General features: G+C 37.5%; 2 protein-coding genes across 2 annotated transcripts; both read right to left on the bottom strand.

Annotated features, from left to right (window-relative positions):
• Positions 1-40,262: 40,262 nt before the first annotated feature.
• Positions 40,263-55,429, bottom strand: DPPA2 (developmental pluripotency associated 2). Its single transcript, XM_031435954.2, has 8 exons — positions 55,206-55,429; positions 54,735-54,798; positions 46,768-46,916; positions 45,166-45,328; positions 45,016-45,069; positions 44,206-44,464; positions 42,450-42,645; positions 40,263-40,371 (listed from the first exon to the last, which is right to left on the bottom strand). The coding sequence occupies exons 1-8, from the start codon at positions 55,427-55,429 to the stop codon at positions 40,263-40,265; spliced, it is 1,218 nt and encodes a 405-aa protein (XP_031291814.1).
• A 6,656-nt stretch (positions 55,430-62,085) lies between these two features.
• Positions 62,086-68,753, bottom strand: DPPA4 (developmental pluripotency associated 4). Its single transcript, XM_010978546.3, has 6 exons — positions 68,567-68,753; positions 67,309-67,469; positions 67,171-67,221; positions 66,639-66,942; positions 64,952-65,147; positions 62,086-62,116 (listed from the first exon to the last, which is right to left on the bottom strand). Exons 1-6 carry the CDS (start codon positions 68,751-68,753, stop codon positions 62,086-62,088), a joined length of 930 nt encoding a protein of 309 aa, XP_010976848.3.
• Positions 68,754-72,089: the final 3,336 nt, after the last annotated feature.

Here is a 72,089-nt window from a genome sequence, read left to right as displayed (position 1 = left end):
GATACTGTGTTTTTTACAAATTGAAGGTTTGTGGCACCCCTTCGTCTAGCTAGTCTTTTGGTGCCATTTTTCCAACAGCACTTGCTCACTGCATGTCTCTGTATCACTTTGGCAACTCTCACAATATTTCAAGCGTTTTCATTATTATTATTATATTTGATATAGTAGTGATCCATGATCAGGAATCTTTGATATTACTATTAGAGTTGTTTTCAGGCACCACAAACTGCAACCATATAAAATGGCAAACTTAATCGATAACTGATAAATGTTGTATGGATTCTGACAGCTCTACCAACCGGCCATTCCCCATCTCTCTCCCTTTCTTTGGGCCTCCCTATTCCCTGAGACACAACAATACTGAAATTAGGCCAATTAATAACCCTACAACAGCCTTAAGTATTCAACTGCAAGGAACAGTCACATGTCTTTGACTTTAAATCAAAAGCTAGAAGTAATTAAGGTTGGCGAGAAAGGTTATGTCAAAAGCTGAGATAAACTGAAATTTAGGCCTCTTGCACCAGTTAACCAAGTTGTGAATGCAAGGGAAAAGTTCTTGAAGGATATTAAAAGCGCTACTCCAATGAACACAAATAATAAGAAAGAGAAACAGTCTCATTGCCGGTGTGAGAAAGTTTTAGTGCTCTGGATAGAAAATCAAACCAGTCACAACATTCTCCTCCTCAATCAACTGAAGCTGAGACAGTTAAAAGGGAGACAGTTAAAAATAATAATGATGGTGACTACAACAGCATGTGTCAAGTGCTCTAGAGAAGGAGGGTGGTACAGTGAAAAGAACATCTGCTGCGGAGCAAGGCAGACTTGGGCTCAAATCTTGGCTCTGACCCAAGAAAGGTAGCCTGGGGCCAGTTCCCAGTCTCTCTGACTCAGATATCTCTCCTGTAAGCACAACATTCCTCTTTTAGTTCTGCCCTGTATGGTGTCTGTTTGTTACAGGCTGTTTGTCTCAGAAATAGTTTTATATTTTTTGAGAGAAGAATGTATTTATTACACCACTGAGCAGTAAAATTAATATTTATTTTTCTCATGACCCATCATCCAACACACAGAGTAACCAATATCATATGCTTCCAGCCAATTTATTTGCATACTTTGACATGATCTTTCTTTCTGCTATTTTTTCGTGTTTTGTTGAGCAGTGTGAACTCTTAATGGCTGATGAATGGCAAATAAATAGTGTTGGAGATGCTGCAAGGTGTTATGGCAGAGTTTCACAACAGATGTTAAAATGCACATTTTATCATAAGCAAGCACCTTCAATAAAACTGATGGAAGTAACTAACTACGGTAAAGTTCAGGAGTCAATCAGGGATTGGTGGAAGCCCTATGACATATGAAGGACAATTTAAACAACAATGGGAAAAATTACCGACAATTGTTTGTATCATAGTCTGCAGAAATTATGCCTGGAGTTATCTCACAACTTCTGACTTGAAAAGAAGCAAATGGCGGACGAGATAGGGAAAGACATTCCTATGGCCCTTTGCTGTACAGATCCCAAATAGTCCAGATTCAGTTATCCTTTCCATGTCAAATGGAATCGTCTTGTGCTAAATGGGATTTGTCTATAATAATTCTCACAGTACAGTGTTGTGTGGATTAAATGAGATTGTCTGCAAAAGTACCCAATAATGTCTATTTTTGAGACAAAATTCTGCTTTCTGTTAATAAAGGACTTTACCAAGAGTTATGGCAAGAAACAGGGAAATAAAGGATAGAGGCCTAACTCAATCTAAAGCATCAGATGACACATGAGACAAATCTTGAAGAACAAATAGGAGTTTATCAAGTAAAGAATCTGGGTGGCTATAATCAGTGTAGAGAGAAAATAGCATAAACTATGGATGGAGTGTGAGAGCACTGGATTCACTGGGGCAGCTGCTAGTAGATTTGCACGCCTGGACAAGCAGAGTGATAGAACAGGAGATGAGACAGGGAAAATAGACTAGGGTAGGAACATAAGGAGCACTGGACCTTATCTAGACGGTCCTGATGAATGATGAAAAGATGGTAAATTGTACCATCATGTTGTATACTGGCTACAGCTTAGAGAATGTGTGGAAGAGGAAAACACTGGACATCAGGAAGTCAATAGTCTAGGCAAAATATAAGGAAAGCCCTTATTAAATGTGTTACGAGTAATTTGGGGGAATGAAAAGGTAAATATAAAGGATATTGGAATACAATCATCATGTTGGTGACTGATTGGGTGTGGCATATGAAGGAGAGACCAAGGATGAACTTTGGATTCTGCCTCACTCTACTGAGTGGATAGATGCAGCAATGAGAATGCAGGATAAACCAAATACATATGGTTGCAATTCACAGGTACTTTTGAGGCTGGACAAGATCCTCTAGCACACGTCTTATCTGCTCCATGTTGTCTTCTCTGTGATTCCAAATGATGTGTTTGCCTCTCTAATTCCTAAGATACTTAGAGGTCACTCCCAATTTTATAAACTGAATATCTACTTGGATGTAATTTGTGTGTATAGTTGTCTAATTGTTCCAGGCTCTGTGGCAAAAATGTCATTTGCCCATCTGAGAGCTACTGCCTTTGTCCCCTGTGAATGGAACATCTGCTTTGTTAGGGATGATGATGTATCCAGCCACACATGATCAGCTATGACTGATAGAAGCCAATTGTGCTCGTCTCACTGCATGTTGTCACATAGTTTCCCAACTTTCCATGGAGCTATCCATGGCTATGTGACTTTTTTCCAGTAACTAAATGTAAAGCAAAATTTACCAAGAAGTTTCTAGGAAAAATTTTCCTCCTGTAATAGTCAGCTTGGACTGCCATAACAAACTCCACGGACTGGGTGGCTTAAACTACAGAAATTTATTTTCTCACAATTCTGTTGGCCAGTTTGATTTCTGGTATGGATTTCCAGATGGCTGCTTTCCCACTGCTTTCCCCTAACTAGAAACTATCTATCTCCAGATTGCAAGTTATATAAGATAACAAAAGATGATGACTGACTGAGCCACTGTGTGTTCTAATACTTAACAACTGAAAACATTCCTTCGTAAATGATATATGTCTAAATCTTATGTCTCCAACTTTGAAGGCAAGAATCATGAGCTTGGACTCAATCAAACATCAGCTAGCTGATTGACATGATTCCTATTTCCCATTCTCCATGTACATCTCCTTAAATTTATCTTTGGAGGACTGTATGGAAAATTCCATTCTAGAGAGCTCTGAGCATATCCTGAGGCAGAAACTGGCACCTTACCAGAGGAAGCATAGGCGATAGTTTTTGCTTCCCTGCAATCGCTGAGACTTAGAGAAGTCAAGAACATTTCCAACAATAATGACTAAATTCATAAGGCTATATGACACTTTCAGTGTGCCAGTTGATCCAAGTTTTGTCATTATAACAACATAACGACATCAATACTTTTAACTGCACTGTTTTACAATGATAAAACTGAGACACAGAGAGGTTAAGAAACTTGCCTGAGGTCACATAGTTGATAAGTATTAGCAGTGACATTTGAATCTAGGCATTTCGAAACTGGATGCTCAGCTCAGACAGTTACAGAAACACTTCTCATTTACAGGCTCCAGTTTGGGGGAACTAGTTTAATCAATATTTCCTTTCACCCCAAAATACACACTGAATAGTATTTTATAAGGAAATCTACAGCACACATTCAGAAAAGAGAATCAGGGAGCAATTGTACATGACATTTTTGCTAAATACTGTGGTCAGTGTTGTTCAAAACATAATTTGATATTACATTTTACAATGATTTTGATAAGCTTTCATGGTGCTATTGCATCCCTAAGAAGTGCATCACTTATCAGAGAAATATAATGAAACTTGTTCTTATTTTGTCTTTTATGTAAATAAATTTCTGCCTTAGGAGGACTCAAAAGGCTCATAAATATTGTCTAGAAACACTGGAAATATAATTATTAAAGAATAATAGAATCCAAGGGCAAGAATCCACATATGTGAAGGAAAATATGTCTACCAATAATCTGTGACATTTCTCAGGTTTTACAATTATGTTAGAATTTTTCCATAGTCCATTAGTAAAATAATTTTCAATGTTACAAATAAAAGTCTTCATGCTAAGATTCTCAAATTTCCTGAATTTTTCTTAAACATACACCAAGAAGCCAGAGAAACAAGCTTTACCCTGAACTGACAATATCACATTTGGAAAATCAGTTGTTTGCTGATCCATTTTGGAAAGTTAAGATAATGACTCAGCTTCTTGAATAATACCAGAAGCCAGGAAATGTTATTGGTTACATAGTGACCCATACAATAGATTGGAGAAACTTAGTGTGCATAGAACTATGCCCTTTCCTCCAGCTTTGGTTTGTATGCTCTTTTCCTGTTCAGCAGTGTGGGAATTTAGAATAAATCTCCTTAAAAGGAACACAACAACTCTATTCCATTATGCATGATATTGAGAAAAAATAAATTCCAGTGAGCCAAAAAGCTTGGTTCTGAGGAAGTGGGGCCAGTGGGTTCAAGAGCCATTCTTAAATGGCCTTCTGAACTGGGATGGGGCAGGAAAATAAATGTTTAACATCTCTTCTGCCTTATTTTATTATTTTTAATGTATATTCTAATGTTAAATATTTCTACATGGATTATTGCAAAAAAGAAGTAATCACTTTACCCCCCCATTATTTTCCAGAGGGCAACCATTTCCAACTATTTTGGCTTTTTCTTTTAGTATTTAACTCCTTATATCTAAATAATATATTTATAAGGCTACTTAATAATTTTTCAGTTTTAGCCATTTTTAATGAATTTCCCATGCAGAACGTGAGAATTTAGCTCCCTTTCATGCATATCCCTCCCCAAAGCACAGATTTTTCCCTTTCTTTACTCTTTCCAATAGAGGTAAAACATAACTTTAATTAAATGAATAAACAGGATTTGCATTATTATGACTGTATAAACACTACCTACACGTGAGCCATTATGCTCTTCTTTTTTGTAACTTTTGATTTTACCTATATTTAATAACTCTCCCTTTTTAATTAACCTGGATTTCTACGTACCTATCAGATTCAATTTCCTTGGCAGAAGTACATTCCATCAGACTCCTCTTGCAGGGGTCTGCCCTCCTAATCCAATCTGGACTGTTCATTTCTGGGCCTGATGCTCAGCCATCATCATAGCTTCTCCCTCACCAATCTTCCGAGGGATTTCCTTTTCCTCTCACTTGTGTTGGATCTCCTGGATCTTACATTTTTCTCTTTCTTGGTTTATTTTCTCCTTCTGGAATAAAACATTCTCCCAAAGCTTCCAAAGGAATGGTACACTATGTCAATTTTATAGTAACACTTATTTCTGGAAATAAATGCTTTATTGGTTCACTAGACAGGTCTGACACTCTCTCAACACAGGTTAATTTTCACCTTCTTCAGAAAAACTTTTCTGACTGCCTCAAGCAAAATTAAGCTTTCTTACCTACACACATCCATAACATTCCATTTATTAATTCATCCATCTGTCTATCCATTCACTTCTTCATTCACTCATCCAGCAAATACTGACTGTGTGCTCTCAAGAGCTTGGTACTGGGATAGGCACAAAGATGAAACGAAAAAGCTTGATTTGACTTTGTTTATTCAGGAGAAGCCAGGAAAAAAGACTGAGAAAGAGACTAGTGAGAAAGGAGGTCAGTCAAGGATGACGTTACAAAGAAAGGGAGTTGTTTCACGAAGAAAATAAGAATCAACTTTGTTGGATTACGTTGAGAGGTACAGTAAGATAAGAACCAGAAATATCTCTTGAAGATGACAACAAAGACATCACTGATAACTTTGGCAAAGGCAGTTTCTGTGGAACACTGGGTAGGAAACCTGACTGGAGAGACGTGAAGGGAGAAATCAAGGAAGTAGAGATAGTAAGCATAGGCAGCTCTTTAGGGGGATTTTTTCTGACAAGATAAGCAGAGAAATGGGGAGGTATTAGGAGAGGAGTGTGCAATTTAGAGAGGGCTTTAAATTACAAAAGGAACTGTGGCACGCTGAATGCTGCTGAAACTAACCTGACAGAGCCAGACAGATGGAGACACAGGAACAGGAAAGCCCTCAAAGAATCTTCTAGCTTTTGGTCTAGAACCAAGGGCCTTTGGGGAGCCATCCCCACTCCTCGCAGAGAAGGGTATGCAACCTGGCCAGGACCACGCACTGCCCTGAACTGGCCTGAGACAGACCACGCTAGAGGTGTTGCAGGGGACAGCCACAGGAGATCAAGGCACCTGGCCATGGCCTTGCACTGCTCTGGAGAATGTCGCTGGGCTTCCTCCCTTTCCGTTCGAACATCCCCTCCTCCTCTCCCTCCCACAAAGACGGGCACCCTGAGACAGTGACAGCCACCACCGAACCCGTGTGTGATGTCCCACCCCCTGCCCAGCCGGATTAGGGGTTGTCCCCTAGGTAAAAGGATTTCTGGGCTGGCCTCCCCTGCCCTTGCTGCTTGGGCCCTTATCCCTGCCCAGAACAGCCTTTCTCCAGGAATCACCTCTAGGAGATGTCCCTGTGAGCAGTAGTCCCGAGTCCTGAGAAGGAGGCCAAGAACCTTCTACATTTGAGAGGCCCTGCCACTGGAGGCTGGGTGGACACCCTGGGCCAGCCCTTTTGTTCCAGGAAATGGATCCCAGGGGCTCAGAGAATGCCCCAGCTTCTTGGGGTTCACACACATCCTGAGATACCAAGGAACTGCCTTTGCCCGAGACAAAGTTATTCCATTAAAACGTCTGCTATACTAAAAAACAGTAACAACAATACTCTCTGTTCAACGTTATCTAAATTTCTTTGGTAATTTTTTCTTATTTTGATCATTGTTACAAGTTAATAAGTGGAATATTTAATAGATTTCTCAATATCTAAATTAGGTTCATTTTTACTAATTCAACCTTCAACTATTTTTTGGTTTTTTTTTTTTTTCCCTCATCTCTTTCATGGCTCTTAACTGGGGAAAAAAAAAAAAATCCCCAGTCTGCGGAGAAGTTATCTTTAGCATAAATTTCTGACACTACTTAAAAATTATTTGAATTTGAAAAAGTTACATAAGCTGTTTTTGCTACAGTTTCATGAAAATCGGTTTATTAGTAATACCCAATCCAAAAGCTGTTTCAAGGATTAAATGAAACACTAGTAAAGCATATAGGGTAATGCCTGATGCACATTAGAGACTCTGATAAATGTTACCTGTTATTGTAGCTATTGTTGCCTTCATCACCTGTATCTTCATCATGGTTGTCATCATCATCATCATTTGAGGCTAAGGGAGGAGGAAAAAGGATGGCTTCAACGCAATGTCATTTGGCCTAAAACCTAGCCCCTTAGGTGGAGGTAAGGGTACACTGTCACTTTAGTTTGCCCTACCACACAAACACACATCCATGCACATGCACATACATGCTCTCACATATACTTATAGGTTGCTCGTGTGTACAAATTCATGTCAGAATGTTAGACTTTTTAAATTTATGTTGAGGTTTTTATTTTAAGGTATTAAGCCAAATATAATTTTCTATGAAAAATATGGATTAGCTATTTCTGAAGTCTCTATAAATTTTGTAATATGCAGTAAAAATTAACCTTTTAGTTTATTACTTTCAATTATAGCTAAAGAAAATAACAAAACAGCAAAACCAGGCTGGCCTCACCTGCAGTTGTGGATCCTTTGCTAACTGTGGAAAAGCTACTTGTCACATCTGTGTGCTTTGCCTGTCTGTACAAGTTTTTTTCAGGATGCCCTTGAAGGCTCCCAACACTGTTTATGGTTCACTGCAATTCTATTTCCTGCCAAAGCATTCCACTGTTTTATAATAAACAGAAAATATAAATTAAGAAATGCTAATTAACAAAAAACAATGTTTGAAAATGTGAGAGGACAGTTTGAAGAAAACATGGGATGTGGAATATTACAGACTGATGTTTAAACATGACTTAAAGAAATGCAAAGAATGGAATTTCATAATGTTGCCATAAACCAAAGAAAACTACAACAAAAACATGAGCTAAAGGATGAGCACCTGACTCCCAGTCAAAGCAATGTCCTAATAGATTTGTTTCCCAAATAACCAATGCCTCACATTAGCAGTTCCAGCAAATTAAAATAAATTTAGTTTCTTTATTTGCAAAAGGTGGTTTTAAATAATCTTTACTATCTCTAGACTATTGAGGAGTGTTTAAACATCCTTAAAAGAAGTCAAGTACAAACATAGTTGAGTTCTTCTATGCCAGTGACGAAAATGACAGAGCCAGTGATAGTATTAAAATATCAATGATGAAACATGAAAGGAATCTTAGAAATAATCTCACTTAGAGGAAAACTAAGTGTCAGGAATTGTGAAGGATCTAAGTCGCCCAGCCTTAACATGTTCACAGTTTTATATATGCTGGCAGAAGACATAAGACACCTGGGTCAGAGACAAAGGACTTTACTGTCCAGGGCACAGCAGGCAACATGAGCTTCATGTTCAAATGCATTCCCATTGCTCCCCAAGTCCCATGGGGCTGATAAGGATATGAACCCAGGTGGATGCTGGACATGCAGTGGATCTGTGTCACAGCTGAGAAATTTTGTGTTTAGGAAACCCTCAGTTGTACAAGAAAGATGCTAGCAAACCTTCCTAATGTTTTCCAGGAAGGAAAAATTATCTCTATCACCTTGGTCAGGAAACAGATATGCCATCTGCCCTAGAGGGCGACATTAGCTACACAAATATCTGAGCAAAAAGTTAATGCCTCTTGCTCATAAGATGTGCAGGAATGTAAAAGACATAGAAAATTGTCTCCCAACAATGAGATTTAGTAAGAATAAAGAGATTATTTAGATCACCAACTGAAGTACTGAGTTGTTCATTAATACAGTAAAATATGGTAGAAATATATTATTAAATATTTGATAGTTAGCTGGGCATCTAATGAGTTAACCTCCTCTCCTTGAATGCAGGAAGAACCTGTGACTTGATTTGAACCAAAAGAATTACCAAAGGTGATAGGATGTCACTCCCATGATTAGATTAGTCTATCTATCTATCTATGTATCTACCTACCTACCTACCTATCTCTCTATCTTCTATCTATACCTTAGGAGACCTCTACATATATATAGATTAGACAGACAGATGACTATACCACCTAAGATCATATATACATATGACTCTTAGCAGACCAATTCTAAGACCTGCTGGTCTGGACAAAGCAAACTGACACACTGTAACTGCTTATGGAAAGGTTCATGTAGTTCCTCAGTCCTATAGCCACAAGAATCAGAATTCTGCCAATAACCTAAATGATTTTGAAAGGAGATTTTTCCCTATGTGGGCCTCCAGTTGAGAATGCAGCCTGGTCAACATCCTGACTGCAGCCTTTTGAAATCTTGAGCAGAGGTCCCAGTTTAGCTGTGCCCATAGCTTCTCCTGATCCAGAGAACTATGAGCTAATAAGTATGTGCTGGCTTAAGCTGCTACATTGTGGTGATTTGTTATGCAGCAGTATCAAACTAACATAATAGTTTAGCAGAGCCTAGAATTTAATCTGTTGAACACTTCTCTTTTATCTCAAGGAGACAGAAATCATCTTCTTGAAATTTATCTTGTAACCTTGTCAGTCTACTGCTGGAAGGCTTAAACCGATCCTACTTGGATCATTGTAAGTCATTTTTACCCACAAATCTGATTCTAGGATTGTTTGTTTTGCTTTATGGTCATCCCACCCAGAATAGAACCAAGATTAATAAGCATCCAGTTGATTCCCCATTTTCTTTGGTAAAACCTTATCAATTATTCCAATCCACAGAAAGTCTACCTTTATTCAACCTATATTTGTGTATTACTACAACAGTCATCATTTAATTGTTCTTAACAATTGTATTGTTTCTTCAGCATGATTGTAGGTCTTCTATTCATCTCACAGGTATTTTTTATATTTTCCCACAGCATCTGCAACAGTGTCAGGCAAAAAAGGAAATGCTCACGAAATATATGTTGATTGATAAACATGATCCAATTTTTCAGAAGTTCCTACTAACAACTGATCTGCCTGCATACTGTTGAATTTACTAAGTATAAAATTGATCCCCCAACCCCTCTCATTCTGGGCTGTTTTGACTCATTCCCAAAGTCTAGGACTGAAATAATCGCTGGGGAAAAAAAATGAGGTCTTACGTCAAAATCACTTTCTGGGTTAGTTCTATTTTCAGTCACTATGTGGCATAATTTGTCCCCAAGTCAGAGGATATATCAATTTATACTCAGGATCAGTCTTTATACATGAATTAAGTTAGAATTTCAACATATTTACTCTGAAAGAAATAATGGAATGGATAATTGGATAAATCATAAAAGTAAGGGGGAAAGAAATTTCAAAGATATTTCTAAAACTACAGAATTTGCTGTAAATAAATGAATAAACATGTCTATAAGTATTGGATGCTGATAAATCTAGATTACAATTTCATTAGCCATAATTTTAGGCCAGTCATTTCTCATCCCTAATACTTTCTATAACGGCAAGCAGCCACCATTCTTGGGATGATGTATCATAAAACTTTTGCATCATAAATCTTTTTCATTTCACCTCAAACTGGAATATATCTGACATGATAAAAATAACAGATATGCCTTAAGATAGAGCTAATCAGGCCATAAAGATTGATAGTAATTATTATCAACTGAAAAGAATTGCTATGATTCTTATATGCCTATTCATTTTCTACAGAGACTAGGACGGGACAAAAGCCAAACACAAAAATCCATTTATTAAAAACAAGAACAACAACACAAGTTTCTTAACCTAGAAATAAGGTGCCACAGGGATATTTTTTGACCACCTCCTAGATTATTTCAGAGAAAATCCCAGACATCATGTCATCTCATTCATTGCTATTTCAGTATTTATTTTTAAAAAGTAACTATTCTTTTTAAAAAGAACACCTAAAAATAGTAACAATAATATCTTAGGATCATCAACTATTCAGTAATTATTTAGATTTCCCTTATTCTATCATGATTTTTTTTTAATATTTTGCAGTTTGTTTGAAAGAGAATTCAAATAGTACCACAGTGTGGAAGTTTTCCCATTTCTCAGTGACCAGATTGTGAATAATTTCTATTATCGTTACCATGGTTCTTTGTTTTGAAATAAAAATTCTGAATGTAAAAGAAAGACAATTCAAATAAGATCCGTACATGGCATTGAATAATATTCTATTAAAAGGACAGTATTTCTGAGGATCCTTAATATTACTTTAAATCATTTAAATTACATTATCAGTTAAATACATACAAATATGAAATTGGATATAAGTTCCTCAAGTGTATGTCCTTCAAACATCTACAAAATAAAAAATACTCTCGAAGCAAACTTGTGGACCCAGTTTGAGAAGCATTGTTCCTGTATCACTGTGTACACAGTTCATTTTAAAATTAGTTGTATCATGCCCTGTGAGAGTACTTCACTGTTGCCTAAAACTGTTGCTTAATTTCATCATTTAATTACCATTCTTCAGTATTATTTTGGTCACCTATTATTTACCAGTCACTTTTCCTATGAGGAGAAACACAAATGTGAAGAAAACTTAGTCAACTGCTCATAGTGAAATTTTCAAGAGGTTATGTATTAGCAAAATAACTAGAATGTAAGCTCTGTGAAGGTGAGAACCAGGTATTAATGAATCTTCATATTCCCCTAGAGGCCTAACAAAGAGTACTCAATCAATGTTCAATAATTGATTAGACTTGAAAGCCTATATTTTAATTGCTCAGTTAAACTTGGCAGGCATACCTGGAAAGAAAATCATGCCACCATATTTATCTTCTTTTGCTTTGGAATGAAGAAGAGAAGAGTGTGTGTGTTTGTGTATCAGCAATCATGAAAAAGAGGATGCTTTGGCAATAGTGATGGTGAAACAGCCACTGTAGTAATTTGGAGCTAAGCAAGTCATAAAGCTGACCTCGTTGGGTGCAGAGCCTCACTAGTCAGTGTAATAGATGGATAGCTATTATCGGTCAACAGTGATAGATGGAATTTGCTCAGAATAGCACAACACATTCAGCTTTTTGGGAACCACGAATATTTATCACTGATGATTAATCCTTTTGTGAGTCCATTTCGAGGTTAACAGATTTTTCCCTGAATTTTTGCTACTTGTTTATCAGTCCTACAGTCCTGCTCATTCAGGAAATGTTTATTTTCTGGGACTATGCCATGTATATAGCTCCTGAGCGTTTAATCATGGAATTGCATGGTAGATTTTTCCCAGCCCCTAGGACTATCTCACCATCTATTTTCCAGCATATGCACAGTCCTTATAATTCTCCTACACTCACTATGCCAGATAGTCCATGAGATTAGAGGCAGCACTCTCAGTTTATTGAAAATTTCTGCAGTTTAAGTGTGCCTTGTTAAGTGACCGTAACTAATTAAGCAAATGACTTCAAAAGGTTCCTTCAAGGGAAAAGGGAAATAGCTTTAGACCACTCACCAGCAATACTAGAAACAAGACAATGAAAGAATGCCTCCACAATTCTTAAGACAAATTACTTTCATTTTAGAATTCTATATCCAACAAAACTAATAATTAATATAAGGATAGGACACAGACATTTTCAGACATGTAATTTCTTTTAAAAAAAATACTTCCCAAAAAACTATTTCTCCGGAAGCTGTAATATATGCTTCATTAAAATACAGGTGTAGATCAACAAAGAGGAAGATATGGAAAACAGAAGAGAAGGGACCAAAACCTAAAACAAGGGAAGATGAAGATAAAAGGTGTGGATGAAAAATTAATCAGTTGATCTAAGAAAGAAGTGGAAATTTTTACTCAAGGCAAATGGAAGATTATAACCCAGGAACAGCCTCTCAGAAAGCTTCAAGAACTGTTCCAGAGGTCAAAGCACAGTTATATAAGTTTTTGAGACAGAGGGCTATATATTAAATGACACATTATTGACAGTTTACACAATCCATATTTATGTGTATAAAGCAAATAGTGGGTGATGGGTCACTGTGGCCCTTCCAAGATTAAGGAGGAAAGTTAGCTTCCAAGGAGGTCTGGTTAATGCAGATCCACAGTACACACTAAAGAGGAGGAAAGAGGCTCAAATGAGCAAAGAAAAATTTTATGTTTACATTTTTCTTGTCTTGCAATAAAAATGTGAATTTTATTTCACCAAAGGAAATCCTGAATAAGAGTTTTCCGTGTCCATCCCAGGTGGAGTAGGCTAACAGTCCTGTGTGGGGCAGGTTGGAAGAATTAGGGAGACACTTCCACAAAGATGAAACTGACAGACTCACTATTGTGAGTGAGCATATTAAGAGATTCAGACAAACTGACAGAATGTTTGGAGTTGAATTAATGATTAATAATAGGTAACATTTATGGGACACTTTCTATGTGGGCAGATACTCTTCTAAGCATTTTGCATGTGAAACATGCAATGGAGGAATGTAACGCCTCTATTTTACAGATAAGAAAAAGAAGGCAAAGATGATTAACTAGCTGGCTTAAGGTCACGGAGTTTGTAAGAAGGAACACTGGGGCTGAAATCCATGCAAGCTGACTTCAAAGACTTTTCATAACCCTTATTCCATATTGATTTTCCAAGGGCACGGAAATGGCACCAATTAAGAAAAAACAAGGAAAATCAACTTCAGGAAAACCAGAAAATGCTAAGAAGGAAAAGTAATTATAGTTTTCTATGTGGTTGTGCTGTGAATAGCATTTTCATAGTCATAATAATGTGAATATTAAATATTGATCTAATCAATATTATGATACAATGATATTTAAAATATTGGGAAATTTGAAAGATGCTCATACACAGTGGAGACAGAAAGAAAGAGGAAAGCTAAATCCTTATCTTTTATAGTAGAGTCAATAAAGTCTAAAAGGAAAAATCAAAAAGCAGCAATACAGTGGGGAGGGGATAGCTCAGTGGTAGAGTGCATGCTTAGCATGCAAAAGGTCGTAGGTTTGATCCCCAGTACTGTTAAAATATATACATACATACATACATAACTAATTGTCTCCCCCTTCAAAAAAAAAAAAGCAGCAAAACTAGCATATTAATTAGCAATATAGAGGCTAAAATTGAGAGTCAATTTTAAGTATTAAAAGTGTATTCCTTTGGGGAAAGGAAAATAAAGTAGAAAAACTAGAGACTTCTGTTGACCTTAGCAAGTCTTTTTGAATAAGCTGATTCTTTATATATATGCATTTAAACTATATGAATGTCTTTAATCTACACAGATGCAGGATTAAAATTAAAAATGTAAAAGAAGAAAAGATGAGGTAACAAATTTTTTAAGAGAAGGGAACAATTACCTAAATTTCTTTCAGTCCTGTCCTTGTCCTTGAAGGAGTTCAGGACATGCCACTCCAAAATACACCACTTTAATATATTGATTATTTTGAGCTGAAAGCACGTGATAAATAGTAGATGCAGGAAGAGCTCTCTGACCTATCCTTTTCTACCTAAAAACATGCCATAAAATTTCCCACGAGGGTATAGGTGCCCTCCCAGAACCAGGAAGAGAAGAGCATTCTTATCTCCAGAAACTGGGAATCAACGCTGAAATGCATCTGTACAAACTACTAGCTTTGCACAACCCACCCCAGCCCCAATGTGTCTCCAACTTACTTCCTCACAGTTTGCTGCCCCTATCCCGAACTCTTTTCTCTTGTCATTTCCTCACAAATTTATCATTTCCTTGTCGAAAAGATATAAAAGCTTTCTTCTCTGGTCACTTCAGGTCTTCATTCTCTGATGAAGACCCCCACATACATGTAAAAGTTTAATAAAACTTGTATGTTTTTTTCTCATTAATCTTTCCCCTTACATCAGTTAAAATGTTAGGCGAGGCCAGAAATCCTAAGAGGGTGGAAAAGAATTTTTCCTCCTATAAGTCCTCATGGATTTGTGTGCTGGTTCAGCTCTTTAGGAAGCAGGAGCTGAGAGTGAGTTAGGAATGCAAATGGTAATTGGGAGGAAAACCCGTGAAAGAAGAGTGGAGGACACAGGATTACTCAGCGGGAGCTGGTAGACTGCCATGCAGACCTGACAATGCCATGCAGAACAGTCCAGTGGGGAGTTCCGGAGCAAAGATTAGAGGAGTCTGATATTGGGGGGAAGTGGCCTGGCCCTTGTTCTACCACCTCGCTTAGTCATTAACAGGGGGCTTGGAAAAAGAGAATGACCTCAGCTTGAATACTTCAGTTGGAGGCTATCAGCTAACTTCTCTCCCTACAGGAGGGCAGTGAGTTTTTTTTTGGAAGGAAGATTTGAGCTGTGCCTTTTAGTGTTGGCCATAATATAAAAAACAAGAACTCATTTGCAGACATAGTGTATATATGCTGCTTGCTGTTTTTCTGCTTATCTATGTTCTATTTTTATTTTTACATTATTTTAATATTAATGAAGTTATTACATTAAAAGTATTTTATTAATTTGATACAATGTGTATCTTAATTTCAAACCAGAAAAAATGGATTCAGTGAAAACTAAATCTGTCAGCCAGACTCTAGTTGCTCCAGACTCCCTTAAGGAACCACAATGACCAATTCTTTGAATAGCCTTTCAGAGATAAACTACAGATTATAGATTAAATGAGTTAATATATATGAAGAGCTTAGAACATTGCCTAACTCAAACCAAATGCCATGCAAATACTTGCTATTAGGAACAACAGTATGGAGGTGGAGGCGGTAGTGCTGGCAGTAGTGTGGTGGTAGGGGGTATATCTATTTACCTCAATCTTTTTAGTGGCTGCATGGTATTATAATATAAAAGTGCAATGCAATTTTTTATGCATCCATCTTACACAAGGAACAATTAATAACAAAATAATAATAATAATTAAAAGTTACTATAGTTACCACAATCTCCTAAACTAATAGAATAAATATAGAAATTAGATGCATCAAAAAACAAATTACCTACAAAACTCTGTATGCCCTAAGATCTGAATGAGAGCATTACAGTCAGAACTAGGAAGACTTGTCCTAATTTGTCACTGAGTGCAGAAGAGAAGGGGGAGTCATATAATTCTTCAACCTCACCTATAGTTAAGTGTATGTGCTAGAAACTTAACACCTAGTATGGTCAAATAGCATATACAAATGAGTTTATTTGTGAAATTTCATGGACACGGCCATGAACAAAAGATATTTTTTAATTAAGTCAGTTCCATTAGAGGGGTAACCACTTCAGGTTTCTGCTCAAAAGATGAGGTGATGCTGGCAGCCTCAATGTTACCTTCATATAATACACACTAATTGCAGAGGTATCTTAACTTCAGTAACTTATCTCACAAAAAAATATGCTTTTTTCCAGAATAGTTTTAGAGAAATAATTCTAGGTCCACAGTGCCTTTGGGTCTGAATTGTGGCTCTACCATCTATAGTTGAGTGACCTAGGGTAAATTACTTAACTTCTCTGAACTTCAATTTCTTATCAGTAAAATGGGGTCGATGTGAAGGACAATATGAGTATTTGCTGCTATTAGCAATCATACTATCTTATTTTCTGATTTAATCTAATTATAGTCACTGAACATTTTTTACGCTCAGTTTTGATTAAAATAATTTTGTTTAAAAGGGAATAATATCCCGATGTTGGATCTTAAGTAATTAATGAAGCCATGAAACTGTACCTAAAACCCAAAGTCATCATTCCATCAACAAGGAAGTTTTAGCTTTGGCACATTTGCCAACAGAGCTGAAGGATATGGCCCTATCCTTGCAGTAGACCTGAAATGAGACACACTCAAAACCAGTACACAGCATCTCCCAGAGGAAATCAGATCCTGGTACTTTTTAAATGATTAATAATGTTAGTGAATATTTAGCACTCTTAGAAGGATAGCTTAATTGACTACATAGTCCTAAGGGACTAAAAATTCAATATAAGAATGGAATCCTGGCTTTACTTGAGTCAACTTTTGAAATCAAGAAAATTAAACAAGGATAGGAATCCATGTGTTTCAAAAACGTTATTTGAATAGCATTCTATTTAAAAGTCGTCAAGAGCCATCGGGGCATGGTGGGATTAGGAGGGGAAAAAAAAAACACTACAAATTTACACTGGGGCTTCATCATTGCTTTAAACATCCTGTATTTGCTTGTAGTTTTGAAACTTTGCTACAGAGAAATTAGGCTATCCCTAAATTTCAGGTAGCATTTGTCATCTAGCAGCCACTTGCCCAATAGAAGGCGCTCCAGAAACAGAATGATTTACAGTGGAATAATCACTTGGAGAAAATAGTACTTTAGGCAGAAAGAGCTGAGGGAACCTCAGACCCATGTGGCTTTTGTATAAAAAAGTCCTAATTCCTTAGATGTACTATCAAAATTATCAGTGAAGGAGTAATTGGACCCACAGACTCCTTTTGCAGAATTCTCTAAGAAACATAAAGATGTTAGCATCTTGGTTGGACACAAAGAAATATAACAATCACCACCTTGAGGAAACACTCTTACCAAAAAGACAAGTGATATTCCTAGTGCAAATTTAAATTACAACAAAAGGCAGTATGTATAATAAGAATTCATAAAACAAGAAAAGTAGCTCTCAACTCTTATGTGGGAGGGCATTGCTGTTTGGTCTTTTTATTAGGGAGGGGGGCATGGAAAGGTGAGTGGAGATGACAGAGAAGGTGGGGGGACAGCTGGAACTAAAGCCTAGAAGTGGATGAGGAAAAGAATACCTCCAGTGCCAGGCAGCAAGAGCAGAAGTTTTGCACTGGGAAATTTGAAAAAATATAAAATAGCAGATTATGAACAGACATGAACTTCCTATTAAAACAATGGCAGAGCGAGATAAAGAGGTTTCAAGCAGGAGAGTTAAATTTTAAAAAAAAAAGCTCTACATTATTAATTTGACAGTCAAAACATTTTGGAGAAAGTTGCTACTGGAGGTAACAAAGTGCTATCTCAGTTCCTCCTATAAACCCCTCATAATTTTCCAAGGTTCTTGCCTGAAACTGGTGTAGGCATTCCTTCCTTTTCCATACTTTCTCCTGTCTACTAAGAACACCAATAATAGTACCATTTACAATTAAGGATCTATTTTCTGCAAGGAGTTTTACAGACATTGTCTCACAAAGCAAAACCCAGTCTGGTAAAAAAAAAAAAAAAAAAAAAAATCACTGTCCTTTTGCTGATGAAGAAGGGTAAGGAGCATGCTACTTTCTCACAGCTGTTAAATGGTGAAACCAGAATTTGACCACTGCTCTGTTCAACTTAAGCATCGATATTCTTTTCACTATGCCTTTAAAATTCAGGAAAGCTGAAGAAAACTAGGGATAACTGTCTTTCTGAAATTTAGCAACCTGCGGAAATTTTGTGAATGACTACATTCTGTGGTTAAACATCTTCAAGATACCTCCTTCTTTTACTGTTAGTCATATCTGGTGGGGAAAAAGTGAAGGTTGAGAAATCTAGTATCACTTGTTTTTTGTTTTGTTTTGTTTTTTTACATATAAGCTATTTCTTCACACATTAAAGACACAGTTATTGAATATCTCCTATCTACTAGGCATGGGAGATCATAATCCAATAGCGAAGATGGAAAAGGTTCTTGAGCTATCGCAGTAACACACATTTATTTATATGCAACAAATAGGCAACAGTATGTTTTGTTACCTCTTATACAACTGTCTAACTTGAAGGGCAAGTTCAATTTTTAAAACAAGAATAAACCTTAACCCTATGTAACATTTACTGCTTATATTTAGAATTTCAGAAAGTACCCTTTGCTAATTGGAAAGTGTGGGTTTTTTAGAAAGTCCCCTGTTTTTTAAATCTAAAATCACTTTAAAGTAATGTTAGATAATTTATAATTTCGGTCATATATCCACTATTTGCCTTCATACAGTAAATGATAAATAGCAGAAGGTCAGGTGTATTTGCATTGAGTTCTTAATCTCCTGATGCCACACTCATTTTCAATTACTTGTTAATTCACTTGTAACACTTTTCAAAAGACAGACCACATGGTGCTTTGCCTTCTTTCTCCTGGCTTACTGAGAGCCTAACTGGGAACTAGACTGAGAAGGTTCTAAATCATATTGAAAGGAAATGCACATAAATATTCTCATCAATATGCACAAAACATCTTTAGATGGCCATTTAAGAGACTCCAACATTCTCTCTGGAAAGAGAACCCAGTGGATGGAGGACAGAGACTTTTCACCCTCCGGAATCTTGATTTTGAACTATGTGAATGAATTCTTTATTCACAAAATAAAAATGAAGATTAATAAATTACATGTGTTGTACATATTCTCACTTCCAGACTGAACTGCTAAAATAGTCTGTGACTTTGGACCACAGTAGCCCTAAACTTTCTTTGCCTAGATTCAGTCTCATTTTAATTATACAAAAGAATTGTAGTTCACAAAAATGCAATTTCTCAAAAAAATTTCTTTTCTCAAACTTTAACCAATGGAAGCAAAGAAGTGAGTATTTTCAACTTGGTACTAAGTATTAATGCACATGAGTTCTTTGTGGTAGACAATAATGATAATGACCCTAATTAGTACACATCTCTCTACGTTCCTCCCTTGGAAAGTCCCTTCCCTCTCTGATGCTGTGCTTGGTTGTGTAACTAGCTTTGGTCTGTTGGAAAATGGGAAATGTGACTTAGGCAAAGGGTTAACAAGAGCTTGTGCAGTGAGATTTGCATTCTCTTGCTGCAGTGAACCCTTTGGCCACAATGGGAAGGAGCTTGGGCCAGCATGCTAGATGATGAAACTTACGTGGTCAGTGACCAGCTGACATGGAGCCAACTTCCATATTTATGACTGGAAGTCCCGCTAGACCAAGTAGTCTATAATCTCCACAGTGTGAATGAGGCATCCTTGCCTACCCAGCTAAGCCTAAATACCCCAGATCAAAAGGACCACCCAGGGATTGTTTTCAATTACTACATTTTGGGGGTTGGTTTCTCAAGCGGCAAAAGCTAATTGATAAAGTCTACAATATACACTGATTCAATTAGAAAATACAGTTAAGTAAATCTTGAAGCTATTTTTTTAGATGCATAAAAAACATTTAATAAAATCCCAAACCTACTCATAATAAAAGCCTCCAGTAAATAGGAATAGAGGGGAACTTCCTCAACTTGATAAAGAATATCTATTTAAAAACCACATAGATGATCATGTAATTTGCTCTCTATTCTGTATCACTGGTCTCTGTGTCTGTTTTTATTCCAGTACCATAATATTTTGATTACTATAGCTCTGTAATATAGTGTGAAATCAGGAAGTCTGAAGCCTCCAAATTTGTTCTTCTTTCCAAGGATTGCTTTGGTTATTTGGGGTCTTTCGTGGTTCCATTCACATTTCAGGATAGTTTTTCCTATATACATGAAAAATTATTAGAATTTTGATAGGAACTGCATTGAATCTCTAGATTCTTTGGGGCAGAATGGACAATTTTACAATATTGATTCTTCCAATCCAAGAACATGGAATATCTTTCCATTTATTTGTGTCTCCTTTTTTTCCTTTTCATCACTTGTGTCTTCTTCAGTCTCCTTCATCATTGTCTTATACGTACCAGTGTGCAGGTCTTTCACCTCCTTGATTAAATTTATTTCTAAATATTTTATTGTTTTTTTGGATGCTATTGTAAGTGGGATTGCTTTCTTTTTTCTGTTACAATCTTTTTTTTATTTCTGAAAAGTTCATTTTAATGGCCCTTCTTTTATTCATGACTTTCATAGCTTGAGTCTTTTTTTTGCTGGGGGAGATAGTTAAGTTTACCTATTTATGTTTAGAGGAGGTACTGGGAATTGAACCCAGGACCTTGTGCATGCTAAGCATGCGCTCTACCACTTGAGCTATACTCTCCCTCATAGCTTGAGTCTTTTATTTAAGTTTCTCTTTTACTTAATATGTGTCAGATAGCTCCATGCCAGCATAATTATCTCACTCTTTTTAATAGCTCCATTATATTCCACGGTAACATGATTTAACATTTATTATTTGATGTATAATACTGTATAAAATTCACCTTAAACAACAACAATCCAAATTAAATTCTTTCCAGGATAATAATGGGGCACCAACAAGGATTAGCTCACTGCCAGCTCTCCAGTAGGATCAACTCTCTAAATTTCTGGATCACATTTCGAAGCAACATATTCCCCACATCTCTCAGCAAAGCCTCTACCTCTTAAGTTTATTTATTAAGATTTATTTCCTTTTAGATCTCTACATTATACTTTTTATTATGCATTTTACCCCAGAGTTGCTCTCCATCTTTCCTGAAATAGGCATACATTCACGATTCAACTTCAAGACTCAGGATTCCGTCAAATAGCCAAATTCTAGCTATTGTGCCTTATGATAGTTATAGAACTTAAGACAGGTATTTTCCCATAAGAAATTTACCCACGCCAATGTTATCAGTTTGTTTCCTCATTTGTTAAGCAAGAAAGACAAGATCTGATGATTCATCTGCATGTCACCATTTCTTCAGCTGAGGATGTGCCGTTTTTCAGCTTTGGAGCAGAATTTTTAAGTTGATCACCTCTGCGTTGAAAGGATCAGAAAATTTTATTTTCTAATCCCACTCTTGCTTTATATTACAAAGATATATCAAATTTATTTGTATGAAATTTAAATATTATGTCTTAAAATTAGGTGTTTTAATTCTTAATTTTATATTTCATTAAAATAAAGCCAAATACTTATAAATGCATTTTATTTTATTTAGGTTAGAATTTTTCAAACTAGTAAGTAGCAGAGATTCTCTTCAAACAGAATCGTACATGAAGTCCATTTAAATAAAATGTAGCTGCTTGTTTTTAAAAGGCCCATTTGGGGCAGAAGACCTGAATAGACATTCTTCCAAAGAAGAAATACAGATGACCAACAAGCAAATGAAAAAATGCTCAATATTACTAATCATCAAAGAAATGCAAATCAAAACCACAATGACATATCACTTCATACCTGTCAAAATGGCCATTATCAAAAAGTCTACAAATAACAAATGTTGGCAAGGGTGTAGAGAAAAGGGAACCCTTGAACACTGTGATGGGAATGTAAATTGGGACACTGTAAAACAGTATAGAGGTTCTTCAAAAACTAAAAATAGAACTACCATATGATCCAGCAATTCCACTGCTGGGTATATATCCAAAGAAAATGAAAACACTATTATGAAAAGGTACATGCACCCCAATGTTCATTATAGCACTATTCAAAAACAGCCAAGACATCAAAGCAACCTAAGTGTCCATCAATAAATGAATAGATAAATAAGATATGATATATATATATGTAATAGAATATTATTCAGCCATAAAAAATAATGAAATTCTGCCATTTGCAACAATGTGGATGGACCTAGAGAATATTATGCTTCGTGAAGTAAGTCAGAGAAAAGACAAATATTCTGTTATCAGTTATATGTAGACTCTAAAAAATAAAACAAATGAATGTATATAACAAAATAGAAGCAAACTCACAGACAATAAGAACAAACTGGTAGTTATCAGTGGGGAGGGGGAGGGGATGGAGCAAGATAGAGGTATGGGATTAAATATGTATAAAATAATTGAGCAACAAAGATGTACTGTACAGTACAAGGAAATATAGCCATCATTTTGTAATAATTTCAAATGGAGTATAATCTATAAAAATATTGAATCGCTATGGTGTATACCTGAAACTAATATTGTAAGTCAACCACATCTCAATTAAAAAACAAGTAAGAATAATAAAAAATAATAAATGATTTTTTAAAAACCCATTTCTTGGCCACTGAGAAATAGCTTAAATATTGCAGCTTCAGATGGTGCCAGAGAATATGTAAATACGGATTTTTTAGATTTTTTTTTCCCTCTTTTAACAAATTACTTCTTGAAATTCAGCTTTGTAGTCATAAGGCCATGTTATCAACTTTAGAAGGGACATCTACGGACATCTATCTTCTAGGGAGAAAAGAAATGAAGCAGCACAGAAGGAAGCTTCTATTTGCTCCCTTGTGACTCTCCCTCGAGAGTGCAAGAAAATTCCGTTTTGAAGGACTGCTGACTTATTTTTACTTCAGGCATGTAAACCCAAGAGTCACATCTTTTTTAACTGGCATGGAAAGGAAGCAAGCATTTTGCACCATTTTCTTTGAAAAAAATTCCTCTATAAACCAACTGACAAAGGTGCAATCACTTTGAGTGGATCCTGAAGTCCAGTGGATCCTAAACAGATCACTTCTTTTTTCCTCTGGTCTCTTCACAGTGGAGACACAATGGAGGGAAGCATTGTGAAGACAAAGATGCAGCCTTTTTAGGAACCAAATTGTGGTCAACAGAGCTGGAGTTTATTTAGTCAAGGGTCCCATGCCAGGAAATGCTCTTGGCTGTTCATAACAATTCCCTCTCTTGTTCATCTGTGCTGACAGGGGGCTTTTTATTAACTTCAGAAGTCTATGGGGCAAATAATGTGACTTTGCTAAAGAAGAGTAGTTAGAGACACCATTTTATATAGGCCTCTTTCTTGAAAGTGGCCAGCTGAATAAAGAAAACAATTCTAAGAGCATTGAGCAGTTGCAGCAACACCTGCGAGTGGTTGGTGGTGAAGGAGATGAATGTAATAAAAAAAAAGAATTTTTCTCTTATTCTTCACTGGGCCTCTCATGTCATACCATGCTAGAGATGATGCCCTTTCCTACATCTTCATCAACTGTTACGGACTGAATATTTCTGTACCCCCTGCCATATTCATATGTTGAAATAATACCCCTGCTATAATGGTATTTGGGGGTGGGGACTTTGGGAAATAATTATGTCATGAGGGTGGAGCCCTTATGAATGATTAATGCCTTTCTAGGAGACCAGAGAGCTTGCTAGCTTTCTTTCCATCACATGAGAATACAGGTAGAAGTCAGTTGTCTACAAACTGGAAGAGTCCTCACCAGAACCTGATCATGCTGGCACCCTGATCTCAGACTTCTAGCATCCAAAACTGTAAGAAATAAAAATTTCTGTTTGCTTCTTAGCCACCTAGTCTCTGGTACTTTGTTACAGCAGACCAAACTGACTAAGACAAACCTATTCCCAACTGTTCAGAATGACAAGTTCTCATCTCGTCTCTAGCTCACTATTTTCACTCTCCCTTGCTCACCTGCTTCTAAAATACAGGGATCTTTAGGACTTTTTCCTCAAGACAAAATCTTCTCTCTCTGCATTCTAAGCAACCGCATTCTTTACACCATTGTTAGCTACCAGTACTTGCTTGTGTCTCCTGGAAGGCTCTCTAGCAGAAACTTTTCTCCTGAGTTCCAGACCAAATTACCTCAAAAAGATCTGAATTTGAATTCAGTGCTTTTCTCACCAAATCTAATTTTCTGTCTCCATTTCCCACCTCAGGTTGTAACACCAACCACCTGTATCACTTAAGTCAGAAAGCCAAGAATGAGACCATCTCTTTTCTCAACTACACACTCAGTATTTCAAAAGTCCAGTGATTCTTTCTACCTTCCAAAGTTCTCTTGAGTTTGTCATGTATTTGTCCGCTCTACCATTTCTTTAGATTTTGCCCTAAATTATTTCTCACATTTCTGACTAATCCCTCAATAATCAACTCCTCCTAATTTATTTTCTTTTATCCTCTTCTAGTCTTTCTCCAGGATGCAAGTCAGATCAGTTCACTTCCCTGCAATCACCTAACCTTTCAGCACCTGTAACTGACTGGCATAACCAGGGATGCATGGAAGTTATTTAGAAGCTGAAATTTTATACAAGACTGTGTATTTGGATGTTTGTGGCAAGAAGGTTTATATATTTCATCAGATTATCAGGAGCTGAGGTCCTAGAAATAATTTAAAAACTGGCTCATGGGACAAAACTTATGATCTTCTTAGCTCCTCCACTACCACTATGTACCAGGTTTTAGTCTTATTAGAGTTGCTAAAACAAAATCACAGTCCTCTCACATTCATGCCTTGTGTGCACTGTTCCCTGTATCAAAATATCCTCCACTTCTCTTTCCATTCAAAACACTACTTGACTTGAAACTTCCCTCTGAGAGATTTCCTTTCTTACTCTGGTGCCTAAAGTACAGTCAGGTATGTCTATGAATTCTCATAGCACCTGTGGCTCTCATTATGTATATTATATATGAATATATATGTATTCTGTCCTCTAAGATTGTCAATTGCTTAAAAACGAGGATTTTATCCTAGTGTGAAAGATAGAATAATACTCCCCAAAATGCCCTATTCCCTGGAACCTGTGAATATGTTACCTTAAATGGCAAAAAAGACTTTGCAAAAGTGATTAAGTTGAAGATCCCGAGATGTGAGAGTTATCCTGGATTATCCTAGTGGGCCCAATGAAATCACATAGTCCTTATATGAGAAAAAGAGGTGGCTCAGACTCAGAAAAGGAGATGTGACAATGGAAGCAGAGGTTGGAATAATGAAAGAAAGGGGTGACATGCCAAGGAATGCAGTGTCTAGAAGCTTAAGAAGGCCAGGGAGCAGATACTCCCTTAGAGCCTCAAGAAGGAAGAAATGCAGCCCTGTTGACACCTTGATTTTAGGACTTTTGAACTCTAGAACTGTAAGGTAATTTATTTTAAGCTGCCAAATTTATAGTAATTAATTAGAGTAGCACAAAGAAACTAGTGCACTTGATAATGTACAGCACAGGGAATATAGTCAATAATATTGTAATAATTTTGTATGGTGACAAATGGTAACTAGTCTTGTGATCATTTTGTAATGTATAAAAATACTGAATCACTATGTTGTACACCCAAAATTAACATATTATAAGTTAACTATACTTCAATAAAATAAAAAGAAACTGGTGCAACTAATCTTTGTATTCTACATTCTAGTAGAGTACTGAGCTTAGAATAAGTAAGGAAACCTTTCCTGAAAGAATTTCTCTCCAAAGCGGAGTGTGGCTGAAGTCCTGAACATGTTGGTTACTCACTTTATGCCTAAACTAAGTAGCCACTAAACTGATTAACAATTTAATTAAATAATCTTTCTTGACTACTTATGCCTAATTAAAAACAATCTATCTTAGCCCTATTGACCCTCTTGTAGGAGGTAGGAGTAACAAGAAGAATGGATTCGTTAAGAAAAGTGGTAGACTGTGGCCATTTCTCTGAGAAAATTATGAGTGATTTAAGATTTGAACTATAAGCAACTTTTAACTAGGTGGAAATTCAGGAAGAGTATTCAGCCGCTGGAGGTGATAAAAAGGTTGGTAAGTATAAAGGAATGAAAAGAAAGTAAGATTAGCTGAATGCTAGAGAACAAGGGAGAAAGAATGTGAGATACAGAAGATAAATGAAGAGGAAGACCCTGCCTCCCTTGTAAGGGAGTTCCATTGGCTAAGAACTATGGAAAAACATTGAAGGTGGATTTTAGCAAGGGGTGGGGTGGGGATAAGGACTAATAAGACTTTAGGAATCTGGATATTGGATTAGGGTAGATGTGCATTGAAGGGAGGGCATCTGAGGATTTGCTTCTTTGTTTTCCAGACAAATTTCTGTAATTGAATAAGATGATCTCAGCTAAAAAAAATAATAATAATAATAATTCTCCCTCACCATACCCATGAATTCCTATCAATGAGTATCTAAAGCCATTTTATTAGCATTCCCTGAAGAGAAACAATATTTACATCGACAACTATATCCAGTCAATTCTAAGGGCAAGGAGAAACGGTGGCTATAGTAGTGTGCCTAAGAAGTGGCAAAACTAATGTTGGGATTGGAAAACAAATCATTACACAGTATAATAAACTTGATTTTTACACACATCATCTTTCTTTAAAATTTATATCATTGATTTTCTGACTTATTTTATTATCTTACCCCATGTATCCTAATCAATATATTTATCAATTGGTATATTATGTTTATAATTTTCACTAAATAAGTTGTTACAAATTTTCCATGAAAAGACATTTTTATTACAAATATATTAACCACTGTTTATTTTCAAATGGATTTATTCAAAAACATGATAAAATAACTAGTTGTAAAATATAATAAAAATAATTATATATGTGTGCATACTTTCATAAATACATATACATATCTATAAAATACAGAAAAATAAACTTCATTGAAAATGTGAACAAGTTTATGAATAAATTAATAGAATACTCCTGAGAATCATAAATGAAGATTTGAAAAAATGGAAAGGTATAACATATTCTTGGGAGAGTCTAAGACCTAAAAATATCAAGTATCTTTCAATTTATCTATAAATTTGATGCAGTTCCAATAAGTACTCTAAGAGACCTTTTTCTTCTGGGAGCTAAGTAATTTTAAAGTTTATATATAAAAATAAAATAAGTGATAGCTTGGACAAAAATTTTTTTAATTAAGGATAGCAGAATATGCTACCACAAAATATGCTGTTTTAGTATATTGATTATTTTAAGCTTTTTCATTATTGTTGAAAAACAATAAATGAAGGCAGAGGCTTTGTACTCCTAATATCTGCTTAAAGACAAAAGGAGCTCATTTGTCATAAATGCCCTCGCCAGGAATTTCATCAAACAGGGAAGACTGACTCATCACAGGAGAGGAGATTAGAAGTCACAGCACACCCAAACTCTATTATAAACTATCATACCTCCCATCTATTCTTCCAAGGGCCTATTCATCTTTCCTAAAAATCATTTACTCTCCCCTCAGAGGCTTAAATCTCCTCTCCCCTTTCCCTAATAAGATGATATTTAAGCCTAAATTCTAAACCACTTTTTTGAGTTACTCATTTTTCCTTGGGTATCTCCCATGTATACATCAGGTGTATTAATTAATAAATGTGTTTGTTTTTATCTTTTCAATCTATTTTTTTATTATAGGAGTCTAGTCAAAAACTCAGTACAGGGAAATTTTTTTCCTCTCCTACAATATTAAAACAAATTACAAATCTACACTTTAAAATGCTAACCTAGGGGAAGGTATAGGTCAGTGGTAGAGTGTATGCTTGGCATGCACGAGATCCTGGATTCAATCCCCAGTACTTCTGTTAATAAACAAACAACAAACAAACAAACAAACAAACCTAATTACCCCCAAAAAAAATTTTTTTTAAATGCTAACCTAAGAATATCCACACAAATCAACAGAACAAAATAGAAGGACCAGATATAGACCCAAACACAGAAATGCATTTAGGATATGGTAACAGTAGTATTTCAATTCAGAGCAGATTATTTTAAATTGTATTGGTACAACTAGGAAGTCATGTTAGAATTTAAAAAACAATTGAGTCCACAGCTCACACCTTATACTAGACACAGTTCCACGTTGATAAAAGACTTAAATATTTAAAATGAAACTCTGAAAGTAACTAAAATAAGCCACAAATATTTGTATATTTGTGCGTATATATAAAATCTAAGAATGAGGAAAAATTTTCTAAGTATGACACAAAATCCAGAAATTACTAAGAAAATAAAGATTGATAAATTGAACTACATAAAAACAAAAAGGTTTAGCATGGCAAACAAAACAAAAAGCCCAAATAACCCAATGGGAAAAATGGACAACAAATCTGAATAAATTGTTTAAGAAAGGAAATAAAAAATGACTTTTTAAATTTATGAAAAAATGTTCACTCTTAGCATTAATCAACAAATTAAAACTACACAGACAATCTCTCATGAAGAAAATTCCAAATAATGTATTTTGTTACTCAAGGAGGTGGAGCATAATTCCCCATTCCTTAAGGACAGACTATCACAGTGACTTCTCCCAAAGATTACAGCTTAGAAAGGAGGCAGGGAAAACTAAAGTTATGGTGGAGAGCCCTTAAAAACACTATTTCAGTTGGGTGATCAAGGTCTACCTTAGCAGTAATATCATGTTGATTGTACGTACTTTTGATATGATGTGACGAGAATGGCAATTTACCTCTGTGCTCCTCCTCCCCAAAATTCAAGCCCAGTCTAGTCATGAGAAAAATATCAGACAAATTCGAATAGAGGGACATTCTACAACATACCTAACTAGTGTTCCTCAAAACTATCAAGATCATCAAAAACAAGGAAAGTCTGAAAAACTGTCATAGCCAACAGAGGTCTAAGGAGATATGATAGTTTCTAAATTATAAATGTAAAGTGGTATCTTCAGTGGAATCCAGGAACAGAAAAAGGACTTTAATAAAACTAGGGATATCTGAATAAAGTATGGAATTTAGTTAATAATAATATATCAATACTGCTTCATTAATTGTAATAAATGTGCCATACTAATGTAAGATGTTAAAAATAAGGGAATTCAGGCATGGGTAATGGATACTCTTAACAACTTTTATGTAAATCTAGAACTATAATTTTAAAAGTTTATTTTAAATTAAAAAATTCTATACAGATATGGCATTCTCAGTTATCAGATTGGCAATGCTTAAAATTTGATTTTACACTCAGTTGGTGAGAGTGTAAAGAAACAGGCCTTCTTATACATTGCGAATGAGTAAAAGTATACATTTCTTCTCCTCTATGGAGAACAATTTGGCAATACATTTTCAATTATTAATATCTCTGCTAAGTAAAAGTAGAGATACTAACAATTGAAATAATAATATTAAGAAAGACTCATGGGATTTTGCCATTTGCAGCAAATGGAGTTGGAGGGTATTATGCTAAGTGGAATAAGTCAGACAGAGAAAGATAAATACTGTATGATATCACTTATATGTGGAATCTAAAAAAAATACAACAAACTAGTGAATATACAAAAAGAAGCAGACTCAAATAAACAGAGAACAAACTGGTGGTTACCAGTGAGGAGAGAAGAGAGCAGAGAGGCAAAACAAGCGTAGAAGAGTAAAAGGTACAAACTTATGCATAAAATAAGCTACAAGGATATACTCTACAACATGGGGAATATAGCCAAAACTGTATAATAACTATAAATGGAGTAAAACCCTTAAAATTATGAATCACTATATTATACACCTGTAACATAATATTGTACATCAACTATACTTCAATGAAAAAATAATTGACAAAAAAAGACAGTAGTACAAAATAACATACACAAAATTGTTTACTGCAGCATTTTTGTAAGAATGAAATACTAGAAAGAAGTTTATCTGAATATTCATTTAATACACACAAAAAAAACCTTACATTCTGTAGAAAGGAAAGACAGGGGGAGACCAAATACCCTTTCTCAGCAACTGATGAATATTCAGCTACAATAATGTAAAACACACACACACACACACACACACACACACACTCCTTAAGAGAAGCAGTTGATCAAACTAGTGGTCACCAGTGGGGAGAGGGAAGTGAGCTGGGCAATACAGGGATAGGGAATTAAGAGGTACAAACCATTAGGTATAAAATAAACTACAAGGAAAAAAAAAGCTACAAAGATATATTGTAGAATATGGCAACATGGGGAATTTAGCCAGTATTTTATAATAACTATAAATGGAGTAAGACCTTTAAAAACTGTGAATCAGTATATTGCACACCTGTAACATATAGTATTGTACATCAACTATACTTCAATAATAATAAAAAGAAATATTTAAAAAAGCAGTTGATTACAAAAATTTCTCATCTTTTATTTTGATCTTCCTTCACTGTTTATCTTTATTTTATGTAATATGTTCTCTCCAAACATAACTATAATGATGTTAATATTTATCCCTAATTCTCTTTCACCAAGGCTCTCATTTATTTTCTTTCTAACCCAAATTGTCTAGTATGTTTGTCAGATTCTAAAGCAAGCTTCCCCCTCCTTCTGTAACATGATTTCTATAATGCCTTTAATGTTCTACTCTTTTCCCTATAGAAGCTCAATACTTCAAATGCATTTACTTGATAACAACTCATTAAGTGCCCACCATGTATTAGATTTAAGATAGTGTGATAAAAATAGGATAATAAAAATACAGCCCCTGCCCTAGAGAAGTTTACTCTCTGGGGAACCTCTGGGTCATTAAATTATAGTTACGATTTTGAAGCCAACTTGATTTAAGTTCTGGATCCTAAACATGTTAGTTCTAGTTCCATAGGCAAATTATTAGCCTCCTTGAGTCTGAATGTATCCTCTTCCTTCTTTTGGTCCAGATGTGACTTATTTAAAACCACATGATAGAAGATCCCTTCAAGTACTGACTCTTGTTGGCCCTGTTCTCTTTCTTCATAAAAGGTGGATCTCCTTTCGCATATGATGTAATGTACAAGTCTTCCCTACCATATTCTGAACTATATAAAGGCAGGGACCATCTCTATTTTTTTCAGCAGGGTTCACTTAGATCCTAACATAGCCCCTGGCACATAGAGTTCACAAATAGATATAAACCATTTTTATTCTTTTTACCCTGGTTTCCATGATTAAGCTTGAATAGACCCATTTATTCTGTCCCTTCCTTGCTTGAGTCAGGCACTCATCCTCATTTGTCCCATCTGTAATGTTGTCTTTCATTTGTCTGTATTCTCAACTGCAATGTCAGCATGGGCAGTGTTTCCAATTGGATCACGCCATCAGAAACGAGCAAAGCCTGGTTCCCTGAAAGATTAACACACACTGAATGAACAAACGTGACTGGTTGCAATGACTTTATTTTAGTGGATTTTCAGGCCCTTAAAAAGGTTCTTTTTGGATGGCATTGTGTCACTCTGGCAACCATCTTCACTATGGTGTCCTAATCATTATGGTTCTTTTTTTTAGGTCACAAATATTAATTCAAATGATCTCTTCTATTCCTTCATATTAGGTTACATGGCCTGAGAGTACATCGCTCTTTCTCTAGTACCTAGAGGCAAATCTGAAATCGTAAATACAAATCAAGAGCAGCTTCTAGCTATACACATTGATTTTGAAGTCAAGAAAGATAGACTCTTTACACACAACAATAAGGAAAAAATAGAATGAACAGAACTTTAAATGAAGAAAGAATGACAAACTGAAATGGTAGACAATAAATAACACAGCCAGACTTGATTTTCTTTGGGTTATTGAATTACACTCCTTGGTTACTTCAAAGACTGATGATATCATGTTTTTTAATCCTGTGCTGGTCTCTAGGCCAGAGTCTTTAGGCAAGAAATTCTTACACTAGCAGACAATTCATCTATGACACTTTTAGAAGACAAATCTCATAGAACTTTACCCTAAGTCTATTTTGCCCTGAGAGTCCAACAAAGCACTCTACCGAGAAGGATTCCAAGTGGCATTTGATCTTTCTCTTCTAATCTCCCTACTGTTTTGGGCTCCCTCTAAAATAGACTGACGATTGGACAATTGTGCCATTAGCCATCAATAACCTGAGTTTAGGTTAGTCTCACCTTAGTCCTACAAAATATACTGCAGGTCACAAACACTCATATTCTCAAGCCTGCAGAGTTCTAAGTGAAAGCAATAAAAATATAAAAGATGAGAATAAGTGCTCATTTGGGACCACAGACTCTCCCTTCTTTGCCCTCCTTCTATCCCCACAGAGCAGAGGACAAATTATGGGCAGCTAGGTTCAAAAACACAGGTATGAAATAAAAGCATCTGGAGAGAGTACAATAACTAGAAGCCATTTGTGTGGTTGGAAGATTAGATACAAACACTAAATAGAAAAGAAGAGCAAAATAATTTGGAGACTGGCTGAGACAGAACTAACAGTGACATGCTCGTTTTTCTCCCACTTTGTGGCATCCTGGAGGTGGTGGAAATCCTGCTGGCTTGCTGAGGAGCAGAGTTACTGCCTTTCATGGTAGCATAAATTTACTCTGGGCATTTACATGTCCTGTCAGACGTAAGAGAAGAAAGATTCTAGGAACTCCTTGTTCAAAACTCCTTCCATCTGGCAAATGCCTTACTAATCCTGATCTTCCAGATATAAACCCAAGATAAAATTATGAAATAAAAGTAAGAGCTATTAAGGATTAAAGTTAACAATATTTAATCAGAGCCCTAGAAGAGGGAAAAAATACAAAGAAGAAAGTGTTTTGAAAAAATGAGAACTTCCTGTAATTAGAGAAAGCAGTTCTTAATGAGGAAAATTCTAGCTTTAAAAATATTGATCAAAATACAGAAGGACTGAATATAAATGAGCCAATAATTTAACTCAAGGAAAATTACAACCCCAGCTAGAAAAAGAACCACTGAATAAGTTCAAAAAAAACATAGAAGAAGGAAAAAGAAAGATAATAACAGAAATTAAGGAACCAGAAAATAAAACAGCAAGGCAGAAAATGATCAAAACCAGAAATCAGCTGTCGTGGACTTGGACATGAGTTGCCCAGATTCCCCTGCAGTGAAAGAGACTGTAGTCAGGAGATAGCCTCCAGCTATCAGTCCCTGGAACAGCCTCTTAGTTGCAGACAGATGCCTCTGCCCAAGGTCATGATCTTCCCTGAGCAGCCCACAACTAGTGACTCCCTTGGCTAGGGTATAGGGCAGAAACATTTGACCTAAGGTGGGCCAACCCTGACAGTTTAGCTCCAAAACTACCCCCTAGAGATTGGCCAAGCCTTTGATTCCTGCTTGCATCAACTTCTGGTTTCTCCCTCTCCCCAATCCTACTTTCTTCCCTTCTCTTCCATAGCTGTTGGTTCCAAAGATACTCCCCAATATCCTGTACCCTATCCTCTGTCTCAGAGTCTGCTTCCTGAAGAACCCTACCTGGGCATTATTCTTTGGAAAGATTAATAACATGAATAAATTTCTAAAAAGACTGAGTATGAAAACAAGAGAAAAATCAAATAAACAAAATATAGAATCTAAAAGAGAAATTAACTACTGACAGTGTAGACAAAAAAATATCATGATAACTTTGAAAACTTGCAAGAAACAAAAGTTCTGCAAAAATATAAGATGGAATAAGTAGCATAAAAATAAACAGAAAACTTGAATAAACCAATACTGATTTAAGAAATTGAAATAATCATCACATATTTCCCTCAATATAAATCCTGCCTAGATGTTTTTACATGTGAATACCACAAACTTTCAAGTACTAAATAATTTCCTTATTATACAACTTGTTCCAAAAAATAGAAAGAGATAACATTTCCAAACTCTGTTAATAATACTGGTATAATCTGTATTATAGAAACAGTAAGTCGGTACATTAAAAAATATGATAAAGCTAATCACTTGTTTAACACAATTTTGAATAAAATATGAGCTAACTGAATCCAAGAGTCTTTTAATGCATTATGATAATATTAATTGATTATAACACATAAACAAAAGTTAAATACAAAAACAATTTTTAATTAAAAAATAAATTATAAAACATTTTAAAACCATGAGGCCATAATGGTACTCAAAAAGGAAAGAGGGTAGGGAAAGTTCTTCTTTATAACAGAATGCCAACTAAAAAAATGAATAAAGATTGATAAGATTTTACAACCATCAGTGTAATAATTGATTCAGAAAATGGATGACCATTGGATGCTACAATTCATTAGGTGAAGATTTGTTGGGAAGGGGAGAGACAGTCACATGGTGTAAAAGTATCACCCTTAAGAGCTGTACAAATTTCCAAGTGAAAACTGCATCTAGACCTTGGAGAAATCTGGTGGTCATCACTTTAACAAAGTGATAACATTTTTAATATAATGATGAGATGATCTGAATTGTACACCTTCTCATGCAATGAAATATAAAGCCCTCATCTCCTCCATGAAGTATTCTTGCCAAAAATGTTTTATCTGAATCTAATCAACCTTCAGTCTTAATTTCGAGTTTACAGGAAATATAGAAAATTAGTCAAAGAACACCATGAGGTAAAAAACAATCCAGAATGTAGTATAATGTACAAGAATACTGACCTTTTCTCTCAAAAGGTCAATATCATTAAAGATTCAAAAAAAAAAAAAAAAAAACAGATCTTTCTTCATTAAAAGGAACTAGAAAGATACTACAATCAAATGGAAAGTCTGACTATTAAATCCTGGATTTTTAAAAGAAAACTACAAAACATATTTTGGGGACAATTAAGCGTATTTGAATATGAACTAGACATTAGATGCTATTATGGAATGGCTGTTTATTTCTTAGGTTTTATAATGATATTGTGATTGTTAATGATATTGTGATTATTAAGAATACCCTTATACTTAGAAGGTGCAAGTATTTAGGGGAGAAGAATGTGTCTGCTTACTCTATCTGGCAGGGTAACCAACCAATCAAAAACAAATGGAAAAAGAAGTTTATTAAATATGGCCCAAATGTTAACAAATGGTAAATTATTTTTATTCTTTCAACATTTCTTTGGTGCAAAAATTTTCAAATAAAATATATAAAATATAATAATAAAATGAATCATGATAAGCTAGCAGTATAAAAAATACAAGTGTGTTTCCACATTTGAAATTGATCAATTTTTTTTTAACCACACTAATGAACTAAGAGGGAAAGGTAATTCTTTCAGCAATGTTTTACAGTTTTTGGTGTACAAGTCTTTTGTACCTTCTTAGTAAAGTTTATTCCTTAGTATTTTATGCTGTTTCTGATGCTATCGTAAATGGAATCATTTTCTTAATTTCCTTTTCAGATCATCACCGCTGATAGAAAAAAATAACAACTGATTTTTTGCGTGTTGATTTTTATGTTCTGCAAATTTCCTGTATTTGTTAATTAGCTCTAACAGTTTTTTGATGGATGATTTTGAGCTTTCTATATGTAATATATTACGTGTGTATAGACATAACTTTATTTCTGCCTTTCCAAGTTAGATTATGTTTATTTCTTTTTCTTGCCTAACTTGTCAGATTTTCTGTCTTTCTTGAGTCAGTTTTGGTAGTTTATAGGTTTCTATGAATTTTTCCATTTTATCCAGCTTACACAATTTGTTGGTAAGCTGTTCACAATATTTTCTCAATAATCCTTTTTATTTATATAAAATTGATACTGTTCCCCTTTCTAATTTTAGCAATTTGGTTTTTTTCATATAGATAAAGATCTGTCAATTTTGATATTTTCAAAGAATTTATAGTTTCACTGATTCTACTGTTTTTATATTATTTATTTCATTTATATCTGCTCTAATACTCATTATTTCCTCTATCTTCTAACTTTAGTTTAGAAAGATTCCTTTACAGATGTGTTAAGGAATACAATTAGGTTATTAATCTGAGATCTTTCTCCTTTTTAAAGGTAGGCATTTACTACAAAATTTCCATAATGAGCACTGTTTTCACTACATCCATAAGTTTTGGTATGTTGCATTTTCAAATCTCTAAGTATTTTCTAATTTCCCTTGTGATTTATTCCTTGATCCATAGGTTATTTTGAAGTGTGCTGTGTAATTTCCACACAGATGTGAGTCTTCTAGTTTTCCTTCTGTTATGTCTTCTATTCATTTCCTTCTATTATGGATTCTACTGATTTCTTCATTCCATTTTGGTCAGAGGAAATATTTTGCATGATTCAAATTTTTTAAAACTTATTGAGACATGTTTTGTGGCCTAACATATTGTCTATCCTGGACAATGTTTCAGATGAACTTGAGAATATGCATTCTACAGTAGTTGGGGATTCTATAGATGTTTGTTAGGTCTAGTTGGTTTACAGTATTATTTAAATTTTCTATTACCTTATTGAAATTTTATCTTCTATACATTATTAAAAGTGGGGTATTGAAATTTCCAACTACTGTGGAACTGTCTATTTATCCCTTCAGTTTTGTTTGCATCATGTGATTCTGGACTGTGTTTGGTACATATACCTTTGTTACATCTTCTTGACAAACTGACCCTTCTGTTAACGTATACTTACTTACTGTCTCTTGGAAATTTTAAATACATGGTTTTCACTTTCCACACTTCTTTTTACTATAATGAGCATGTATTCATTTTATAATAGAAATAAAAAGAGTAAGACAAAGGGAGGAATTTCCTCTCATTCTGAAGGTAGGACCTTCTGCTAAACAATTGGCTTAGACTCCTCAAAAAAAAAACTGTAATGAAAAAAATGGGGAGTTGATCCTGAAAAAGTTTTAATAACTAAATATAATGTGTGAACATTGACTGGATTTTGTTTAGAAACATTTTGCACAATTGTGAACATTTGAAAAACTCTGGTTATTAGATATTATGGATATATTATTTTCATAAAAGTGACAGTGGTACTATGTTTATGTAAAGATTTTTTTTCCTTAGGAAATACATGCAGACAGTTTTTGGTGATAATTCATGATCTCTACAACTTTTAAATGATTTAGTAAAAAAAAATGTATATATGCTATAATAATATATAGCAAATATAGAAAAATATGAGCACACTAAATTTAGGTGGAGAGGATACAGGTATTCATCATACTGTTTATAGTTCTTCTGTGTTTTAATGTTTTCAAAATGAAGGTTGGAGGCAAAAGGGGAAATTTATGACCTCTCCTCAGGAAATATGCAAACAAGCAAAGAGTGAAGTAATATTTAAAGTATCTAAAGGGGAAAAAAATCTAGAATTTTGTGTTCAGCAAAATTATCCTTCAAAAGTGGAGAAATGCCTTCTCAGACAAAAACTGAGGCAATTGGTCACCAGTAGATCTGTCTCTCAAAAAATGTTAAAAGAAATTTTTCAGAGAAGGGTGCGGGAAGTGGAAGGGCTGGAGAAGTTTCCCGAAGGGCAGCAGCAAGAGGCTGCTGTCACTGGACCTTACCCCTTACTTCTGTCGTCCCCGTCCCCTCGGGACCGTTGCGAAGGCCGCAGGCTCCTGCACGCCGAACACCTCACCACCAGCGCAGCCCGGCGGGCGTGCGCCCCTAGGTCGCTCCGACCGGAACCAAGCGGGAGCCGTGCAGGTTCCAGAGACGTGCTGCGCCCCACTCTGGACGGAAGGGCGAGAGAGTTACTGCTCACTCTCGCCTGAGCTCCGCCCACCGATACGTCGCAGTTGTGAACCCCAATCAGCCAGGGATCTTTTGAGGATGCTCGAAAATAGCAACGATTCACATAGAATGCTGGCTCCGCTTGAATGCTTGGAGCCTTGGGAGAGACTCTGCAAAGGTCCCTAACCCAGAATATATTTACTTATTAAAAATAACAATAAACCCACTACTTGTTGATATTATAAATGTCTTTATAAAGAATAACTATATTTTCCTAAAATGAATTTAGTCAGAAGACTGGCATTGTTTTACAAATCTTTTGCGATAACGTCTGGCTTAATAAAGCTGGATTCTTAAAAAAAAAAAAAAAAAAAAAAAAACTTCAAAAAATACGATATAGGTCAGAAAATCAGCTCTAAAGGAAGTTTTAGAGAAGAAATAAAGATAAAATATTTTTTTCTTATTCTTAATTGATCTAACACATAGTTTGTTCAAAATAAATAAATAGGTAAGTAAAATGAATGACAGCAATGTTGTAAGGAAGAAGAATTGGGAATACTGTATTACAAGGCACTTGTAATACTCATGAAGTGATATGTTGTTATTTGAAAGAGAACATGGATTATTTGTAATTATTTATTGCAAACTCAAGGGCAAGCACTAATAAAAAGTAGTGAAAGCATAATTGACATGCAAAGAGGGGGAAAATGGAATCAAAATGTTCAACTGAGGTAAAAAGGGAAAGAGGGGAAGATGAAAAAAATAAGAAACTAGGGCAAAAAAACAAATATAGATCTTAATCCATCTATATCAATCACTTTAAACACCAATTTGCTAAATGACTAATCCAGAGAATGATAGAACACCCACATATCTGGGGAAAATATTTGCAAAACTATATCCAAAATATAAAAAAGAACTCTTAATACTCAATAATAACCAGATTTTTTTTTTTTAATGAGCAAAAGACCTGAACAGACACCTCACCAAAATATAAAGATGGCAAATAACCCTATGGAAAGATGCTCCACATCATATGTCACTAGGGAATTGCAAATTAAAAGGAGTTACTACTACGCACCTTTTAGAATGGTCAAAATCCAAAGCACTGACAACCCCAAATGCTGGTGAGGATGTGGAGCAGAAGGAACCCTCATTCATTGCTGGTGGGAATGTAAAATAGTATAGCCACCTTGGAAAACAGTTTGGCAGTTTCTTACAAAACTAAACACACTCGTATAATTCAGAAATCATGCTCCTTGGTATTTACCCAAATGAGTTGAAAATGTATGTTCACACAAAAACCTGAACACAAATGTTTATAGCAGCTTTTCTCATAATTGCCAAAACTTGGAAGCAACGAAGGTGCCTTCAATATGTGGATGAATAAATTATTGTACATCCAGACAATATAATATTCAGCATTAAAAAGAAGTGAGCTCTCCAAGCATGAAAAAAACATGGAAGAACCTCAAATACACATTGCTGTGAAAGAAGTCAATCTGAAAAGGCTATTGTATGATTCCAACTGTATGACATTCTGTAAAAAGGCAAAGCTATGGAGACAGTAAGAGGATCAGTGGTCAGGGGTAGAGGGGAAGAAGTGTTAAATAGGTGGAGCACAGGGCATTTGTATAGGGCAGTGAAACTATTTTGTATGGTGGGTATATGTCATTATACACTGATCAAAACCCCCAGGATGAATGACACAAAGAATGAGACCTAATGTAAACTATGGGCTTTGGGTGATAATGATGGGTCAATGTAGGTTCAACAACCGTACCACTCGGGTGCAGGATGTTGATAGTAGAGGATATGGGGAAATGGAGGAGGAGGTAGTGTTTGAGAGCTCTGTTTTCTGAAAGCCTAGAACTGCTTTAAAAATCTATTAATTAAAACAAAACCAAATTATATTCTATATAGCTAATACTTGAAGCAGTAGCAGTCACTCTTTGGTAAACCTCAGCACAGAATCCAGACATTCCCATCTCTACTCAAGGCATCAGGCAACACTGAGGATGGCTAGGACAGAGCACGGCAAACATTGGGATGCAAGTCACTTTAGCTGTGGGATCTCCATATTCCTTTTTTTTCCCTCCCTTGATTACTAATAAGGAGATTGAATCAGTAATCAAAACACTTCCCAACAAACAAAAGCCAGATGACTTCACAGGTGAATTCTAACAAACATTTGGGGTTTTTAAAATTTTGTTTTATTTTATTTTATTTGTGGTATTAATAGCAATAGCAGTTTTTGTTGTTGTTTTCAATAGATTTCTACATTTTTTCTAATTGAAGTAGAATTGGCATATAACATTATATTAGTTGCAGATGTACATATAGTAAATTTGATATTCGTATACACTACAAGTATAGACCAAGGTAAGTCTGTCACCATCATTACCATACAGTTATCCCCACTTCACCCATTTTGCCCACCCATCTATCCCTTCCCCTCTGGTAGTCATTTATTTTTTATTAGGACATGGCCCATCTAAGAGGAATGATGTTGATGTGTTCAAACTGCGTTTCTTCTTCTCCCCCAATGCACTTAATCTTTTCATTATTTTTTTATTCCTGTAAAGCAAGTTAGAAAAGAATTTTGAAAAACTGTTAGAATAAGATAGACCATTCCATACCACCCCTTAAAAGTGACCAATAAAATAAGAAATACACAAAATTCTGGGCTTTGAGTAGTTTGCCCCACCATTTAAGGATGGTGGGTAAAAAGATTTTATGTAGTAAACAAAGGAACAAGATTTTCCGTTTAGTATCAGGGCTCATATTCTGTATACTATCATTGGTTCTACTTCCTTTATCCTTATACCCACCCTTTCCTTCCCAAAGCTTCTCTGACATCCCCTCTCTATTCACACACACTCATGGCTTTTCCATTAAAAATTAAAAAGAAGAAAAAGAGAGGAAGGGCAGAAGGAAGGGAGGAAGAAGGGAGGGAGGGAGGAAGGAAAGAAGGAAGAAAAGAAGGAAAGAAGGAAGGAAGGAAGGAAGAGAGGGAGGAAGGAAGGAAGAGAGGGAGGGAGGGAGGAAGGGTGGGAGGAAGGGAGGGAGACAAGCTCCCTTGATATTACTGCCTCAACTATCTGCTATCTCCTATGCTCTGCTCAGGTAGTAGAGATCATCAATATGACTGGTTCCCAGTCCTTCACATGCTCTACTCGGACTTATCACTATCACCTGACCCTCTCAACCTACTCACATAAAGCCTACCAATGACATCCCAAATTGACATTCCCAACAGCACTCAATCATAATCTTGCCAGGCCTTCTCACTGCCAACCACTTCCTTCTGAACCACTCTATCCAGTGCTTTCTTTTCTCATCTCCCCACCTCTAAATGCACTTTTTCAGTCTCTGTTGCTTACCTGCCACCAATATGCTGATTCTCTTTAAGGTTTCTTTCCTCTGTCCCTTCTAATTCCTACATATGTTTATGTTTAATTTGTATGTTAATGACTCCCGAAGATGTTTCTCTCTAACCCATACTTCTCTCTGAAAGTTAGACCCACATAAAGCATGTCCCACATGACATATTTTTTGCTGTTGAACTGAACTTCTACCTTTCCTCTAATAAGATGGCGTCCTGTCCTCTATACTCCTACAACTCTTAAATTTGGCCCATTCCTCTCTAAATTCTTTGCCAATTTAATCATAAATTATATCTTTCCAGAATTATTAATCTCACCCTCTGTTTCTAGTCTCCATGGCAAGATTTCAATCTACTTCCTAAAAATAGACCCTTAATTTCCCTTCGCATCCATCTCACATCACCTCCACCCAATTCCACCATCAAAAGCTAAATTCTGCACTCATGGATGACAATTAGGAATTCTATGCCTATAGAAATTCCAAAGCACTGCTTATGTGTGTGCCCGATGTGCATTTTCTTGGATGGAGGGGATGTAATTATCATTATTTTCCCAAAACAGTCTATGTCCCAAAGGGGACTGAGAAATTATGACCCACAGGCTAACATATGAGGCCTTAATATAGATATGAACCCTTCAATAGTCTGCTCCTTCTCTTCCCAGGCTTATTTGTCAATAAGATTCAATCATGTCGACTTATTTGCAATCTCTAAGTATGTCATATTCTTCCATTTCCATGTATTGTTATGGGTTGTTTCCACTACCAAAATGCCCTAATTGTTACCTGGTTACGGGTAAGCTCTTCCTCAATGCATGTAATTCCTTCTGAATTGTCCCTGAACTACTCCAATATAGGTACTACCCATATATTTTCATAGCATCTCTTACTCATTTTCATTCCAGCGTACTGCATGGGTTTTGTCTTACGAATTTTTTTATCCCCTCCTAAGTATCTGACACAGAGTAAGAAATCTTAATTTTTTTCTTTCTTAAAACAGATCTCTCTAGAATTGAGGCTGTTAAGGTCGTAACCTATCAAATACTTTAAGATTGTTAAGAAGAAGCCACATTTATCTGAGTTCTAATCCACTACTACTTTGCCTGATCTATATGGCAAAATTAAGAAAACAGTATGTTTGCCCTCTGCCTTCTCCTACTAAATTATTCAGAGACCCACCTAGACATCTACTTTTCTGTGTATCATACTTAGAAAGCACCTAGACATCTACCTTTCTGTGTATCATACTTAGAAAGACACTTAAGGGTTACCTCTTAGCACATTCAGGGCATAACATATTATCTTCCAGGTGTGGGGATGGGAAAGTGCAGGCAGGTAGCAGGAAGAGAGAGATCATCCTCCTGGGAGTGTTTGGAACCCAGGCCTGACCTGCATGGAACTGCAGGCGAACCCAGCCTTCTGTGTCTGCCAGGAGAGGCCTGCCGTGGACCACGCACCACCTGACACCTGGGCCGGGGAAAGAGAAGCAACTATAAACTGCTAAGGTCAGGTACCAGCACCCCAATCCAACCCCTCAGCAAGTCACTCTTGATTTTGCTCTTATATTCTGTTGATGAATCAGCTGAATGAGAAGCATGAAGAATGCAGAACAAAACACACTATAATCTAACGTCACAAATTACACAGCACAAGGAATAATAATAATTAAGTTTTGGGAAAATCTGCTTTGTGTTCAGGATTTTGCTAAGTGGTTTACATGTATTCAGACATATATTCTTAAGAATGTTAGTAATATTTACCTTCTATTTCCTTTAATTTACAAGTGGGGTAAGTGAAGCTTATATTGTTAAAATATCATAATTTTCCCAGAACCAAGACATGGATCTAGGTATTCTGGCTCACAGTCCACTGGCCTAACCACTACCTTGTACTGCCTCAACTATAGGAAACACGCAAAAGGATCTTTGTTTAAAAGTCTAAGGAAAAATCTGACGGGGGAGATGGGATATTTGAGAGACAACAGAGTAAGTCTTATAGATATCAAGTGTCTGAAATTGAGAGAAAGGAGCAGTCACTGTGGGCTTAACATCTATAAAATCTTCCCAGTCAGGCTGTACAACAAGAGTAGAGATTATGTGCGTTTAGCACAGTTTGCCCCGTGGCCAGGCATACTCCTGGACCCCTGCAGGTACTTAGTAACTGCTGAATGAAGAGCAGCCAGAAGGATGAGTAAACCTGAGGTGCTATTAACAGGCCAGTTTTGGCTCTGTCTTCTTTTTAGCTGGCTTCTCTGTGTAATGAACAGAGTGCTTTACCACACAAGTCAGTCCCAAATAAAAGAGGATCTAAGACACTTCTGGAAATGGAGTGGAGAGAGGAAAAGAATTCAAGGCATGTAAAAGGATGACTTTGTGCTGGCCTGAGGTAGGGTCTGCTGGAGATGAAAACAAAAATATCAAAGAGAAAGGAACAGGAAATGGAAAATGATGAGACTAAGTTATTCTCCGGGTTCCTTAAGAGGACAGGGGGCCCAAACATTTTAAGTATGCTGCCTACTTTAAATATGCCGAGCTGTATCCCATAAGCCTCACGATCGTTCTGTGAAGGAGGGTGGTAGAGATCATTTCATCCGCCGGGGTACCAGCGCTTACGCTAAGTAGCTTACGCTGAGTAAGCTGTCAGTGCCACATACTTAGGAAGTGGCATAAGACAAGGATTTGATCCAAAGCTGTTTAATTCTAACACCATCTTACTATGTCATGAAAGCCCTGAGGAAGGAAACGAAAAAGGGAAGACCTCAGGCTGTGGCTGACCACATTATGCTTTCTTCCCACCTTGGACTTGTGCTTAGCGGTGGGGAAGGGTTCCACTCAGTTACCTGACGCAGAGAACCATTCAGGCAAACCTCGGCTATCTGTCAGTCACAGCATAAGCCCTCGGTGAGCCTAATATCCAATCTGCAGATATTTTAACTAACTCTTTCCCTTTCACTACCGTCAGTATTGGACTAATAGAAGTGCACCTTCTTTCTCCGGCATCATGCTCACTTTATAAGGCTGATCTTACCAGCGGCTTGTGGCAGAAAAGTCTCCACAGAAGAAGGAACCGGACGTGAATTCACAGCCTTAGACTGAACGGCTCTTGCGGCGATTCTTGCCCATGCTGCCAACATAGCTTCCTGAGCTGAAGTTATCACTTCAACCACGTTGGTCCCTTCCTCCCTCTCGCTCCTCTTACTTTTCCCAGTGCTTGCTCTCTTGGTCACCATCTTGTGTTTCCTTGAACATGACTGCAATCTGGCCTCCTGTGATGACTGAGGAACATACTGCAAATGGAATTCACGATGAGCATTCAGACGTTTGGGTCGATTTTATCATTCCTTATACACGACCCATGAATGTTAGTGCGGGAAAGGTTCAGGAATGTTAGTTCCCTTAGAGCAGCAGTTCTCAACTAGGAGGAATTTTTGATTGCTAAAACTCTGTGTAGGGAGTGGGGGTTGACACTCAGTGGGTAGAGGCCAGGGATATTTAGGCTGCTAAACATCCTGAAAAACAGAGCAGGGGGAAGGGTATAGTTCAGTGGTAGAATACATGCCTAGCACGCACAAGGTCTTGGGTTCAATCCCCAGTACCTCCATCCAAAAAAATACGTAAGTACATGAAGGTAATTACCTCCTCCCACCCCCCCTACAAAAAAAAATCAGAGGGAAGCACCCCCACCCCAAAAAAACAAAAAAGAAATTATTTGGCCCAAAATGTTCAACTGTTTTGGTTGAAAAACCTTGTCTTCATGGTACAACATTAATGGAGGTGGCGGTGGGAGAGGAGGAAAAATTCACAATCAGAACTTAACGTCACCACACTCCTCACTCACCTGATTTTTTCCAGGATAAGCATGTTTCTGGAGTCTCAGATAAACCTCTACTTTCTAGGGGAATTAAGAAGGGAAATAAAAATTAAAAGCTAGCAGAGCTTCCTTCCCATGCTTGTTGCAAGCACCAGAGAGTCCCACCCATGCACTCACCTTTCCATCTGTACTTAAATTAAGTTGTTGGCACCAGTTCCGCAAAGTGTCCCGACTCACTTTGTTAACTGGAGGCAAAGTGGTTGGCAAGGGAAAGATGGGTTTACTACAGCTAGATTTGGGGCATGCTTTGAACTGTTCATTCACTTGAGGAAGATGAACCGATAAAAAAAGAGAGAACCAAAGTAGTAATCATTTAATATTTTTAAGATCTTTTATAATTTTACAGAGTTCTTACTTATTTCTCACCACCTAATTTGCACATATGCATATCAAATATTTTTCCTCATCTTACAAATAAGGTAATAGATTCAGGAATTAAAGGTTGCCTGAGATAACAGCACCATTAAAATGGCAGACTTAGGATTCAGATCCATGCTTTAAAATTCTCAATTCCATGTTTTTCACACTACATACAGAAACCTGTTTTCTGTAGCCATCAACAACCAACTGGATAGAACATTATGTTGAATTGCTCCTCCAAAATATCTAGATGTTGGATCACAAAATATTAGCTGTCCCTACATAAATAATTAAAACCACCCCAACCAACATGGTCCTCCATTCTGTCATTCTGCCTCATTTTTCTCTACAGAGAAAATATACCCTGTCTCACATCACTTTGCTGAGCTCTAACTTGTCACTATCTACTTCATCTTCAGGTCCCCATTACTGGGCCCCAAAATAAAATTATTTTGAAAATACATATTCAATGCCTTTATAGAAAGCCGTGAGAATAAGGGTCATGGTATTTGATCAGTAATTATTTACCAAGCAAAAGACTAGATGTTTTTCAAAATTATTTAGTCTCCCAATATTTAGACCAAATTTAGACCAAATACCATATGCTCTTGCTTATATGTGGAATCTAAAAAAAGCCAAACTCAGAAATGGAGAGTTTATTAGTGATTACAAGGAACTTGGGGGTGGCAGAAATGAGGAGATTTGGATCAAAGGGTACAAATTTTCAGTTATAAGATGAATAAGTTCTGGGGATCTAATATATAGCATAGTGACTATAGTTAACAATACTATATTGTATTCTTTATAGTTGATAAGAATAAATCTTAAGTGTTCTTACCACAAGGAGGGAAAAGAGCTAACTGTGTGAGGTGATGGATGTGTTAATTAACTTTCTTTTGGTAATCACTTTGCAGTATATACGTATATCAATCATCACATTGTACACCTTAAAATTACACAATTACACAAGGTTATGTGCCAATTATACCTCAAAAAGCTAGGAGAAACTATTTGGTCTTCATAAGGGGTATGTAAAAAATGTGTTCACTAAAATGGAGAGAAGACTGAGCTTCATGGCTTAAGAATGTGAGCTTATACCTAGCTGCCCCGTAAGATCCTACTCTGACCGAAGCACTCCACGGACCTATTTTTTATATCTTCTTACAAGCTGGACAGTACATGATGCTTAGCAAATGAGAAGTATGAGTGTCTGAGAAATCTCTTACCACAGATAATCAAGGCGAGATTTAAGCCAGGTGTTGTATAGTCAAAGGATAGAGGAAGAAAAACCTTACTTTTCCTGGGCTTCCCAGAGCTGGCGGAGCAGCAAACTGAGATAACCCTGTTGTCCTCATACCTTGATCGTTTGTACTCAGTGGCTCCAGGTCGGCTTCTGAAGTTGAAGAAATACCTGGTTCCATTTGATACTCTTCAACAATTTCTTCATTAACTGGAACTAATGTAAGAACCACATTTTCTTCTTCATCTAATGCCTCCTCAAAGAAATTCTGGAAAAGAAAGGGTCAATCATTGATTCTCATTTGATGCTGTGCAACTAAAATGTTTACTTTCATGATGCAACTAATGAATAAACTGAGAAGTGGCAGGGGCAGCGGTGGAGGGGGTATAGGTAAGTGGTTTACAGCGTGGCTTAGCTTGCATGAGGTCCTGGGTTCAATCTCCAGTACCTCCATTCTAAAAAAAAGAAGTGAAAAAACTGAGAAGCCAATAGTGAGATAGAGAGACGATTGAGGTTTCTTGAATTTGATTTTGATTAGTGGACCCTCTATTAGATAAGGGAAGCAACGAGGAAGTGGGCAAAAGCAGATTTACATACGGGTGATAAGCGGAAGTTAAAGAGCAGAGCTTGGTTTGGGGAAACCGTTTCCTACATGGCCTTCCTCTCCAAAAGCTAAAACTCCAAATACTTTCATTTTAGCTCCTAAATCTGTGTGGAAGGTGTTTCTGCCTTGCCATCTTCTTTCATGTGTTTCAAGCTGTCATCAACTTTCACTGGCAGGTGTAATAATCTCCTGTTATTCCCAAACCCATTCTAACCCCTCTCTGCAGACAACTCTCCTGTTTGTTTAAAATATTTCAGTGGCTTATCATTGCTATTCAAGTTAAAGATAAAACTCCCTCATGTAACCTGCAAATTCTTGAACAGTCAGCCCCTGCCTACCTTTCCAGTTTAAGATCCCTGAACTTTCTGAGCTTCAGCCATACCAACCTTATTTCAGCCTCATGACATGAGAGGAGCAAATATATGTTTTACTCTCCATTGCAATCACAGGGCTCACACAGTGCCCAGCGGAATGGACGTTTAACATTCTTTTAATGATTTAATGAATAAGAGACAACGTGGATAGGTAGAAACTGATTTCACTGGTTTTGTACAGTACACATGCACTATGGTAGGAGCTTTCTGTGTTTCTCTCATTTAATCCTATAACATACTTGTAGTAATTTGTTAGCTTTCCTACTTTACAAATTAGTCAGCTGACTGTCAGAAATTAAAAGACCAATGCCGTAGTCACATATGCTTAAGTTTCTTAGCTTTTCCTCTCAAGTCCAAGGGTGAACAAATTCCATTCCAGCCTTGTTGTAATACTCCTCTCAGAATGGCCAAGAGCTGATGGGCCATGTCCTTCCCCCTGCCTAATCTCTTCAATGACTTCCCCTTGCTCTCATGCTTTCAGTGATTTTGCATTTGCATGCCACTTTTTCAAAGCACTCCTGTACATTCTTCCCTGGTCAGCTTAAAAAAAATTGACATTATGGGGGGATTAGAGGTAAGTGGGGACTCAAAGCAGCTAGATGACTTGCCCATAATCATATACTAAATATGGATCAATTTAGTCCTCTAGCCTGGAATAGAGGTCCTTGTAAATACCTATGAAATTTATTCAATTTATTTTCTCCTCTAGTCCAGGACTACCCAACCCTAGTCAGGAACCCATTTGGTACCAAGGCCATTGGAAAATTAGTTACTTCATACACACAGAGGAAAGAAACCAACTAGTCACTTCACTTTCCGACCTTATCCACATTACCCTACCTCACTTTCTTTTTCCTGTAGCTCTCCATTTCTTTACCGTTTTATCTTGCCCAGCTAAAACACGACTTTTGACAAAATGAATCTCTTACTTTGGAGCAAAAATATTTAGTTTCTCCTTTTCACTTTCACGCAAATATATACAAAGCCACAATCATGTGAAAGAAAGGTAATAATCCTCAGCCATAAAAAGGAATTGAAATAATGCCACTTGTGGCAACATGGATGGAACTAGAGATTATCATATTAAGTTAGAAAAACAAATATCATATAATATCACTTACATGTGGAATCTAAAAAAAGATACAAATTTTATTTACAAACCAGAAATAGACTCAGGACGTAGAAAACAAACTATGGTTACCAAAGGGGAAAGGGGGAGGAGGGCTAAGATAGAAGTTTGGGATTAACAATTACACATTACCATATACAAAACAGATAAACAACAAGGACCTACTGTATAGCACAGGGAACTATATTCAATTTCCTGAAAAGAGCTATAATGGAAAAGAACCTGAAAAAATATACATATATATGTATATGTATAACTGAATCACTTAGCTGTACACCTGAAATTAACATTTGTAAAATCAACTACAGTTCAATTAAAAAATTTTTAACAAAAAAAAATTTATTACATTGGAAAAAAAAAGAAAAATAATAATCCACTTGCAAAGAGGAGGTTCCCTGTTGGAGATTTCTTACATTCAGAAAGACTCATGACAAGAGGGAAATACAGGGGTTGGGAATAGCTCCGTGGTAGAGCTCATGCTTAGCAGTGCTGGGTTCCATCTCCAGTACCTCCGTTAAGAAAAAAAAAAAGAAAGAAAGAAAGAAAGAGGGAACTATAAGTGAGCTCTGGAAAGGCTTTAAAAAGTGAACCTGGGGGGAGGGTATAGCTAAAGGGGTAGAGCACATGCTTAGCATACACAAGGTCCTGGGTTCAATCCCCAGTACCTCCTCTAAAAGTAAATAAGTAAAAAAATTATCGAGTAAATAAGTAAACCTAATTATCTCCCCCCACCCCCTCAAAAAAAAGAAAAAAAGGTGAATCTGGCAAAATTATTTATATTCAAACTAAACTTACCTTCTCGTAATCTGAGCAGTCCATTTAGAGGAACTCAGAGAAAAGCAAAGCCAGCAACGTTAAGGATATCTGCAGTTCAGTCCTTTTTAACCTGAGGGTTTCTAGCACTCCTTTTATAAGCAAATGTCTCCTTCTACTTCCTGTTTCCCAGAAGAGCTGTTTCCATCTTCCTCTTTTTCTCCTGCCTCTTAATCTGACAGTCTGATAATTTCATCAGTTTTTTATCTAGTCTTGTCTATTAGGTGAGAGTTAAATTATTGGGTAATTAATATCATTCTTAATTTTTAAAAAAATTTTGGTCTTTACTCCTTTAAGGCGAGACAGAAGAAAACTGAAAATGACAAACAGTTGCTGACAAGTTACAAATGAATAAACAATATTTGTAAACAATATTGGTGATGAATGATGTTTTGTAGCAGGAACAGGAGATTTAGAGGTATTTTATAGTTGCTTTATACCCATGGGTGTGTCACTCACTGGGAGATTAGATTTAGATTGTAAGGGTTGGATAACATGATCTATCCTGGACCTAGTTCTAAAAACAAAATTTAAGCTTGCAATAATGGTGAGCTGAGTAGAACGGAAGGGTTTGGCTGTTCAGAATAAGAACAGCAAGAGTCAAAACACTAAGGCAAGTGATACACTAATGAATGCAGGAGAAGAAACTGCAAGAACTTGGGGACTGCTTGAAGATAATGTTGGAGGCAGGATATAACAAGGCATGAGGCTGGAGAAGTCACAGATGTTTTCATTGGTCACCCTAGGCGCCAGAATTACTAAAGGAAAATATTCACAAACAACATGGCAGCACTGGAATCCACTGGTCTCATAGTGGCCTTTCTCTGCCACTAGGAGAATAACCTGGTCCATCAGTCTCAGGACCCAGAGAGCCTGGGTGAGTTTAATTTAGTACTATATCATATTCAAAGTGCCAGGGAGTTTACTGAAGAGTTGATTGGAAAAATAAACTATGATAGTCCACCGCAGACCTTCAGAATCAGATCCTTGAGGGCAGGACCCAGGAATCTGTGCTTCAACAAGCCCTCAGGGTAGTTCTTCTGCACCTAAAATCTATCAACATTGATTAGATCAGGGTGTGACCAAATGGTTTTGGATTAGGCAGACTATGGCTGGAATCCTGGCTCCTCCCTTCCAGGAAAGAAACTGAATCTGTAGTGAAGATTCAACCCAGAAAGCACTCCTCTCCCAACTTGGGTGTGGCCCCACCTGACAAGTTTTTTTCTGGATGATTTAGAGAGGAGTTGACCTGGTAGCCTGAACTGATTCCAGTGCTTTAGGTTAGGATAGAATTTAAGTGGGAAGACCATTTGTTAGTTTCTTTTTAAAGCATTTATTATAATATAATTATTTTATTTATTTTCTTGGGTTTTTCCTCCTGCTTTTTGAAATTATTACATTACAGGAAAGTTCAAACATAAAAGTAGACAGTAATGTCACCAACCCTCATGGAGCCATCCATCATCCAGCTTCAATAACTATTGACTCCCTGCCAGTCTGATTTCATCTAAATCACCATCTAGACCCCTCCCCTGGGTTATTTTGAAGGCAGTACCAGACCTCATACTTTTCACTTATAAATTCAGGGGGAAAAAGTCTTTCTCTAACTATAATCACAATATCATTTTCATATCTAAAAATAATTTGAAATAATTATTTAATATTATCAAACTATTCAGCCTATCTAAATATCTAGCAGTATTTAAATATGCAATTGTCTCATATACTTTCCCGCATTTTCTTGTTTTAACAATCTGTTGGAATCAGGATCCAGATAAGGGCTACACACTGTCATTAGATACATGCCTTAAGTTTTCTTTAATCTGAATATTCTCCCTCTGTTTTTTATTTTCCTCACGAATTTTGTTGTTGTTGTTGTTTAAAGAATTATGTGAATTTCCTGTAGTTTTCTATCTGGATTTTGCTAATTTCATTTATTCCTCCATTTTAGGGTATTCTTTTGTCCTCTGTGTTTACTATAAAAGGGCTTGACCAGATTCAGCTCAGGGACTGATTTTTTTGTTGTTTTTTTTTTAACAAGAACACTTTCCTTTCTCTTCACTCATCTGACTCCTTTAAACTTATTTTTAATTGAAGTACATTTGACATGTAACATTGTGTAAACTTAAACTATACAACATATTATTTGATTCATTTGTATATCATAATACTATTGCCTTTGTAGCAATAATTAGCATTCTATTACTCTTTAAGGTTAAATGCCAATTTCCTGAAGGGACCCTAAAAGAGTTTGCTCTTGTTACTCTCACACGTTTCCTTCATATAATTCATTTAAATGTGTAAATCTGTATATATTTCCCATTTTGCTTATTTAACTTCATCTCCCCTAACATACAGCAGACACCAGAGAGCAGTGGTCTACCTGGAGCATTGCACTGTGTCTGGCTCAGAACAGAGACTAGATCAATGCTAGTGCTTCATACTGCATCAGCTTCCACTTTTCCCCTTCATGACACCAATCCCCTTTTGTGCTGCTGCTCTAAAGAATACGGTGAACACTGATAACAGACTGACCTGACTCTCCTACCAGACTGTGACACTTTGAAGTTCTCAGACTCATCTTTATTCTCCCCATGCTCAGCTCAGTGCCTGGGCAGAGAAAACTCTTAATTAGGTGCAACAAAGGACTTTTAAATCATGTTGAACCAACTTCAGTTTCAGGCTCAGTATATACCTCAAAACTCAAAAGCAGCCACTAATGGATGCTAAGCTATAAAAAATAACCTAGACTGTAAGGTACAGATTTTAAAAAGAAAGAAAAAATTGTTTATGAATATTAGCATCCTAATATTTATCCCCATAATAGACAATGGTTCTGAAATAAAAATGAATTACCTATTTCAAGTGTATTTTATTTACTATATGGTAAATTAAATATTTAAATGCGTGTGTTTCTTGTTTAGATAAGTGCTTTTCAAAAGCTTTTTTTTTAATGAGAGAAACATGCTCTACAATAGTAAATGTTTGTGGAGCACTGACACAAATCATAAAAGTGGAGCAACTCTGATTGAAAATGAAAAGCCCATAAGACATCCCACAGAACCCTAACTTTCTGAGAAACAGTTTAGAAATTCTGGTTCACTATCTTTACCAAGTGGAAGGAACAGCTACTGAGTTCTTCAGTTTTCTGAGTAGAAAATGAAAGTTGCACTCTGAAAAATGTTCTCAAGTTTGCCATGTCCTTCATTTCAAGAAATTCCCACTTTCAAGGACTATTGAAAATTCATTTCTACTTTAAAGCAGTGGTTACAGATCTTCACCTTCTGATTGAGAATAAATGAGCATTTTTGCTTTTTTTCTTTTGAGAAAATAACTTCTGTATCATGAAGCAACAGTCATGACTAGGAGAATCTTAAATTCAGAATCCAGATCAGTAGGGTCTCTCCTCTGTTCTGTATAAATCAGAGCAGGTGGTTAGGACAGAGCACAGTGTCCGGGGAAATAAGACAGGGAGAGCAACTTTTGATGAATGGACAAGGATTTGATTTGGCTGTAGATTCTCCAATAATAGTTGCAAATTTAGGTTTAACTCCACCAGCAATTACCCTTGGCAAGTCAAACCAAGTTTTTTTCCTATCCTCCTCTTTCCATATTAAATCCATACTGCATTTTCAAGATCTGTTTCCTTTGAGACAGATGGAGTGCATGTGAAACATGTTGGAGCTGGAAAGCTCAATTCATGTTGTCCTCTTGAAGTGGCTGCCAATTGGTGCGAAGAAATTTTGGACTCCTGAGCAATTGCCACTATATGAGGACTGTGAATGACAAAGGATGGGGACCCAGGCCAAGCAAAGCAAACTGAAGTCACTCCCTCCTAAGTCCCTAGAAGTCACTCACTTTCTGAATTTTCTACCTCTCACTCTTTACAAGTTCTACCTAACTAGCACACAAACATTTTTTAGCTCGTCCCACTTAAAACAAAACACACATCTCTTTTGACGCTATCATTTTACTTAACTACTGCTCTCTCCCTTCTTTGACTGTTCAAATTTTTTAACATAACTTCTTACTCTATCTAGTTCCTTTCCATCCTGGTCTCATGGTTTTTCTGGCTTCTCTTCCCCACCTAACTCCTAAAACACTGCTGTCCCATGGGGTTCATTTCTCTGCCCTTGACCATGCTTCATGCTTTCCTAGAGCAGCCTCACCCATTTTTCCAAATTCAACTTCCACCTACATGCTGACTCCCATATATGTATTTCTAGCCCAATTTTTTGTCTGCATTATTGACCCAAGTTTTGGAGTATCCTGCATACACTTCAAACATATTAGAAAACTAAACTCAGTGTCATTGCTATCAACTTTTCACCTTCTGTATTCCTTCTCTTTTGAGATGTATTATTATCCATCTAGTAATCTAAAGGCAGGAACATAGCAACTACTTACGAGACTCCTTCTCCTTACACTCCAATAGGTCAAAGTCCTACAGGTCAAACATGTACACATCTTGCTTGATTTTGTCTCTCCTGTGATTCTACTGCCATTGCCTTATTTATTGGCTCGAGCATCTCTAATCAGTTGTTGAAATCTCTCACTGACCATATTACCTCCCAGCCGACCCATTCTTGATGCTACAAAATACTGATTATATGCTACCTCAAGCCGAGTCATGACTAGGGGAAAGTAGGATCTATGCACAGCAGGGTGGAATAGGAACCAGTTCCAGGGGTGGCCTTCCCACTATGGTAGCTCTTATCCCACAGGCCAAGGACCCAATGTGGGGTTACTTCAACTGTCAAGTATATCAACTCCAATGGTACATTCAGAGATTGGGACAATCATCCCTGGGTTTGTTCATAAAACCAGTGGGCCTCCTTTAGCTAGGTCTCCAGTTATAATTGGACTCCTTTATGCCTCCAATCTAACAAAAAGGGGAGCATGGTGACAATTTGAGTACCAAAGTCAATTCATACCCTGTGTCCAATAGTCCTCAAAATGTCTCATTTCTCTTTTCCAGTGTAGTCACATGGTTAACTGGCTATTTCCCTTTGAAGGAAGGACTGGGGGAATCAGTATAAGGAATACTTGTTGTGGTGTTTATAGAGTCCTTCTTGCCAAGAAGCCAGCCATCTCACTACCTAGTGGGTTCTGGATCTGGAAATCAGCTCAGGTCTGAGAGCTGAGTAAAAGACTGTGACTTCTTACTAGAGTGCTCTCAGCCTCCTGCTCCTCCATTCTTGACTTCTGACTGTAGATGTTAAGGCGCATCCTTTTCCACAATAGTTACATATATCAAATCATTATGTTGTACACTTTAAACTTGTACAATGTCATATGTCAATTTTATCTCAGTAAAACTAGGAAAAATTAGAAGTGTTTACTTTCCAAAATTGAAAAAAAAAAAAAAAAAGAATAGAAGCACCCTTGCTGGCTGCCCGTCTACTTCACCCCTAGGGACGCCATGCTCTGTTAGCCATCTCCACAGCCCCCTGTGAATCAAGCCCCCTTGGCTGCCCTCCAGCCCTCCTGGCCCTTGCAGCCTGCTGGTTTCTGCTGGTTAAGTGCCACCATCTGACTCGTTTACTTCAGGGACCATCATCCCCAGAATGACACTAATAAGCCCAGTTCCACGACTGCCTCACCTACCATCAGCCTTGTCTTCAGAGGACCACTGACCTTCTCAGCATTCCTGGCACCCCTTCTGCAGCATGTTTCTGATGGCCTCGGTGGACGCTGGGGAATACCTCTGGTGGGTGTCCGGAGTCACAGAACTTGTTCATCTTTGCAGGCCCACGTTCATCGGCCTCTTTGCTCCTTCCTCTGTCCTCTGCCAGGGCAGCTTGGGCATTTACACTTTGCTCAGTGCTGGCTGTCACTTTCCCCAGACCTCTCAGAAGCATCCTAGCTGTGAATTTGTCCCATCTCCTAGGATCCTTGCTAGAATCTTAAGTCCTGAAAAAGGAGTAATTGTCCCCCAAGACTATAAATTCTTGCTTATCTAGTGTTGTATTCCAGCCCTTTTGATCAATTGCTTTCAAAATGTAACCCAAGAATTACTCCCCTAACTCCTGCCAGTACATTGGCTAATGTCTGTAGATTCTTTGGTGTATATTCTCTTTCCTGCCTTGCCAGGCTCATCGCTCCCTTAGCTGGGTTTTGAGAATTTAATTCTCAGTTATTGGCCTACTAGCTGGGAGAGGAGTTTGGAGAATTTTTGAAGGGAGCACCTGTTATTGTTACCGTTGATGGGGAGGGACCCGTGCAGCATCCTCCAGTGTACAAGTAGTGTTTGCTCTTACTAGGGAACTGAGGACCAACTCTGCAAAGTCTGAGAACTCATAGGGCTCTACAGAACTGACACTCCCAGGGACACCCACTCCAATATCTCTGCCTGATCTTTCAGGGTCTGAGATTTTTCCCAGTCAGGCTGCTGACTTTAGCATAACAGACCTGCCTTTGCTAAAATTGTAAGTCTCTGTAGCTCTCCAACTTTAGCTATTAGAGCTTTTGTCTGCTGTTCAGCTGTGTCTGTTCACCTAACAACAGGAGGAATGGGCCTCTGTAATTTACTAGGGGCCCTTTGGCGTGCACATACATCTCATATTTAGTCTTCCAATACGTGTTAATGGCCTTCAGCTTCTCATTATCCCATTGATGGACATTAATATGACTTACCAATACCCAGTCAACTCCACTATCTTTACAGGCCCTTTACATCTACATTTTCCAAATGTCTGAATTATTGCACTTGCAAGGGCATTCCCCAGCGGGACATTTTTCCAGGTTACCTCCAGTGAAATCTTCAGCAGTTGGACCACTATCACGTCCCTATGTCTCTGACATAGCACTTGGAATGCGGTCCTTTTGTGTTCACCAGCAGTTCAATGAGCCAGTTCCCGAATCTCATCTTATCATCTGTTTTCTCCTAACTACTCCTGGCACAATATGTATTTGTTCATGTCTTCCAAGAAGCTGATGCCAAGCAGGGATTAGGTATGCAAGAGATTTGCTGTAGAAAACAATTGGGAAGGAAAATAAGAAGAGAGCTGGGAGGCTGGGAGAGCTGTCAGACCATGATGAAGCTCTGACCCCTGTGCAGGATTGGGAAGGGAGTCTGAGTAGGAAGAGTCTTGAACTGCAGTGCAGTTCTAAGAAAGTTTCAGCAAGGCTGATAAGGAGTCCTTGAGTCTAAGCCACAAGCATGACCTTGCTTTAGAATCCCTGATACACTCAGTGGCTAGGAATAGCGGCTGGGAGTTACAGCACAGCCATGAGCCTCATAGCAGTGGAGTTAAAGATGGGGCCACTGACCCATCACTCTCTCTGCAGTACAGAGCTGAAAGGCATATTTGCGTGATCACCACACCGTAATGCTATACATCCTTGGATTGACTGCCTTGAAGAAAGGGAAGAGAAATAGGATATACTCGGGGTGGGGCACTCTTCGTCTGAGCACATCAACACTTTATACTTCCCTCTAAAATTATAATTAGACTCGATGGGAAAAGAACAGGACCAAATCACTTGACTTAGAAATCAGTTCAGGAATGAACATTGACATCTGCCAATAGAAAGTTCGTTATGGCAAATGGAGAGATGCTTTACAGAAAACCATTTTCAACCTATGGACTGTTAAATGGTAAATGGCTTGTTCAGTTACTTCCTTTCTAGTTGCAGCTAGTTAAAACTGAGCTTCTTACTTACAGCGCTGACTATTATCAGCCTTACTAGAGACTTTCTGGGTCCAGGACTCACACGTGGCAGCAACAGTAGCTAGGGCGACTGCTAGCTATCACAGGGGTTGTCAGGTCTGGACCCTTTCCTTGAATGTAGCATAGCTGTACAGTCCCTTGGTCTGAGTTACTTATCACACAACTTCAAGCCTTGTCCAGGTAGTGGTGATCACTCCCATCTCCTCTCTTTTAGGTCTGTGCTGAGGCATTGCTGAACTGGCTAAAAATCAGGTCTTTCTCTCTCTCACTTTTTTTCTTTTCTTTCATTTTTTTTTTTTTTTTTTTAGTTTTTGGTTTTAGTTGAGGTATACATATATATATATTTTTTTCTTCCAGTTTTACTGAGATAATATCAGCTGTCTTCTCCAATGTGACAATTTCTGGACCATTTCTGCTGAGGTAAGCATATTCTGCAAACAGGTCTCTTGATTAGTGTCCAAAAGTGAGGGTACCACTACCATTTAAAAAAAAAAATGAATGTTAGTTATTTCAGTAGTTCAAAATGGAGTATAGAGAGAGGGATATATGGAAATAGAGATCAAGAATAATGTCTTCCCCTTCTTTATCTCTCTGCTTTCTCTGTCCTTGCTTCATACCAAAATTAGGCAAAATGATTATATGTAAGAATTATGACGTAACATAATTACTGCCTCCCTAATAAGTGATTTTTTAAAATATGCATGTTTACACAGTCTCTCATAAATTGCTTTTTGTTTCTGTAGAAAATAAGAGGGAAATAAAAGTTAATAAAAGGATGCAGAACAAATTCCGAGCAGCACAAATTCCCAATTTACTAACCTTGCTATCAGTACTCAAATTATGTTATTGACACCCTCTACATAAAGTGTCTCAAGCTAGCCCATTTATAAGAGGCAGACTGGTCGGCAAGGGAAGTATTCTATTTGGGGCAACTTAACATTGAAGAACAGAAGCTAAGACAGAATTTAATAAAACAGTCATAAATAGCATTTGCATAGACCTTCAATTTATGAAGTATATTATATATAGTGTCTCATTAGTTCTTATAATCCTGTGAGATAAATATTATTACTATTGCTATTTAAGTAACAGATGCTGAATATCAATCAGCAACTAAGATAGCAGAGCTGGTCTCAAACTTAGATTGTAGACTTCTTACTTCCTTAATCTTTGCAGGTCATTAACACTTTACCCAACATGCATGTGTGCTATCTTTTTCTTTTTTATAGCCTCCACCCACAGGTCAGATCATTACATTAGATTGTAGTTGAGATATGTTAACCATCTAGGGAAATGAAGTTTTAGAATTTAACAGAGTTGACCACTATTTTCATTTTACAATACCCTCCATACTACATACAAATCACCTGCATTCCGTTACTGCCTTCTGCTTGTCAGAACTCCTTACACACTCCTGCATTCTAATTAAGGCTAGGTATTTTCTCACAGATGAACATACTTAAATGTATTCTTCTTTCAAAATATAGCTATCCCTAACACATTATAAAACAATAACAAATATCATTTTTTAGAGTTATTCTATCCTGTTGTCCCTGCAATATACTACTTTTCCCATTCCTCATTGGCCCAGAAGATTCACCAAAATCCTTGTAGGATTTTTGTTGCAAAAAGTGACAAGCTGAATCTAAATTAATAAGAAAACAAACAATTTAACAACAAAAAAGGGAAAAATACTTTGCTGCTTCATCAAGAAGCTGTATGGAGGGTAAACTAATACAATTAAGATACCACAATACACCTATTAGAATAGCTAAAATTTAAAAGTCTGATCATATCAAGTGTTGATGAAGATACAAAGCAAGTGGATATCATTTGTTTCTGGTGAGACTACAGTATGTCACAACCATTTTAGAAAACAGTGCGGGAGTTTCTTATAAAGCTAAACGGATGCTTAGCATTTAATTCAGCAATCTTCTTCCTTGGATATTTACCCCCAAATGAGTGAAACTTGAATGTTCACACACAAAAAAACTATATATGCAGGTTTATAAAGGGCTTATTTATAATCACCAAAACCAAGAAATTACCAAATATCCTTCAACTGATGAACGATGTAGGAGCAAAAAACTCTTCCATGTACTTTGGCTTGTCTCATAATTATATTGACATCAGACAGATTAACAGAAGAAAACCAAATTTTGTATGTGTGGGAGCCCCATTAAAATATACTGCTCCCTGTCAGTCAGGTAATTAAGGCTTATGTACCACCCACCAGAGTCTAACCCGCCAACCTCTCTTGCTAGGCTAGGCGTAAATACCTGCTTAACCGGTCTTCTCTAGCACACACCCTCTTCCCTCTCACCCTTTCTCCATACTGCAGGCAAATAATCTTTGAAAAATGCAAATCTGATATTTCAGCCCAGCCCCTTGAACTCCTAAATGGCTTCCCTGTATTTTTCCCTTTGCTTTCTCTTGTCTGGGCTTCCATTCCTTTCCAGTCTCATCCAATATCTATGTTCCCTGGTTCTGAACTCCCAACACACTGGCCTTTTAGTTTTGTTACCCATCTCAGGAGCCTCCCAGACCCTTTCAACCAGCTGGAATGTCCTTTTTTTTTCAATTTAACTCTTACTTGCCCTAGATTCTGATGTCAGCTCAAAACTCTTTCTCAGAGAAAACCATCCCTTAGGTGATGGACTCAGAAATGAGAAGTAACACCTTTTGGAGTGATTTACTTCCTCCAGGCCATTCAATTCTAGGCATTCCTGGCCACGAACAAAAGATGACTTCAAGCTAATTCTTCTAAGGCCCATTTTCTTCATTTTGTCTCCTACGTTTCCCCCTCACTACTGGAAGTTCTTTCTCTTCTTATCTTTCAAAAACTGCCAGTTTACAGCTATATCCTTCAGGTAATGGTGATTGAAATGTTGGGCAATTACTGCTGTTCTTATGACCTTTGGCCTCCATGGTCTAAAACAGGAGGGTGAAGGTGGGTGGGTAGAGCTCAGTAATAGGGCATGCTTAGCATACAAGAGGACCTGCTTTCAATCCTCAGTACCTCCATTAAAAACAAAAAAACAGGAGGGTGGGGCATGGGGTGGGGACACAGTTCCTGCTAAGCAATTTAAACAGAATTTACTAGAGAACTTCTAAAATAGTATTTTGGAGGGAATTAAACATGACACTTAAGGAGGAAATAGAAAATAGAATGCCGGGTGCTTAACACAACAGAGAAACTTTTTCTTTCTAAGAGGTAACTCACAGAAATTTTCCTGGAGAATATTGAGTAAAATTAGATAGTATTTAGTAATAAATTAGATAGGACAAAAGTTGATGTTTTAATGTTGATTCCTAAATAAACTGCGATCCATCTCCTTTTATAATTCACTTCAAATCTTTTCATTCCTCATTCACGAAATATTTACTGAGCACCAACTATGCGTCACAGGCTGTTCTAGGAGGTTGTGATACCTAAGTGCACAAAACTGACAGAAATCCTTTTATACTATTAGAGAAAGACAAACAGTAAATAACAAATTAACATATTTAGAGGAGATGTGTGATGAAAAAACAGAAAGTAGGGTAAGGGAGACTCAGGGGTGGAGAAACAGCTTGTGATTTTCAATAGGGGTTCAGAGTATGCCTTTTCGACAAAGTAAAATTCAAAAAAAGACTTAGTAGATTTACCATATTGACATGTGGGTGCATTTCCAAGCGACAAGGCCCTAAGGAGAGAGTGTATTGGTTATAATCAAGAACAGCAAAGGCAGGATGCTGGAGATGAGGCCAGAGATGAAGGGGCATGGACGCTGTACAAGACACTTTAGCAAAGGCCTTGGAGGGCATTACAAGGACTTTGGTTTTTCCTCTGAGCAAATGAGATCCACGGGAGGGTTTTGAGCAATGTCATGATCTGACTCACATTTCAAAAGGATCATTTCACATATACAAATGAGTATTTTATTTTAAAATAAAACTTTTTATTGAAATTTTTTCAAACACAAGTTGGTATAACACCTGTATTTTCTGTACCTCACTGACCAACTGTGAACGATTAATGCAATATTCTTTCTGTGTACTCTGTGTCTATAATCCTGTATAACCACAACACAGTTATCACAACCAAGACATTTAATATTGCTACAGTATCACTCAATATCCAATCAACATTAAATTTTCCCCAATTATTCCCCAAATACCCCTTTTACTAGGGGAACTATAATTTATCTTTCAATCAGGACATTAAAAAAATTATATATAACTTACACACAGGTAAAACATAGACATCTTAAGTGCATAGCTCTGTGAATATTTACATATGGATACGCCTAAGTAACTGTCCCCCAAAACAAGATAAGCTCACTCACTTATGCCGAGACAACAGGGATAATCAGGACTGCTTGCTTGTGAATAGATTCATATTAAATTTTTCTGGCAAGAATATTATCAGTGACCTATTTGTATCACATCAAAACACACTTCTGTTTGTATCATTACCTGGTAATGATGAGTTTGTTTATTTGGTTAAGGTATACATAACCAAATTTCAGTTTCTGTCTATAGGCCTCATCTTGCCCAATGTAGAAATTTACTTGAGGCACCTTCAGAAAAATTAATTCCATTCGGTGAATTTGTATTTTTTAAATTTCCCCATCTCCTTCCTCCTCTGCTCCCTTAGGGCTGGGGATCTTGGGCGGGATGGGATGGCCACGTCCTCTTTCGCTTCCTGTCAGGCAGTTCACAGGCTTTTGCTCAGGCAGGAAACATGGAGAGTGTGGAGCAGCCTGAGTCCAGCTGTCAAATGGCACCATGGAGTTGGCTGTAGTCATTTCTCTGTCATTAATTATAATCACAGCCGCATCCCATTTCCAGGTATTGTAATCTCATTGCAGACTTTTTGTTAATACTTTATTCCTATAAAGCAAATGAAATGTTTTAGAATTGAGATGAAATATCAAGTTGCATTCTTGAAAATAACCAAGAAACCCATTCCTGGAATGCCAATAAAATTGCCCTTAAACTTCAGGATCCTGAGTGGGAAGCATGTGGCCACATCATCAAGGAATGACAATCATCCAATGCATCATGTCTCTCTAATATGTTCCTTTCCTGTTCAGCTCATGGGCAGGAGGGGCCCCAGATAGAACTTTAACATTTGCCCAGTGGCCCACATATCCCATTAAAAGGATATCCAAAGGGACCTCAATTCTCTTCAAGTTGCTCAGCATAGAATTGTGGTGAGAAGCAGGACTGCCAAAACGGGAAAAAAATGAGTGTACACTCACATACTTGGTCCTGTAGGATGTGGTAATTATGACAGTGCCTGAGGGTGGCCACTGCAGGCTGGTGGATGGGGAGTCTAGCCTAAGAAGCCCACTCACTCCAGGCTTCTATCCTCAGCCAGCTGTCCTAGACCTTGGTGTTCAATCATCGTGACACCAAAGATAGGTCCTCAGCAGCCCAACAGAGAGCTCACGATGAAGCCTAGGATGGTTCCTGGACAACTGCAGGGGGGCAGATGGATCCCTGGGAACCAAGTGTGGGCTGCACCAAGTCCCTCTGTTCAGAGGGATGATCTTTCCATCCTCCTACTCCCCTAGTCCCTCCCACTCCTCCCCAAGCCCCACCCCAAGTAAGCCCAGCAGCACTCAGCCCTCTTTAGCGCTGACAGTTCCCTTTGAGCATCTTACTGCTCCTCCTCTCCACTTGTGCCTTTTAGAAAACACCTCCATTTACAGCCTCTACTCTCCATCCCTTGTTCAACCAACACCAAATTATCTACGTTCTTTACTGCTTTGAATCTTTTACGTTTTCCAAGCAAGTATGTTATCTGTACCTTCTTCAGCTTCATTTGATATTACTTATGATAATTTCCCTTTGGAAATTCTCCCCATCGACTTCATATTTCAGCTTTTCTCTTTGTTTCTTTTCTGTCTCCTTTAACACGCCCCTAAAATACTGCTGTTCCTTGAAGCTCTGTCCTCAGGCCCAGTGCAACTCTTGTCCTTAACAATGTTTAACTATTAACTACCAAATACCTATTTAGAAGCCAGGTGTCCTTTTTTGGCCCCACACAAGGTGCCAGGCCCTTTAAACTTTCCCACAAGATTTTTCTCATTGACCTTATCCCCTTCCCTCCTGGGCAGTGTAAGCCTCAGTCCATTTACTTGCTTAACGTGCTTCAGTGGCCCATCACCCAGGGGTGATGCACCTGACTTCAGACTCCTTGTCCCTCCCTGACTACTGGAAAGTGTTCAAAAAATTTTGCACATGAACGTTTTTCTTTAAAACTGCACATAAGTTTCCCCAATAGGTTCTCAATAAACATAGTGGTCTTTCGGAATAAAAGTTCCTTTACAGGCATATAAACTTCTTAATAACATCTTAATTTTAGTACTATAGGTGGCTTTTGCATACTTTCTGGTCCAATGGCTCCTCATTTTAGAGACATGGAAACCGAGGCCCAGAAAAGTTGTGTCATGTGTCACGTTATTGAAATGACTGCTGCTAGAAACAGGACTGCGGTCCAGGACTGCTCTTCCTTGACCCACCACTGCTGTTGCTGCTTCAAAACTGTACCCCACCCGCACCCCACCCAAGTTTGTCAATTTTAGTGGCTTATTTTAATAAAAAATTTTCCCTATTCACATTTAGGAAGAGAAATCTTAACTAATTAGCTCGACAAACTAGAGAACAACAAATTTATCCAGCCCCTTCCATCAGATTTATTCCTCACCATTTTCTTTAGTATGTTGATTTTAATTTGGCTCGAAACTTAAAAATTACAGAGAACAGCCTTTTGTAGACTTCCTTCTGTTCTCTTCATAATTGTGCTTCTAAAACTTGTTTGGTGATTACAAAGATACTTCATTGACCATATCACATAACTAATAAAACCTATCAAAAGAACACCACTGGCTACCAGGTAAACTAAACTTTCCAACATTTAAAACTTACTATAACTTGATCACAAACTAATGATATTACTCAAAATCTATAATGCTCAGTTTGGGCCAATTTTTTTTTTTTGCATATGTCATGTATTTCCATCTTCATGACTTTGTTCAAACTAATCCCACTTGCTGGATTAATACCCACTTTTCTTTTTTTTAATGCTTGCTACATGCAAGAGACAGTGCCCAGAACTCTAAATACGCTAACATTTAATTTTCATGTTATTGTCACATAGGATTCTACCCATTTTATAAGTGAGAAAACCAAGATTTTTTTCCGAGCATATCCTGTCACACAGAACTACTTACAATTTCTACTTTGTCCTAAGTTCTTTCACAGCCTTGACACTGGTCCCTATTCTGAAAAATGACCTTACTCCTCCTTTCCATCTAGTCAGTTCTCTTAAGAAACCTCTTCTTTGATGCCGGTTATCACTTGGTAATACAGCTATTTACATTCCAGTCATTAGGCTGTTGGCCGCTTAACTGAAGGTTTTTTTTTTTTTTTTTTGCTAGCCATTATTTCTGTGTAGTGCATACACCTGGAATATAGTAATTACACAATGGTTGCTGCTCCAAAATTATGGGTTTCCAGATAGAAGCAGTAGGCCCTGATATGAAAATGGTCTTTTACCTAGGGATACACTTATTTTAGGTAGTAATTTTTGTGAAACTCTTTACTGACAACTTGTACTAAAAATACAGGGCTAATTAAGATTAATAAGTATTTCCTCCCTCTCCCATAAATAAAACCAGGTGCCCACTTGTAGTTTGTAGACAAGTACCAGGTCATTACCTTCGAACGCATTTGGGGCACAGCATATTGTCCTCCAGGTGTGGAGGTGGGACGTTGCTGGCAGGTAGCAGGAAGAGTGCAGACACTGTCCTTCGTTTTTCAGGAACCCAAGGCTGTCCAGCATGAAACTGCAAACGAACCCAGCCCTCGGTGTTAGCAGGGAGACTTCTCCCATGGACCACGCACCACCTGACCCCTGGGGAGGAGAAGACAGATAAGTATGAACACAGCAAGGCCAAATTCTAATGTTTGAGATTGCACCATGACCTTTGACTCTACTGCCAGCTCTCAGATATGAACGCTGGAAACCTAACTTGACCTATTCTACCCTGTTCTTCTTTAGAAAACAAGGCAAAAACAGTTCCTGTTAAATCTTTAAAAAGAAACAAAAATACATTTAGAAATAGTATAGCAGCAGGTGGGTAAACAGAAGACAGTGTAGGGGAGGCAAAACTTCACCTCTGCCCACCACAGGTTTTCACCTGGGTCTCTTAAGAAAAAGATTAACAAGACAAAACCAGTTTATCAGTTCCTGCAGCACACATCATGCAGGAGAAAACACAAAAACAACTCAAAATGGCGGCTTAGAATTCCACCTTCGACAAAGAACTTCATACATTTGTAAAGAAATGACAGAACAAAGGAAAGCAGTTTTAGGCTTCCAAGGGTGGCAAACAGTGGGAAGGGAAATATAAATACATGGGAGGAAACCATGGATGGATCCACTGGATAGGGCTTGTTTGCAGGTTGCTCTGGTGCCAACGCAGTGGATAAGTCTGTCTCCAACAAAAGAACAGATACCCTGCTTTGGGGAAGAAAAGGGGGAGCTTCTTCTGGGTTGGCTGCTTTTTAATTGCCTTCAGCTCAAAATAATTTTTGTAACAAAGTGGCATATTTTCGGGGTGACATTCTGGTTTCCTTCAATAGAAAGACTAAACCAGAGTGGTCTGGGAAGGCCTTCATAAGATCAGGGGTCTCAGCTCTTAGCAGGCACTATAATGTGCTGGCCAGGTTATGGTCTTCCTTAATTTTGTCCCCTGTGACTCTTACAATAACATTATGAGGTAGGGATTATAATTAACCCACTCTACTGTGAGGAAACTGGGAACTAGATTAAATAACTATTAAGATCACTTATTTAACAGATGCTAGAGGATTCAGGGCTGTAGCTCAGGCAGTTGATTTCAGAGCCTGCGTTTTCTTTTAATTCCTCAAAGAAGGAGAAAGGATCAAGCCAGATTGTGACCCCCTTCTGAGGACCTCAGTAATCTAGAGCAGCGGTTCTCAAAGTGTGGCCCCCAGATTAGCATCGTCTGCAGTGCCTGGGAAATTTTTTAGAAATGCTAGTCCCCAGGCCCTACCCAGACCTGAATCAGAAAAACACGTGGGTGGAGCCCGGGAATCCCCAGGCTTTCACATGATGTGGATAATACCTAGAAATTAATCAGAGGTTAATATCGATTAAACTTATTTTCCATCGGAACCAGAACCAGTTCTTCTTCTTTTTTTTTTATCCTTTTAGAGCAGTTTCAGGTTCACAACAGAATTGAGCAGAAAATACAGAGAGTTCACACGTAGCCCTCCACACCCACACATATATACTCCCCTACCCTCAACATACCTCATCAGTGTGGCATATTTGGCACAACCGATGAATCACAGAACCAGTTCTTAATATTGAGCTTACCATAGGCCTCTTGTGACTCCACTGACTCCACCTTCCCAGCCCCCGCTGCAGTTCTGCTCCAGGAGGCAAACAGAGCTTCTGGGTCAGAAGTTGATAAAGTTATATCATCTCCTTCTTGGAGAGCGGGAGGCCCTTCAAGGGCAGGTGCCCCCTCCTCAGAGGAAGCAGCCACTTTAGGAGAATCAGTTCTATCAGAGGACATCTTTTTATCAGAACTTCCCAGTAGCAGTTCCCACTGGGCCATCTTTGCTTTCCTTCGTGATGCCGATAGGATCCTGGCCTCCTTTGCTGTGGCAGGAATGTCCTGCAAAGAGAGTTTGAAAGATTCAAGTGCTATCAGAAGTGCAGCCTCTTTGATTACTCTGTGCACAGAGCTGGCGAAGACTGAGGATGGGGGATGCTGTCCCTTGTTAGAAGGAGTGAAGGGGGGACGGGGTAAGACAACTCCTTACTCACTTTTTGATGCTATTTTAGGTAATTAGGATTGAGAATGAAACCTCCCATCCTGCCAAATTCCCTATAAATTACTCACCTTTTGATGAGGGTAAGCATACTCGCAGAGTCGTTTATATCCCTCTAATTTCTAAGACAAGAGAAAAATGAGTTAACAATCAAAGTTAGGTTCGTACTCTTCCTCCCAAGAGCATCGTCTCCCGCTCAGGACTCTCACCTGACCCTTGGTGCTCAGTTTCAATTGCTGGCACCAAGCCCGCAAAACATCTCGGTGAATCAGGTTGACTGGCGGCAGTTTAGAAGGTAATGGAGGAATTGGTATCCTCTTCTGAGATCTTACGCTGTCACTACATTGTGGCATCTTTTGTGGACAGCAAACTGAAGGAGAATGGGATAAAATCAGCAATAATTAACTTTTGTGTAGCCTTTTAAAATGTCAAAATTTCAATCACTTTTAGTTCACTTAGTCTACTCCCCACTGTACAGTTAAATGACTTGCCAAAAACCACGGAAACTCCAAGGGACAGAACCTCAAACCTATGACTGGCAATATTTCTGAATTCCTCAACTTTTACTTTCTAAAACTCCCCACTACTCACACTCACTTCCTCTTTTGTGAGAGTTTTAAACCACAGACTGAGGAAGGGAGGGTATAGATCAGTGGTAGAGTGAGTGATTAGCACGCACGAGGTTCAATCCTCAGTACCTCTGTTAAAAAATAAAACTAATTACCTACCTCCTTCAAAAAAAAAAAAAAAAATTTAAACCACTTCTCCAAGGAGGTTGACCTAGAGATTGCACTTCCAATGCAGGGAATGATAGAAGCTTTAGACCTGAGATCATAAATACTCAGCGATGCCTTGCCCTCTCACCACAAAACAAAATAAACCATCCAGCAATGCTACACAATCACTAATACCCATAATTCTGGCAACCCACCCCCATCAGAGCGAACTCCGGTCTCACTACAGGCAGGCCTCCTTCTGCTGCTCCTCACACACACTCTCACCACTCAGGAAAGACTTGTGGAGCACACAACAGACACAACTACAATGGCACTAATAGTTGCTCGGTCTACTGAGTGCACGTTACTGTCAGATAGAGTATAGGTGGTTTACCTAATTATTCTGTGTAAATTACAACTGACCATCCACCCTGACCTCAACCCAACTCAGCACGGTAGCTATTATCCTCAGCTTTTAGAACAAGAAGTGGAATTTCAAGGATGAGATTTCAGATTTATAGCTGTCTGTCCCCAGATCATTGCACATTGAGATCCTTAACTCCCTGCAGCTAGAGAAGGCAAAATAATGATCAGAACCAGGAGGTAAGATTTAAGCTAGGCTTCAAAGAAGTGTAGGATTTGCAGAATACAGGAAGGAGATTTCTCCCATATTTTTTCTACTTTTTCAGAAAAATCCCTCAGTCTTCTTAGACCCAAGGAAATAGAATTTGAGGACTTATGGATCTCTTACCTTCGTCATTTTCCCCAGATCTTTTTCTTTTGGTCCCCTTCGCTGAGTTTTTTGGTATCTTTGGTTCACCAGAAGCCCTCTGTTCGTCTTCCGCTTCTACTGATGTAGATTTGAATTTGCTGCTCATATATTCTTCCTCTGACTCCTTTGTGGAGTTCCCCTGGGGATAGAGGGACTGGTCAGTCATTCCTCTGGTGTCCCACCCACCACATACACTACCTAGCTTAAGACATTTCACATCTAAGGTTCCAAGAGGGTCACTGAACTCCGCTGGCAACGTGGATTCTTTTCTGGATATCATCTTAATACTCAAGTCTATTTATAACATAGGTAAGCAGTGATGGGGAAGTGGACGGCCAATTTGAAAGTATGAAAAAAGAGTCTCTCTCTCTCTATACAGTCTTACACACACATATATATACAAAAGAAGTAGAAGAAACTAGCTTCTGCTTTGAAGAAAGCCCGTACATACATCGCCCATTACGTCCATTAGCCCTCTCCTGGAAGGGTTTTTTCCCCTTTCCTCTTACCCTCCTCGACCTCCTCTGGATAAAACTTTCCCACACTATTGCCCCAAGGTCCAGCCACAAAACTCCCTTCCTTTCCAACCTAGTTACTTTGCCTGAAGGGATATCACTCAGCTCCACACACTCTACCCTCCCTTACATTTATAGTCTTAGACCTTACTCCTCTTTTCAGAATCTCACAAGTGTGAGTTCATCTTTATAGACCAATACAGATCTACTATGTGCTGCTTCATTCCTGCCATTTAGTTGCAGTTTTACATTTGATTGTGTGATTTGATCAATGCCTGTTACTCCAATTATAAACTCCACAAGGGTAGAATTCCTTTCCGTTTCATTGTAGATACTCTATAAATATTGGTTAATTAAATCCAAAGAAACAAGAGAAGAACAGTGCGGTTCTTTGATATCAAGAAACTAACATTTTTTGAGTCTCTGTCTTCCATCAGGTCTTGTTTGACACACTCTTTTTTCTTTCCTTTAACCCTCACAGCAACCTGGTGACAATTTATTACTTCGTTTTTCCGATGCAGAAGCTGAGGTTCAGTAAGGAAGGTTATGTAAGGAAGAGCACACAGGTAGGTTTAAGATAGAAACTAAACTCCAGATTTGCTACCAAATCTAAATCCTATCACCTCCAAGATGGGAGTATGGGACAAATTAACATTTGTATGGCATTTTTACATCTCTATAGCAGGTTTACATTCATATTCAGATCTTACATTTGCATAACCCTTATGCAGAGTACTCACTTTGCGGCCTCACAAAAATCAATTAAAACTGGGAAGGCAAAAACGACCCAGTTCTAAGAAAGGAACCCAGGGAGCGCCCAGGCTTCCCCCTGGGTTCCCCAGCAGAGTAGTTCAGTTTTTCTGAACAAGCCCCACAGCCTCTCCAACTTCAATGCTGTCTGCAGTGCTCGTCAATATATCTGGTTTCTGATTATTCCTCGGCCCTAACGGCCCTGGGGAAAAGCTGAATCCTGTGTCTTTAGAAGGTAAATTAAAGAATCACGTCCAAGGTACCAGGGAGCAATCATATCCAGGACTTTATGTTTCTTTTCTTTCTTTTTTCTTTTTAACAAGTAAAGAGAAGGAAATTCTAAGACATTCTCTTCTCCACAAGAGGGATTAAGTGTGCTCCACGGAGAGAGAAAAGAAGACTCACAAAGACAGACAAAAATAAACCCATTCAAATTGTATTTACCTCCTTGTCGTCTGTGCTCTCCATACTCAGAAAAGAAGTCAAGGTTGATAAAACGAAGATTCTCCTTACTCCCGAAATGACCCCTGGCCCAAGATTGCTCTTTTAAAAGGCTCCTCCTACTTCCGCCACTCTCAGGCACTTTCCTTTAGCTCCTCCCCTCCTGTCCCTCCCCGGCAACTTGTGAATGCTAAGCTTCTGTACTTACTCATGAGGTGACTCTTGCATGAATGAGTACATAGTAACATTCCTGGCCCTTTTCTATGAGTTTTTTTTTAAGCATAATTACTGATGATGTGGTTCCGGAGACACTGTGAAGTTGAATACTCCTTCAGAAAAATTAGAGTCAAAGGAAAGTTACTAGAGCCTTCTCAATAGGATGTGTGAAGGGATTTAATGATGGAACTTGAGGAAACCACAGAATTCTGGGCCAGACCTGTGGCTTGAAGAAAGTAAAACCGTTTTCATGTAACATACACATTTCATTTCTCAAGCAAGTTACTCAACCAATTAAAACTTCAGTTTTCCATCTGTACTAATAACTGGCAACTTCCCATCTGCCGGCAACTAAACATAATAGTTTTAAAAGTCCACTGAGTATCTATTTCGTACTAAATTCTGGGTTTAAAAGTTCACAGCCATTATTTTACCGTTCTTTGTTTCATAGACGACAAAGCTATGTATAAAATTGTGTTGGTAACTTGCTCAATGGCACAGCAGGTGAAAACCAGAAATCAAGTTTAGGTCCGCCTGATCCTGCCTCTCCAGCCCCTAACTAAACAAGGTCAAGATTCTTTTCTTAAAAAATAGTTTGAAAAATGCCTTCTCAGATCACTCCTCCCTGCCAAGTTGTTGGGATCAGAGATGTGAAGTGTAGTGATTTCCTGCATTAATACTGGCAATGAGGAAGTGTGGCTCAAGCTGTAGAGCATGTTCCTTGAATGTATAAGGTTGTGGGTTCGATCCTTGTAACTCTGCAAGGAAAGAAAGGACCTGGGTCTATGGGTTTCAAACCTTCTATTGTCAAATCAGAAGGTCTATTTTGTGTTACTTAGCTAAAATGATGAAGAAGAGATGATCCTTACCCAAAAGGCAGGTGATAATCTGTTCACAGGATGTATGTGAACATAGGAAGTAAATGAATGGGACCCAGGAGTATGGAAGGAAGTATAGCAGTGGACTGAGCAAAGCCCCATAGCACCAAAAGAGGAGAGCTGGTATTTAGAATCCAGATCCTTCAGGAGATTGTAGCGGGAATTTGACTGATCAATTCTTTAACCAGGCTCATAGACGACAACTGGTAAACACTTACTAGTTAAAGTTTATACATAAAGTGCTTGATTGAAGGATGTTTCTTTTCCTAGTGAAACTGAAGTTCACATCACTGAGTTCTAAATTAAAGCCTATCTGACGGGCAGGGTATAGCTCAGTGGTAGAGTGTGTGCCTCGCATGCACAAGGTTCAATCCCCAGTACCTCCATTAAAAATAAACAAATAGAAACCTAGTTACCTCATACCCCTAGAAAAAGGTTAAAGGAAAAAAAAAGGCATCTAATCCTGGGCAAGGTACAATCTATAATTGTGTGTTAATAATAATTTATTCATAATAATTGTGCATTGAGATTATAATTTAGGAATTCTTAGGCCCACCACCATTTAAGGGAACACAATTCTAAAAGAATTGCACTAACCATTCCAGAAAAAGATGGGTTAACTTATGTCCTATAAAGAGGATTAGTAAGTACAATATAAGTTAAAATATTTGATCATAATTGAAAATAATACTATGAGTTCTT

This window comes from Camelus dromedarius, chromosome 2 (assembly GCF_036321535.1).
Source record: "Camelus dromedarius isolate mCamDro1 chromosome 2, mCamDro1.pat, whole genome shotgun sequence".
Taxonomy (NCBI): domain Eukaryota; kingdom Metazoa; phylum Chordata; class Mammalia; order Artiodactyla; family Camelidae; genus Camelus; species Camelus dromedarius.
This window is presented reverse-complemented; position numbering and strand designations above follow the sequence as displayed.

Coding starts and splice junctions, on each gene's coding strand:
- DPPA2 (XM_031435954.2), bottom strand. CDS start 55,429: ATGCTTCTGAGAGGTCTGGGGAAAGTGACAGCCAGCACTGAGCAAAGT. Junction 46,917..54,734: donor AGGAGGCTGAGAGCACTCTA/GTAAGAAGTCAC, acceptor TTTCTTTTCCAG/AATTTCTTTGAGGAGGCATT. Junction 42,646..44,205: donor TTTTCTGCCACAAGCCGCTG/GTAAGATCAGCC, acceptor TCCCCGGCCCAG/GTGTCAGGTGGTGCGTGGTC.
- DPPA4 (XM_010978546.3), bottom strand. CDS start 68,753: ATGACTGACCAGTCCCTCTATCCCCAGGGGAACTCCACAAAGGAGTCA. Junction 67,470..68,566: donor ATCTGGGGAAAATGACGAAG/GTAAGAGATCCA, acceptor ATTCTCCTTCAG/TTTGCTGTCCACAAAAGATG. Junction 66,943..67,170: donor ATGCTTACCCTCATCAAAAG/GTGAGTAATTTA, acceptor CTCTCTTTGCAG/GACATTCCTGCCACAGCAAA.